Source organism: Diospyros lotus, chromosome 8, assembly GCF_014633365.1.
Source record: "Diospyros lotus cultivar Yz01 chromosome 8, ASM1463336v1, whole genome shotgun sequence".
NCBI lineage: Eukaryota > Viridiplantae > Streptophyta > Magnoliopsida > Ericales > Ebenaceae > Diospyros > Diospyros lotus.
Genome location: NC_068345.1, coordinates 21785954 through 21858042, shown reverse-complemented (window position 1 = coordinate 21858042; position 72089 = coordinate 21785954). Strand labels below are relative to the sequence as shown.

Sequence of the window (72089 nt, the reverse complement as noted above, 5' to 3'; positions counted from 1 at the left end):
TGCAAATACACCCTTTAACGTCCAATGAATTTGCATTACGATGCTTCAAATTCACAATTCATAACTCTTGACTTACTCGATAAGATCAATTTTACCCCAGTGTCCTCATCGGGCTATTGATTCATCCTGAAACTACCTCAGGGTTGATGGTTACGAAAAACAAGAGCTCTCTTAGGATTCTATTGAATTTTTGGAAGTCCCTTACGATAATTCAGTTTTTCAGCCTAAATTTTAGTTGTAATATAGCTATACCGAAAATCATCTCAATTCAGATTTCTCTTAATACTATAAATCCTATCTTAGGACGCTAATCGATACCATGTCATTTTTTATAGACATTTACATTTCGGGGCATTCCCTACAATCGATTCAGCACTTATAACTGATATAAATTATACTTAAGCCCCTAATCCTTTGATAATTTAACCAATGACTAAGTTAAAATTACTCTTAAGCCCTTTAAAAAATTTGAGATATTACAACAACTATATTTTTAATATTTAAAATCATGATAAACACTTATTCACAAGTTTTAAATATTCATTCTCATTATCACAAGCTCGTATCAACATTTTTCTCAAATGGCCTATACAAAGGGGACTTATGCTTTATTGTTGCTCAAAAAGAGAGAGGAAAATGGGGTTTGTCTTGGAGCCTTGGCATATCTTGGAATTTAATTTTGATCAATTCACCCAAAACTTGAGGTTGTTTGGGTAAGCTTTGACCCTCCCATTTTTTGTTGTATCATATATAGTTTCAATCCCCTATGTAGAGTATGCTAGTTTAAGAGGGGTGAATTAAACTTTTTACCTTTAAAAAAATAATAATTTAAATCAAAAGGAATTTAAAAAATACAACACACATTATGTAGAGTGATTCAGCTTAAAAACTAATCCACTACCTTGGTTGTCAACCAAGGATTTAGTCAAACCAATCTTACTTGAGGAACTTTTAGCAAGTTCAACTACTAACCTTTACGCAATTGACTTTTAACTTTGGTTCAGCTATAACCAAAGCCTTTTACAAGGTAAGACTTGACCTTTTACAGATTTTATAATAAAATGTGAAAAAAAAATTCAAGAAAAGAGATAGGAATTACAAATAATCAAGGACTTCTCTTGACAATACAGAGAAATAAAGAAAATAATGAATTTAAGCACAATCTCTTTGAATGGCTCAAGTAGAATGGACATGTAAACTTGAGAGTTGTTGAGAGAAGGAAGATTTGATCTCAGTTGGTTGTTGTTACCTTTTTCATTAGGGTTCAACTCCTATTTATACTCTTCTAATTTTGAATGCAACTGCTGACCTGTCTTTAAATAATTAGAATGTTTATTTTGTCTCACAACTATCACTTTTTGTCTCTACAAACTTCAAACAATTAGTCAGAAATTTATAAAATATTTTCATGTTATCTAAAGAACATTTAATGCACTGAAAAGTAAAGGTAAATTGCATTTAATGAGTTATAATGACTATATTTTTCTAAATTAAGTATTACTTGAGTACAAACTAGAGTTTACTCGACTAAATTTAATTTTTACTCGACTATATAGGTTTTGTAATCGATTACTTTTGCTACTTACTCTAGCACAAATACACTTTTACTCGATTATATTTGAGTCACAAAAAAGTTCTTTATATATTCGATTACAAAAAGATCCTTACTTTATATAGGTGGTAGATACAAGAATTAAAATTGCAAGAATTTAAAGGCATAAACTAACCGTCCATTTAGGCGGTGAACAATTAAATGACAAGAATTAAAATTGCAAGAATTTAAAGGCATAAACTAACCGTCCATTTAGGCGGTGAATAATAAAGTAATAATAAATGACATAAGAATTTAAAAGAAGAAAGGAAGAAAGGAAGAAAGTAAGATCACAAGAGAAAATACTAAAGAAAATGAGAGAGAACAAAAGCAATTCTCAAAGAGAGAATTCTAAGGAAATAACTAAACTTTGATTCAAGAATAATAATCACACTTACAAATGCAATCAAGTGATCTATTTATAGGCCACAAGATGCAATACAAACCACACAATTTCAATTATTCAACTAGACATAATTATATCTAATGGGCACTCACACACTTAAAGTTAAATGGATTTTAGCTATAATACACACCTAATATTAAATGGATTTTAGCTAAAATACATACCTAATAAAGCACTCATAAAGTTAAATGGATTTTAGCTATAATATCCACCTAATAGTTAAATGGATTTTAGCTAAAAAACACACCTAATAAAGCTCTCACATACAAAATAAAAATAGATTTCTATAAATTGGTTTTTAATCTTCATTAGGATTAAAAATAATCCTTGGGCCTTCTCCAAATAATATTCTCCATGGGTTGCTCAAATTGGGCCTTAATTCTTCATAGGCTTGAATTCTTCATGGACTTGATTTCTTCATGGATTTGATTTCTTCATGGACTTTAATTTTTCATGGGCTTGATTTCTTCATGGGCTTGATTTCTTCATGGATTTGAATTCTTCATGGACTTTAAATCTTCATGGGCTTTAATTCTTCATGCCTAAAAAAAATAAAGATAATTTAATATTATTAATAAATTATATATTATATATATGTATTACACATGGCACATATATATATTATATTATATTATATATATTACATGAATGCATATAATGATGTATATGTATTATATATAATTTTATATATTATTATTATTATTATTAAATTTTACTTTAAAATTTCATTTCATTCATTTTTCAATTTAAACTTGCATATAACCATAAAATATATATTAATATCTAATTTAAACTATTTTTAAGATCAAAAGAAGGGTATAATTATAACAAAATTTTTATAAAATTAACCACTAATCATACCCCCCAACTTAAACATTGCTAGTCCCTTAGCAATCAGATTATACACCTGCCAAACTTTATTCACAATAACTGTATGAATGTAAAAATTTCAAATTCGAAACCGAAATGCATAAAATTAAATAAATAATTTAGCATTCTAAATCAGATTTTTGGTTAAAGGTCATACAATCTCAGGAATGGAAATTAGGATAACCAACACACAAACTTACTCCCTCGAAGTTTTGACTTCAAATCTCACTATGGATTTTCTCTCCAATAAAAAGGATTCCTCAGGTGTACACACAAGGGGGTGCACCGTTATAAGAGTAAATGCAGAACAAGTTCAAAACTCGGTGCCATCCCAAATACAAGGAACGTATTTTCATGAAAGAATAAGGAAATTGACATAGCTTCATGATTGGAATAATGCTCTAGATGAGTAACTTCTGAATTTAAACATGATTCCCTACTCCAAACTCGAATTCTGAGATCACATGATTTATAGCATCAAAAGGGACCAGACTGGGTTGTAATGGGGCTATAAGGTTAATACGGGTTGTCAAAGAAAAGGTAGAGTGTGCAAAGGGTGTGTCGGGATTTTTTTTTTTTTTTTACCATTTCTTTTGAAACAGTTATGCTGAATAGTTAAGAGAATTTTCCCCTTTTTTTTCACCTTTTTTTTTTTCTTCTTTTTTTCTTTTTTCTTTTTTTTTCTTTTTTTTTTCTTTAAATATGAAAATAGATAAACAGACTAATTCTCAAAATCACACCAAACGAGGGTAACGAAAGAAATTATACTACAAATGGCTCAAATGGGATAGCAAAGGAGGTTAATTTAAAGAAAGAAAAAGGTTTAATAAGCTCAAAATGAAAGAAATTGATCCCTCTATCATGCTTCTACAAAACGATGATACTCAGTCATCTAATTCAGAGTTTGAAACCAGTCAAACTTATCCGCTATCATACTAGACATTCAAAGCAAATTGATGTTTTGAAGCCATTGAAAAGATAAGATAAACAATAAAACATATTTAGAGTAAGTGTTATTTCACTCAGAATTAACGGTTATTAGGCTCAAACACTCACTTGGGTAATTGTCTCCACTTCTGTTGAGAGATCATACAGTGTACTAATCAGCTAATTACTGTTACCTTTGACTTTATGACCGATAATCAATTTTTAAATTTTGAATCCTCGATGAATGTAAATTACTTATTCTCATGCATAAACGTTTTCAAATGAGAAATCAATGCATTCATGTTTCGTATTGTAAACTTAACCGGCTATCAGTGCATAACTTTAAAGCTTTAGGAATAGCATTATTTAAAACACATAATAATTTTTTTTTTTATAAGAGTAGATAAAGACAATCAATTCCCACAAGACTACAAACTAGTAATTACAAACTCACAGTTAAATATAAATCAGATGATTCATGACTAGACCTTACACCCCCCAACTTGAATTGCAGTAATAAATCAGGGTTGTTAGGAATACCTGTAACTCCACAAGTCCATAGATTTGCTGTGAACTGCTAAAACTTAAACAACAAATGAGCACACCATATATATATATATTTATATTTTCACACCAAAATAAAAATTTCATGCAAGTCATAAGATAAGCAAAATGCGTCTCAAGAGTACAAAAAGTACTCCTTACTCAGCCATCTTATCAAAGACTTTGCTAACAACATTCCACAGTTTTGTTTTGTTTTGTTTTTTTTTGTTTTTTTTTTTTTTAAAGAACACAACCAAGAAAAATTCTGCGAGTTGTACAATAACTAGATGCGTCTCAAGAGTACAAAAAGTACTCCTTACTCAGCCATCTTATTAAAGAGCATTTCTCACAGTGATAAATCTAAATTAATCGGACCCCTTTGGCGCTTGTTACTAATTGCCTTAGACCAGTCTATCCGAGGCTCATGAGGATCGTACTGTGGAACATAAGCATGTAATTTCTCTAACAGCTTATCAATGGTGGATGCAGAAATGAGAATCTTTCTTGCTGAACGAGAAATGAACTGTTGGTCCACAGCCTGATCAAGAAAAGAGAGTAACCCATCGAAAAAATGGTTAACATTTAAAAGTCCAATGGGTTTGGTATGGAGATTACTCTTGGCCCAGGAGATTATACAAAATATTTCTTCAAGTGTTCCAAAACCTCCTGGTAAAGCAATGAAGGCATCTGACTGATAAATCTTACAAGCCATGCGCTCAGACATAGAAGTCGTTTCTATAAGTTGACCGCGTGTAATCCCGGAGATATGTGGTTCAGCTAAAGGGATTGACATTATACCTACCACAGATGAATTTCCAAGATGCATAGCTTGTGAAACATAATCATTCAATCCACGACTTCCCCCTCCATATACCAAATTAATTTTTTTCTCTCCTAATTTTTTACCAAGTTCGTTCGCTGCAAGTGCGTAACAAATATCACTCCCAAGTTGAGAGCCACAAAGTACACATATGGTTTTAATTTGACGAACGAACTGCCCTTCCATGTTTGTTTCTTTTGTATGTCCTGAAAAGAAGTTTGGAGATCAAAAGTAGCTATACAACAATTCAACAAGAAATAAATACAAACAAAAATCTTGCGTATATATAAGTAGTTGTGATTGTGGCTCACATCTTCCTCTGGTTTTACGTCCAGAAACGGCTTAAACACTTTCTATGAAGTGGGGATAAGCTTCCCATCCAATTTTCTTATAGATTGGCAAACAGGGTCGTTTTTAGTCAGATTCCCAAGACTATAGCGTTGGTGGTCACTTCTGAACTGGGTCCATAAAGCAAGAAGTTCTCTTTGCACTATTCCACACGGATGCGTCTCAAGAGTCAATCGGATATCATCCAGAGACTCCTTACTCAGTCCATCCTTTATAAAACTAATTTTATCTTCTCGATTTATGGACGTAAACCCCACAGATTTGCATCGTGTGTTACAGGTCCATCGAGCACATTTGTAACAACCATTCACTCTTTTCGCTCTTCTTTTTTTCGCAAAACTACTCTTCCCTAAGCCTAGAAAATGCTTAAAACTAGGTGAAGTTTCACCAGCTAATCGAACTTTTGCTTCGATCAGCCAACGAATATCTTCAGGGATGTTATTAAGCATCAACAACCTAAGTTTTTCACACCTAGCAACATAAATTTTTTTCAAATCATTCTGCGGGAGAGATGGATAGTACTTGTGAATTTTTGAGAGATAAAGATCCATTTTTTTTTTTAACTATACTAAGAAGAAAGTAAAGAACTATAAACTTTACAAAAGGGATGAGAGTATCTGATCGGAGAATAACACAAAGGAGAGAAGACTGAGCTCAAGAAGGGTGGCTTGCCTTATACAGATATGGAGTCTCTTATAGAGCAATGACCATCACTATTTTACACTCGGCTCGAGGCATGCCATAATTACAGGGTCAGGCTTGGCGTCTCTTTTTCAACGCTTGGTGCCTCATTTTTCAACATTTGGCAGTGTGCCTTATCCTTTATAGGGCAGTGTGATTGCACTGCCCAAGAAAAGATAGCTACCACCAGCGTCAATTCTGTCTCTCAATTCAAAATTTTTTTTTTTATATTATTATTTTATTTTTATTTTTTTTTTTAATTTTTTTATTCTTATTCTTATTATTATTATTAATTTTTTTTTTTTTTTTGCACAATGGATCAGTTTCAAACACCAATAAAATCAAGTACACCTTACCCCCCAACTTAAATTGCGCATTGTCCTCAATCGACAATAAAAGGATAGAAGATAGGCATACCTGGTGGTCTTCAATGCATGAACTTGTATGCAAAAAAAAATTTATTTAGACTGCACACAGAGAAACACTCTTTGAATCAAAGTTAATTAAGTAATGCAGAAAATGAACAACTTATATATATAATTCTTTATTATTTTATTTTATTTTATTTTTTCTTTTTTTATTTATTTTTTTTATTATTTTTTTTAATTTTTTTTTCAGATCTATAAACATCCATTTAACCTAAATGGAAAGGTGGTCTTTTAACGTCAGATTCCCAGACGATAGGAAACTTTCCCTACTCATCAGATGATGATGGATCATCTAAATCCACAACTCCTTCATTCTCCTCAACACTACCCTGGTATGGTTTCAACCTATGACCATTGACTGTTAGAAGCTGTCCTGACTCCAGATTTTCTATCTCAAATGCCCCATATCCTGAGATGGACTTGATTACAAAGGGGCCGACCCATCGAGACTTCAATTTTCCTGGGAATAGATGCAATCGAGAATCATACAAGAGTACCCGTTGCCCTACCTGAAAGCTTTTTCGAATGATGTGCCGATCATGTAACTCTTTAATGCGAACCTTGGCCAATCTTGCATTTTCAAATGCTTCATTCCGAATTTCCTCAAGTTCATTCAATTGGAGCTTCCTGGATAAGCCTGCTTCAGTTAGACTCTTGTTGATCTTATGAATTGCCCAATATGCTTTATGCTCAATTTCCACCGGCAGATGACAAGATTTACCGTATACTAGCCTATAGGGAGACATTCCCAAAATTGTTTTGTAAGCTGTCCTGTACGCCCAAAGAGCGTCTACTAGTCTTAAGGACCAATCCTTACGATTAGCAGCAACAGTCTTTTCCAATATACGCTTAATCTCCCTATTGGCTAGCTCGGCTTGACCATTGGTTTGGGGATGGTATGGTGTTGCAACCTTATGCAGTACACCATATTTCTTCATTAATCCTGCCACAACTTTATTACAAAAATGGGAACCCCCATCACTGATGATTGCTCGTGGCATCCCAAATCGACTGAATATGTTTTCTTTCAAAAATTTCACGACAGTCCTATGGTCATTTGTTCTGGCCGGGATTGCTTCTACCCATTTGGACACATAGTCAACAGCAAGTAAGATATATTCATGACCAAATGAATTGACAAATGGGCCCATAAAATCCATACCCCAACAGTCAAAAACTTCTAACACTTGGATCGGATGTAATGGCATCATGTTTCTCCTTGACAGACTTCCTAACCTTTGACATCGATCGCAATTTGAACAGAACTTGTACACATCCTTGAACAGTGTCGGCCAATAAAATCCACTCTGAAAAATTTTTGCAACTGTTTTCTTGACAGAAAAATGGCCTCCACATGCAAGAGTATGACTGAAATTGATGACACTTTGTTGCTCATGATCGGGTATGCATCTACGGATGATTTGGTCAGGACAATACTTGAAGAGGTAGGGCTCATCCCAAAAGAAGGTTCTGACTTTTCTGAAGAATTTATGCCTATCTTGCTTACTCCAATGGTCTGGGATCAGACTAGTTGCCAGGTAGTTCGCAATGTCGGCATACCAAGGGACAACAGATGATGCACGAATAACATTTACTTTAAACAGTTGCTCATTAGGGAAATTGTCATGAATTGGTTCATCAAATTGTGTGAGATCTTGACTTAGAATCCTTGACAAATGGTCAGCCACCACATTTTCTACTCCCTTCTTGTCTCTGATTTCAATGTTGAACTCTTGCAGGAGTAAGATCCATCGGAGCAGACGGGGTTTTGCATCTTGCTTTGTGAACAAATACTTCAGAGCAGCGTGATCAGTAAAAATGATCACTAGTGACCCTACGAGGTAAGATCGAAACTTGTCCAGGGCAAAGACAACTGCTAGTAACTCTTTCTCTGTAGTGGTGTAATTCTTTTGTGCCTCATTAAGAGTTTTGCTAACATAATATATCACATGAGGTTTCTTATCCTTCCTCTGCCCTAACACAGCTCCTACCGCATAATCACTAGCATCGCACATAAGTTCAAACGGGAGGGACCAATCAGGGGACTGAATGATAGGTGCTGAAATGAGTGCATCTTTCAATTTATCAAAAGCATTTTGACAGGCAGGACTCCATTCAAACGGAACATCTTGAGACAACAAATGGCACAAGGGTCTTGTTATGGTGCTAAAGGAAGCAATGAATCTCCTATAAAACCCTGCATGTCCCAAAAAACTTTTGATGTCTTTCACATTCCTAGGGATGGGGAGTTTTTGAATTGTTTCAATTTTTAACCTGTCTACCTCCATCCCCCTAGATGAAACGATGTGCCCCAAGACTATGCCCTGTTTCACCATGAAGTGACATTTTTCCCAATTGAGTATCAGATTTGTTTCCTCACATCTTGCTAAAACCTTTTTCAGATTCTCCAAACAAGCCTCAAAGTTACTTCCATAAATAGAAAAGTCATCTATAAACACTTCAACAATTTGCTCAACCATTTCACTGAAAATGCTCATCATACACCTTTGAAAGGTGGCTGGAGCATTGCATAACCCAAATGGCATGCGCCTGTATGCAAATGTCCCAAATGGACATGTGAAAGTTGTCTTCTCTTGATCTTCTAGTGCAATTTCTATTTGATTGTACCCTGAGTAGCCATCTAAGAAACAATAGTAGGCTTGGCCTGCTATTCTCTCCAGAACTTGATCCAAGAAAGGCAAAGGAAAATGATCTTTCCTTGTCACAGAATTGAGCTTTCTATAATCAATGCACATACGCCATCCTGTCCGGATGCGCGTGGGAATCAGTTCATTGTTCTCATTTTTTACAACAGTGACTCCAGACTTTTTGGGTACTACCTGTGTTGGACTTACCCACTTAGAATCAGAGATTGGGTAAATTATTTCAGCATCCAATAGCTTAAGCACTTCTTTTCTGACAACTTCTTTCATGTTGGGATTTAATCTCCTTTGCATTTGCCTAACTGGTTTTGCTCCTTCTTCCAAAAATATCTTATGAGTACATATCAAAGGGCTAATACCTTGCAAATCTGAAATGGTCCATCCTAATGACTTCCTGTGTGCTTTTAGAACTTCTATCAATTGTTGCTCTTGCTGAGGTGTCAAACTTGAAGAGATCACCACTGGGAATGCTTCCCCTTCTCCTAGAAAGACATACTTCAAATCACTGGGCAATGGTTTTCTCTCAGGCGTGGACTGATGGCTATCAGGAGCCATGATCTTACTGTCCAAGTTTCTTAATGGCTCTAAACCAGGCATCCATGTAGGCTTCTCACTTTCTTTGCTTATGACTTCCACTTCTTTTATTTCTTCAAGATCTTGATTTCCTTCTTTGGGTCTTCTCATGAACTCTTCAAAACAGTCATTGGTCAGTGTTTGGATCAAGTCTACCTCCTCCACTTCACTCTCAGTGTCCTGATGTTTGGCTACCCTGAAGATATTCATTTCTACAGTCATGTTCCCAAAAGATAGCTTTAACACACCATTCCTACAGTTGATGATGGCATTTGATGTGGCAAGGAATGGTCGACCTAAGATGACTGGCACAGGAGGTTGAGGCCCCTGATGCGGCTGGGTGTCCAAAACGATGAAGTCCACTGGAAAGTAGAACTTATCGATTTGTACCAGAACATCCTCCACAATTCCTCGTGGAACTTTGACTGATCGATCAGCCAGCTGAAGGGTCACTCTAGTGGGTTTAAGCTCACCTAATCCCAACTGTTGATACACACTGTATGGCAACAAATTGACACTAGCTCCTAAATCCAAGAGTGCCCGATCAACCTTTTGACTTCCTATGATGCATGTAATGGTTGGACAGCCTGGATCTTTGTATTTGGGAGGAGTTTTCAATTGGAGAATGGCGCTGACTTGTTCAGTCAAGAATGCCTTTTCATGCACATTTGTTTTCCTTTTGACAGTGCACAGATCTTTCAAAAACTTTGCATATGAAGGTGTTTGTTTGATTGCATCCAACAGCGGGATGTTGATTCTCACTTGCTTAAACACTTCATATATATCTGCATTTTGTTGCTCTTTTTTCAAATGATTCAACCTTTGTGGAAAAGGTGGTTTGGGCCTGTATTGAATTTCTTTCTCATCTTCTTTTTGTTTTTCATTTTTCTCATTTTTTTCATTTTTTTTCACGGTGGATTCATAATCTTTTGGTTCTTTTTCTTCATCAACATGTTGGTTTATCCTAGGATCAGTTGGTTTCTCAATTATTCTTCCACTTCTTAGGGCAGTCACTGCTTGCACTTGTTCATGAGTGTTGGTTTCACTATTTGAAGCTTCTACCTGGTTGGTTTGCCTAATTGGGTTAGGATTAGTTTGGGATGGAAACCTTCCGGGTTCTCTCACACTCAATGTTTGTGTTATCTTGGTCAACTGGCTCCTAATGTCTTCTATGGCTCTATTTGTTTGGTCTTGATTTTTGACAAGCTGAGCAACCTGATTGTTGATACCTGTTTAACTTTGGATGAACTGGTGCAAGGTATCTTCCAAAGATCTCCTATGAGGAGGTTGGTAAGTATTGGATGAAGAACCTTGATTTTGTTGAAAGGTGTGTTGTTGTGTAGGGAAGGGAGGTTGAGAATGATTTCCAGAATCATTTCTCCAAGAAAAATTGGGGTGATTTCTATTATTGGGATGGTATGAATTGTAGTTCTGATTATTCCCATAATAGGCTCCACTCTGATTTTGATTTTGTCTCCCCTCAAAGTTGTGTGAATGATTGTTATTAGTCTGCCCATACAATACCTCCTTGAAAGCAGGTAGGGTAGGACATTCTTCAGTTGAATGATCTGTTGCATCACACACAGCACACTTTACTTCCACTTGATTAACAGATTGCACCTTTTTGGGTTGCATGTTTTCAACTTTCTTTGTTAAAGCAGTTAATCTTGCATTTAACTCGTCACTCTCACTCAGTTGGTATCTCCCACTAGGTTGTGGATTTTCTCTTGAATCAAGAGCAGATGTTGGACCAACTTCCCAGTTCCTTGTATTCTCAGCCAATGTGTCAAAGAAGTGGAAAGCTTCTTCTGGAGTCTTCTCATAGAATTCTCCATTGCACATTGTAGAAACTAGCATTTTCAATTGGGGAGTGAGTGAATCATGAAAGAAACTGACCACTCTCCATTGCTCAAAAGCATGGTACGGACAAGTGTGAAGAAGGTCTTTAAACCTTTCCCACGCTTGAGTAAAATTCTCATTTGGTTTACAGGCAAAGTTCATGATTTGTCTTTGAAGAGTAGCAGTTCTGTTGGCAGGGAAGTATTTTTTTAAGAAAGTTGTTTGCATTTCTCTCCAAGTTCCTATAGATCTAGGTGGGAGAGTGCTTAACCATATTTTTGCCTTATCTTTCAGTGAGAATGGAAAGAGTTTTAATCTTATGACATCCTCATTTGCTGTATGGTCCATGCAAGTGCTACATACTTCCTCAAATTCTTTCATATGAGTATATGGATTTTCAGAATCCATGCCATGAAAAGTTGGTAACAATTGGATTGTGCCAGGTTTGAAGTTAAACCTATGATGGTTGATGGGAAGAATAATGCATGAGGGGGTTGTCTGCCTAGGAGGATGAAGATACTCCCTAAGGGGTCTGATCATCTCCTGATCAATGGGATCAGGGTCACCGTGGTCACTACCACGTGCAGACATGTTCTGTGGAAGTGGCATGTTCTCATTATGTTGAGACATGAGTGACTGATTTTCTACAGTTTTACCTGACCTAAGTATCATACACTATGCACAAATAAAAATAAAGTAAAAAGAAACAGAGTTACCGAATTTATCAGGAGATGCTTATTCTTATATTTTTTTTTCCTTTTTGTTTTTGCCTCAATCTCCCCGGCAACGGCGCCAAAATTTGACTGCACTCTCACCCTGCAATTAAAACACAAAACAAAACACAATAAAAATTTTATATTTTATTTATTTATTTAGGCGAGAGGTTTATACTCGTCAGTGTACGAGTGCAGTTGTAGTTCAAATTTAAATTTATACTTTCTGGATAAGTCCAGGTCGTCCACTGAGAGATTTATTTATGGCAAAAGAAAAAAAAGAATGTCACACACACGCACACGCATTTAGATGGATTGATAACATGATTTTTTATAATTTTTTTAGATAACAAATACTAGAAAATAAAGCAAGACAGAAGTTGAAATAAATACTAAACGTGAGAATATGAAATTGGAAAGTACTTGAGTTAAGACAATTTCAGTGCCAACCCGTTGATTCCCAAATATTAGCATAAAAGATTAGCAACATTAATTTAATTTCAGATATGAGGATTTGTTATTAAATGCAATTAAAGATAATGATAGCTCTAGTTTAAGCAATCCCCATACATGATATGCGGGATTCTAATTTAAGAAACTACCATAAATTCAATTACAATTAATACACAAAACAACTAAATTAATCATCCGGGTTTGGGTATGATAGCGTTTCCAGTTCTAGTAACTCTCATGCGTGACATGAAAGCTCTAAGTTAGGCTTACGCTCCAATCCAAACCTAGTGATTTTTCAATAATCAAAACACACTCATATTGAAGTTTAAACCAATGTTACTCATTTAAAGCGTAGCTTTCTTTGGGAATCATTGGCGTTAGACACTGTCCTTGCCTTAACCCAAGATTAGATTTAGCTACTCATCTCTATTAAATTAATTGACAACAATTTAAATGACATAATTTAAATAACAGAATTTAAATGACAGGAATTAAAATAGAAGAAACTAACCGGCCATTTAGGCGGTAGATACAAGAATTAAAATTGCAAGAATTTAAAGGCATAAACTAACCGTCCATTTAGGCGGTGAACAATTAAATGACAAGAATTAAAATTGCAAGAATTTAAAGGCATAAACTAACCGTCCATTTAGGCGGTGAATAATAAAGTAATAATAAATGACATAAGAATTTAAAGGAAGAAAGGAAGAAAGTAAGATCACAAGAGAAAATACTAAAGAAAATGAGAGAGAACAAAAGCAATTCTCAAAGAGAGAATTCTAAGGAAATAACTAAACTTTGATTCAAGAATAATAATCACACTTACAAATGCAATCAAGTGATCTATTTATAGGCCACAAGATGCAATACAAACCACACAATTTCAATTATTCAACTAGACATAATTATATCTAATGGGCACTCACACACTTAAAGTTAAATGGATTTTAGCTATAATACACACCTAATATTAAATGGATTTTAGCTAAAATACATACCTAATAAAGCACTCATAAAGTTAAATGGATTTTAGCTATAATATCCACCTAATAGTTAAATGGATTTTAGCTAAAAAACACACCTAATAAAGCTCTCACATACAAAATAAAAATAGATTTCTATAAATTGGTTTTTAATCTTCATTAGGATTAAAAATAATCCTTGGGCCTTCTCCAAATAATATTCTCCATGGGTTGCTCAAATTGGGCCTTAATTCTTCATAGGCTTGAATTCTTCATGGACTTGATTTCTTCATGGATTTGATTTCTTCATGGACTTTAATTTTTCATGGGCTTGATTTCTTCATGGGCTTGATTTCTTCATGGATTTGAATTCTTCATGGACTTTAAATCTTCATGGGCTTTAATTCTTCATGCCTAAAAAAAATAAAGATAATTTAATATTATTAATAAATTATATATTATATATATGTATTACACATGGCACATATATATATATATTATATTATATTATATATATTACATGAATGCATATAATGATGTATATGTATTATATATAATTTTATATATTATTATTATTATTATTAAATTTTACTTTAAAATTTCATTTCATTCATTTTTCAATTTAAACTTGCATATAACCATAAAATATATATTAATATCTAATTTAAACTATTTTTAAGATCAAAAGAAGGGTATAATTATAACAAATTTTTTATAAAATTAACCACTAATCATGGCCGCGCCTCAGTCGCTCATTTTGCCTCAAATTAAGCCCGATTTCGGGCGTTTCTTTCACCAGCAGAAGTAATAATTAAATTTGGAAAGGTCAGGGCGTGCGCGAGCTCGAAATTTGGAGAATTTTAGTGGAAAATCAGGATTTAATCAAGGTTAATTGAAAATTTAAATTGCCAGGTATGTAGAGAAGCTAGTAATAAATATTTTATACGATCGAAATTTTGTTTAGGGTCCAATTTTATTAATTTTGGCAAATTATTGGGATGTTACAGTTTGTATAATTTTTACTGCGTTGGACCAAAACGAGTCTAAGGATATCTTCATAAAAGCAAGTTCTTTATATCCTCCGCGACGTTTCTTTTGTTGTCAACTTATTTAACCTTCATTCGTTCGTTTCAGTTGTTTAACTAATTATGGAATTTTTAGTTGTTCGATTTAAATTTAAATTATTAAGCTGGCTTCGAGGATTTTATTAGTATGATTTAATTTAAATTAAATATAAGACTCGTTGGGGTTTTATTTATGGTGTGCCTACGTGGGATTTTAGATGGCTAAATTAATTATATTACACGGTTAGATCTAATTAATGTGAGCCACAGGTTTTATTAATCGTTATTAAACGTTTTACTTCGCAGCGGGAATGCAAGAAAAGTAAGAAACGACTATTTAAAGGCAAGCTCCTAACCCTCTCTTCGTGTTCTTTAATTCCCGTGAAAGATTCCGTGATTTCTCGTATTTTATTCACTCCCTTACTCTAATTCGGCGCCTAGCATTAATTATTGAATTAGTATTCATTTGTTTTAATTTAAATTAAATTCGGATTTCTAGAATTTAATTGTTGAAAGCCTACGGGGGTTTGTATAGCCCCCATTCCTTTCGAAATGATGCTGAACCAGTTTGGGGACTAGGTTCCTAGACATGCGGGTTTATTATGATTTTCTTGGGTTTATTTATGGTTTGGTTAGAGCTATCGAGTAGTGGGGCAGGGGTCGGCTGTTTAATGATATTGGGGTAGACTATTGTACGGCCCTGCAGTGGACAGTCGGGTGGACACTCCTAGTCACTAGCCGTTGACCGGTGCTGGGCACTATTGACTAGCTCTACCAGTATGTGATTTACTGCATGTTTAGATTCATTATATTGCTGTTCATGATTTGATATGCATATGGGTACGAGTTGCATGTTGGGATATTCATTTATTGAGTATGCTTGGACACTGACATTATAGTTTGGTTGAGTTGCATCCAGCACGGGCATATGCATCGCGTGTGGTTTACTATGTGGGCGGAGCATGGCCTGATGCCTGGATGTATGGACACCAGTGTATCACGTTGATGCTCACTACGCTATTGCATTTCTATGTGCATTGCATGGCTATTGGTAGTTATTAGTTCTCGGATGGGAGTACCATTCCGAAGGAGCCTATGGCTCAGGTGTCGGGAGTACCGACATGGACGGGTGACGGGAGTACCGACTCGGGACAGCGCGCGCAGGTTTGTTGGAGATACATGTTGCCTCTCAGGGCAGTGACAGGTTGGTATGGGACTTGGGTGTCGTGTGTCTTATGTGGGCCCCAAGGACCGGTATGTGCTTTTATTATGTTATGCTATTGTGTTGTAGCGTCTCATGACTTGTGTGTACTTGGGGGTTTATACTGGGGAGAGTGTTCTGGATATGTTCAGCCTTCAGCCTTTCTTTTCTTATGCTTGCTGAGTTTCTCGACTCACCTTGTTTTCCATCATTCCAGGCAGCGTGGGTCAAGGACAAGGGAGTCAGCTTTTAGCGGCAGAGTCGGTATGGTGTACAGGCAGTCCCGTCAATCCCCGTCAACTCTGATAATTGAGTAGAATTTACTCTATTATTTTTACTGTGTCGGGTCTTTCCTCGTGTCTTATGTATGTTGGCATAGGAGTCTAAATTCATTTATTTATCTTGTGACCGCTGTGTTAGCAAGGTACCCGTAGTGCATGCATGTGTTTAGCTTCGCTTTCGCTGTTTTTATTTTCGTGTTTGCATGCTAGGGTGGTTTTGGTCTCATATTTCATTCTTTCTCCTCCCGTAGGTGCTCCTGTTCGGATAGTCCGGGTGGTTGGGGATATCTGGGCGAGGGTGTTTACATCTTTAGATCCAAAAACTTACCTGAATTTTGACATATGTTTACTCGATTACAAAAAAAACTTTACTTGAGTGCAAAGAGATCTTCACTCGATTTCAAAAATAAGTACTCAATTACAGAAGCATTTCAGAACACAACATAATTTCCAAAAATATATACTCGATTACAAAAAAATATTTTACTCGAGTATAAATTAAACATTACTTGATTATTTTTAACTTGACGGAGAGTTGCATTACATACTCAAATACAATGACTTATTTAGTTGAATATGCTTCATCTTACTCGATCAAATCCTTTATTTGTAATCGATTATTTTTAAAATTAACAGAGTATTATTACTTGATTACACAATCCTTTGACTCAATTAACCAAAACTTAAGAAATCTACTTAAGTCTTTTCTAATTGATGAAATACTCGATTATCAAAAGCTTATTACTCAATTAACAAGGATCATTCCTTGACTTGATTTGAATAATTTAATCGATTCAAAACTTGACTTCCTTAAATAGTTTTCATATTATTAATAATTGTTTTAATTATCATCATTTAACCAAATTTATTAATTTTCTCATTAAATCAAAATATCAAATTTCTCAACAATCTCTCCATTTTTCATTTATGAACTTATTTGATGATAAAATACATTACTATATAACCAACACATTGAGACCTCACCTTATAGTTTTATAATTCTAGAACCTGAGAATTTTTTATGAAAATAAAATCATATATTATTGCAAAGTTGCATTTGGACTGAGAATTTTTTATGAAAATAAAATCATATGTTATTGAATTATTTCAGTTCATTTTTTTCTTTTATTATTCTATTAGTAATTTTTCGAGTCAAAAACTTAATTTATTTTTAAAATTTCTAATAAGAACGAGAAAGAAGTTTTTAGCTTTTCAAAAAATCAAAATCTCTTTGATAAAAAGTTTTTTATATTATTATACAAATACTTTACAAATTTTTATAAACAAATTTCTCAAAAATATTTATAAATTTAAACTTAAACTCCATTTACATTTAAAATAAAAACCATTATCTATCTTAATTAATTTTAAAAATAATTTTATCATTACACCAAGAGTTTTCAAACATCATTATAATTACCATCAAATTATTGGTGGGTTTATAGTGTTCAAAAGCTTTTAAAAACCAATAGCTTTCAACAATTATTCAATATGATTATCGAATTCCATGTCACGTAAAAAAAATTGTGAGCTTATTAAAGACAAAGAAAACCGAAATGGGCCAAAATTAAGAAAACTTAAAGCCACCACTTTCCTGAACAGAGAAATGCTTGCAACAAAATTACAGAATAAGTTTTTTTTTCCTTTAAAATTATTAACCGATTGAAAATTTATTTTAAATTCAAGTTATGTTAAGCAACTTTTATCCATGTTTAAATTCCCAATATACAAGGAAATTACCTACCTAGGGTATGCGTTAGTGTTGCACTAGGAAGTCGGCACGGATGTGCGATGCTCATATGTTAGGTTTGATGTAATACTTCGAGAGCCCCAGGTCAAGTCTAAGAATAGACTGTAGAGAATTTAATATGTATATCGAAAATAGTAAGGAAACAACACCACCTGAATATCTTTTGAGCTAAATGTTCGTGTATTCTTTCCCGCAAGTGAACGGAATCGTAACAAATAATATAATGATGAATAGAGTATTGTTCCCATGAGAATTAGCTTTTGATCCCTACTTTAACCACTATTAACTTTAATAAGCCACACATAATTAAAAGAATATTCAATTGAAGTTTTATATTAATTAAAACTAACTCATCAAACGAAAAACACAAAATAATTCTTTAGGTTTTTAAATGTAGAAATCTAATGCACTAGGGTTCATGAATCCACCGTAGTCCTTTAATTGGTTCAATCTTTCAGTGATCGGGTTTTATAATTCTTGCTTTGAGTAGAAAATCGATGATCCTAAGTTAATCAAAAGCCTTTCTCGATGGTCAATTGAATCTATGCTTATATATGAGATTAATTATCTCTAATTAATCTACAAATATACAAATATGCATTTATCCACAATGATCATCAAAATAAGATTTCACAAGGCATAATGGTATCTCTATCTATTATTGAACCTTATGTCGTTTATTACCAAGTGCTAATTTATATTGAATCTCTCGAAAGCAATATAAATCACAAACACGTTCTAATGACGGCCAAGCATCAAAACGGATTAGTGCATAATAAACGATCAACCTGAAATACAAGAATATAATAAAACCCAAATACTTTTAATTAAACCATTATCGAACTAGGTTTTATCAATCACCCTAGCTACAAAGTACTTAGCCTAACATAGTTTCAACCAATGAAAAAATAATAAAAACGGAGTTCATGATGTGGGAGATAAGAAAGAATAGAAAAATACAACCAAAACTGAAGATCTTCAAGGAAATCTTCTTCTTCTTCCTCGACTTGCCATTTTCTCCCCTCCAAAAAGCTCTTAAATATATCAAGAATCATTTCTTATATAGTGCGTTTTAGGTCTCCAAAGTTGTGCCCCTTGAGAGAGCCCATCTTCACTTGATTTGAAAGGAAACATGCTCAAAATGGCCTTTTTACAAAGCTTAGAGCCTTACTGCGGCCTTACCACGGAATGCTTTCTGCGGTAAGGTCATGAGCCACAGAATGAAAATCTTGTCACGGCTTACCACAGAATGCTTTTCGCGGTAAGGTTGTGAGCCACAGAATACTTCTTTAACCACGGCTTTATCACGGAATGCTTTCCGCGATAAGGCCGTGAGCCACAGAAAACAATTCTTACCACGACCCTACCACACAATACTTTGCGTGACAACACCGTGTGTAATACCCGAGAAATTCTAAAGGACTCAAGGGTAATTTATCTTAGGGCAAAAATGAAATTTAAAGATAAATTGAGGGTATAAGGGTAATTTATTATCATATAAATGACTAAATCGACTGCCGAGAGTGCCCTGGAGTCGAGATGCCAAAGGAAAAATGATGTGGTATTAACGAGCACCCCGAGATATGATTTATAGCATCGAAAGAAATAAGATCGGGAACAGTTTTCGGTACAACTAAAATGCAGCTGCCAATTAGGCTGCAATACCGAATTGTTGTAGACAAATTCCCGAAAATCAATAGAAGCTTGAGGGGGTTTCAATTTTTCATAAGGAACAACCCTTCCATGGTTTCAGGAAGAAACAAATGGGTTTAGGGCCCAAACGAAGATTCGGGCCTAAGAGCAGTTTTTCAGAAATTGCTAGAGGGAGGCCGAAACGGTATTTTTTTGGAATTTTCAAGGGTCAAATGAATGTTTTAGGACTTGAGGGACTAAATGGAAATATTGAAAAGTTCAGGGGTTAAGTGAAGTGGGCTAAAGTGATAATAACTAAAAGTTGAGGGGCCAAAATACAATTTTTCAAAGTTGGCCAATGACCAGCACATGGCTGGTCGGCCATGGCCGATTTTGGCCACAGGGATAGCACAAGGGATGGTCAAGGAGCATCTTTTGTAAAAGTTTGAGTCGACAATAGCCTATGGATTGCCAGAAAAAACAAGAAAATTGACCAAAAATTTGGTTAGATTATCGTGACACCTGCAAGTCGCTTTCTTGGTCAGATAAGGCTCGGTTAGGGTCAATCCAGGAGAGGTTTATGCTCCTAAGGTGATGGGTAAGGCGGCCAAGGGCATTTGATCGTTCGATTTTTCCTATAAATAGGCATTCGAAGTGGCCGAAAGTTGAAGAGATTTGGCTTCAAAATTGACTGTGATATTGAACGAATTGAGGCTCCAGAATAAGGGGCTTTTGAAGCCTATGAGGTGTAGAGAATATCTGGAGAGTTTGAAGCATTTTGGAGCACGTTTGATGGCTGTTCGAGGCCTCGCCAGAAAATGAGGCGGACGGCCAAGCCGAAGCTTTGGCCGTCCAGTTGAGGGTCTTCAGGACCTCTTTTCAAGCTCCAAAAAGGCCCATGAGGATCGACTGGAAGAGGAGTATGCGATGGTGGAGTCGACCAAAATCTCCGGTGTGCCATGGCCGGGGAAGATGACTGGCGAGTGGTCGGCACGCGCTGTTCCTTACGCGCCGCCACTCGCCCTAGCACGTGTGGGCACGTGGATTGCTAGAAAAAATCCTAAAAATTCCTGAAAAATATTTTACGGAGGTCCGTACAAAAAGATCTGAAGTTGGGATTCCCAATGTCTTGATTTTCGTACCAAAGAGCCTCATTTTGCGTGAAAATGCACCATCCGGATAAGTTCAGTATTTTTCCTTTGAATTTTATAGTCTATTATGAATTATTGTGGAGATAGATTTGAGGAAATGGTCCCGAAATATTTATTGGGATTTTTAGAAGGAAAAATGAAGGAAAAAAAGGAAATAAATGGAATATTGAGATATTTAGTAATAGCATATCATTTTTATGTTTGAGGTAATCGAGATGATGTGATTGGTGCAACTTTTGAGAGTTGAGACGAAAATCGAGGCCGGACACGCATATCGAGGTGATGCACGTTTTTCGAGAGAAGACAAGTTTATCTCAAAATGTGAGTTTTCCTATCTTACATGATATGATTGTTTATTATGTATGATATTTATGAAAGATATGATTGCTTATATATGCATAGTATTTACGAAAGATATAATTCATTTTGTCATATTGCGCGGAAAGTCTTGATAATTGCATAATACGATATTATTGTCACATTGATATTTGTGCATGGGAATGGGATGTCACCCCCAGAGTGTAGCCGTAATTCCCCCAGAGCAATGATGGAATAACGTTAGGCTTATCTTGCAGAGGTTCGGGATTTGCCTAGGATTCCGTGTCGGGCTGGTAGCCTGAGAAGTTATATTAAGGGCAAATGTTATTCATGTTATTGCATCATGCATTCATATATATGTTTTGGACCCTTACTAGAAGTTTCATCTTCTAATGGGTTATGCCCCTGGAACATTCAACGTTCCAGTTTAGACTTGCAACTTTGGCAATGAGCGGGTTGAGATGAGACGGCACATGATGGCGTGGCCGATGGATTCAGCGGGCTGATTCGGATATGTTTTAGCTGATGCTTTATTGATGATTTGTCTTATTAGAAAATTATGGAATCTCCATGTATTTATGTATTTCAATATTGAGGATATGATGTTAACTATGGTACGGATTCTTATGTTATAAATAAAGTGATTTGATTATGTACTATATTAGGTTTCGATTATCGCTTTCGCATCTTTAATGTTTTGCTAGTTTTGTTTGGAATTTGGTACTTAAGTTTAAGTTATGTGCCGAGAAAGAAAGACAAAAATAATTTATGTATATTTTGGGCCCCAGCATAGTGACACGCTCGGTAAGAGAAAAAGCGAGGTGTTACACCATGAGCCGTTTCTCTTTGATTTTCAGCACTTCACTAATGACGTCATTCTTTCGGTGCTTTGCAACATTATCAACCTCGACCCCGAATGGACCTTTGACCTTGCCTTTACTACCATTTTAGCTCAAAAAATGCGACATCATCATCCCTTTGTACTCCAATTGTCTTCAACACATGCTCCACATCTACATAACCATATATAGAACCAAATCAAGTAGAAATCATGCTCATTGAATGTATAAATGCTAAGTTTATAAACCAAAATAAGTGTATAAAAGACACTTATCAAATACCCTCAAACTTAGACTCTTGATCGTCCCGAGCAAGATTATCGACTCAAATATATCACCCCTCAAGCAAAGAATAGTTAAAATTTCAAAATCACTTACAAGTTGGATAGTGTTCCTGGTAGCCTCGGATTTTGGTATCATTCATAATTCACAAAGAGTTTTCTAGTAGTGCTGCACAAATGTTTTGGACCTATTCCATGTTTTGACGTGCGTGTGTGCGAATCCTGTCAAGTATAATATCATGCATAAGGTTGTTGGTATCCCGACCCCTTGATGGTCCTGTACACTTTCCCGCTCGTGATATTCACTCCACCCCCAAACTTGGTCTTTTCATTCAATCCCTAGGCATTCTCAATCACTTTTTTCTTTCTTGTTCAAGTTTGGTTGGACTCAGCAAAAAATGGCATTGTCTCGGTTTGTGAAGACTCTATTTTATTTTGAATGCTTCGGCATGCTAACATCCACTAAACAGTTAAATATGCCAGTTTTCTCAATCCCCAAGAGTTACAAACATCGGCACCATTATTGAGATTTCTTTTTCTTTGGCCTTGCAATTTTTTTTTTTTTAATATCTTATATGCAAGCCTTCACTCCATTAAGCTTTCTGAATGACCCTTGTAACGGGCTTTCAGCCAATGACTCCCAAGCCAGATGACCACGGGGCATCAGGTTTTAAGATACCCCTACGGATATAATCACTCAAGTCATTCATGCTACAAAGAAAGGTATAAGATATACGTAGGCTCAAATTTAAATTGGTGCACGACATAGTGACATAGGGATTAGATCACTAACCTATGGTCATTGCCTAGCTTCCCTTAGTATGCCTAACAAATTCCACACAAAGCACGGAGTCAACACATTCCTCAACATTTGTCATCATGGCTCAACCTTCCCCAAACTTTTCTTTTCATTATGTTAGGTGATTAAGTTGCTCACAAAGTTGGTTTAAGGGCGAAAGTCTAAATGGAAACCTAGTAGTGTAATCAACCTATGCATTGAATCTTCTGACACATGTGTTCAAATTAGTCTAACATGGATAATGAATCTCAAAACGAAATGAGTAGCATCACTATCTTTACTCTTTACATCAAAATGGTACCAAATAAGCTTCATCATTGATGGCACGTCTACCCAACAAAATAAGAATTTTTTTTTTTTAATAAAACCATACAACCAGACCATACGACATATGCAAACTGCCCATAGTGAATCTTCCCCCAAACTTAAACGTTTCATTGTTCCAATGGAACAAAGAGGAAGAAAATGAAGGAGTGTACCTGGACTATAGTGTCAAGGTTGTGATGGTAGATAGATCAACACATGCTCATTTTGAGGTATTTGGAACTTTTGGCAATGGCTTTGCCCTTGCAAGCAGCTGGTGTAGGACTACTCTTCGACTGCATTATCAGTTCTAAAAATGTACCTACAATGCACAAGTTTGAACATGAGAGAGCAACAATGACTAAGAATAACATGAAGTAGATAGAGTCACATGGATGCTCAAACTCCCCCCCAAACTTAAACCTCACAATCCCAAACTTAAGGTGCAATGTGCAGGTGAACATTGGTTGGGGCATTTTATCAAACACCAAGTATGCATGCTGTTATGATGACCTCAACATTGTTTTTGTGCAAAAATCCTAAAGAATGACACTCTAACCTAACTCAAAGTAAAGAAAAGAAGAGAAAAAACAAATGCAACATGCCAATAAATGAAAGAGATAGGAAATTGGGTTGCCTCCCAATAAGCGCTTGTTTAAATTCATTAGCTTGACTAGGTCTCCATCTTCAAGAAGGCTTGAATCATTTTTCTATCAACATTTTGTGGGTGCCATTTAATGAACTTATTCCTTGAATGTTAGCAAGTTTCAATCCAATCTCCTTCTTTTGCTCCCTCAACACCCTTACCAACTTTTCCTTTTCATGACTTAGTGGCTTGGCTTTTGAAGAAGAAGAAACATCCAAAGAACATAGTTTGTCTCTTTTGGATGGACAATCTTTTTTCTTCTCTCCTAAAGAGCCCATGGCCACGACCTTGTTCTTTGCATAAAAAATTTGTTCCTGCTCATCAAAAGAGTTAGCTATGCAATTTTCTTTAGGGTCATCATATCTCTCTACCAAATCAACAATGCCATCTCTCATTAAGACTTCTTTTTCATTTCCATTAGAATGTTTCATAGCCTTAAATACTTTAAACGTAACCGTTTCATCATATATTCTAAGGTTAAGTGTTCCTTGTTGGACATCAATCAAAGCTCTCCCTGTGGCAAGAAAAGGTCTTCCTAAAATTAAGGGCATATCATAATCTTCTTCGATGTCCAAAACAATGAAGTCAACAGGAAAAATAAATTTATCTATTTTTACCAAAACATCTTCCACTACTCCTCTCGGATATTTGATACTTCTGTCAGCCAATTGAAGAGAAACCATGATAGGTGTTGGTTCTTTTAATCCAAGTTTCCTGAAAATAGACTAAGGCATTAGGTTGATACTAGCACCCAAATCACATAGAGCTCGTTCAAAGAATAAACTACTAATGGTACAAGGAATAGTAAAACTCCCTGGATCTTTAAGTTTTGATGATAGTTTGTTTTGCAATATGGCGCTATTTTCCTCCGTTAACATGACGGTTTCATGGTCCTCTAGTTTCCTCTTATTTGATAAGATTTTCTTCATGAATTTCACATAGCTGGGCATTTGAGACAGAGCTTCAGCAAATGGTATATTGATATGGAGCTTCTTGAATACCTCTAGGAACTTTTCAAATTACTTATCCAACTTGTGCTTGCGCAACCTTTGAGGAAAAGGAATAGGTGGAACATAAGGCTTGACTGGTGGTAGAGCAACCTTTACTTTTCCAGTTACTACTTCGGGCTTATCATCTTGATCAATTGTCTCCTTAGTTGTACCATTTTCTTTTGCCACACTTGGTCTCTTAACATGGATTTTCGGCAACTGCACCCCGCTCCTTGTTGTGATCGCATTCACTTGCTCCTTAGGGTTAACTTCCGTATTACTTGGCCACGTGCCCGGTTGCCTTTCTGTTAGGATTTTTGCTAGCTGCCCAATTTGATTTTCAATATTCTTAATGGTCGCATTAGTCGTTGAGAACCGGTCCAGCATAAGTATCCAGGTTTTAATACCCTATTTCATATTTATGATATTTATCTTCTTGTTATGTTATTTATATCTCCATGCATACACGGCATGCAAGACAAACATACACAAGCCTTATGTAATAATAGACACAACTAATAAATCCAAGACAATCTCATTTCATTCATTCATAAAAAACGTTTACAATAAGCACAAATACATGAAATGAAATACAAAAATACAACTTAAAACTTGAAAGAAGGTACATCAAGAGCCTAAACTACTTGATGGATTTGCTTCCTCGAAGACCTAGGCAGTCTTCCAAAGATCCTTTGTGGATTAGCTTCCTCAAAGGCCTAGGTAGTCTTTCGAAGACCCTTCGGGGACTAGCTTCCTCGAGGGCTTAGCCCACTAAGGTCCTCCTAAAGCCTAACTTAGAGATAGTCAGACACCTTTACCTGAAGGGTTGTGCCACATGCCTTCATGCATGTGTGCCACATGCCTTCATGCATGTGTGCCACATGTCCAAGGCTGTCGTGTGTCTTAATCCTTTGAGGGGTATAAATACCCCTAACCTTTCATTTTTCGGATCTTTCGATCAAATTCGAAAACATTTATCTTACTCTTCGGCACATACCTTTTCAAAGATCTTCCACTTTTCGGAGAACATCACCCGACACTCATCTACATCACACTTGCATCTTTCAGTAGCATGACCACATCTAACTTAGGTATTGAAGGGTTGATGCAGGAGAGATGTCTGTGTGCCTTCTAATTGTCTATTGTCTTATAAGTTGGAAGACCCAAGTTTTCCTTTGGAAGAGTCTTCTGTGGCTTCTTACACCTGAAGACCCTTCTCCTTTCGCGAGGCCCTTTTGGGTGATCCCTTCCAAGCAGACCTTATTCTTTCACCTGGCTCTATTGACTTTCTATTGAACTTTCTCGAAACAAACAAGTTTCAATTGTTTTATTTCAGTAACAACAAGTGTAGCTTTTGATTGAGTATTTATGCAATGTATATGTAGCCATATACTTTTGAGCATTATTTTCAAAAGATTTAGTTATAGAAAACTTATTTTTTTTGAGTTTTCCCTAATTAACCACTCAGATTTGAAAGACTGAAACATCTATAATTTCAATATCAAATATTTTTCTTCTTATTTTTTCTTATAATTACTCAACGGGAAAATAGAAAGTCACAAATTAATTAACATGAGAAAATGAGAATATGCTCAACATATGAATGAACAAATATTGGGAAGTTGTTCATCAACCCCAATAAGAACATGCACAAATGACCCATATCAAATCCAATAAACAGATCTAGTAGTTAATTTCATAAAGGTGCATTAGGGTTCCATCTTCAAAGAAACAACCTTGTAACAAACATAATAAACCTGTCATATATTCTTTTATGCACAATTTCAAGCTAGTATTTGGTAGGACAATGAGCTCTAATCAGAGTAAAATTTGAGAGACAATTTGTTGAACTCGCATAGAAAAACCAAAATAAACCCTAACATAATAAGGAAAAAAAAACCAAATATCTAGAAAATGATGGAATAAATCCCCCCCCAAAAACCAAATATCTATTTGGATCAATGAAACAAATAGAGAGAAAAAGAGATGAAAATAAATGCATGCAATGAATAGCTAGAGAAGAGAAAGAGAAGTTGTAACTTTGCAATAGCACGACAATGATAGCTTGACATTGGCAAAAGCGAGGCGACAAAATTGTGAGGTGGAAAAAGAGAAATTGTTAAGAAAGAGATAAATAGAGAAAGAGAGGAAGAGAGAAAGATAAATAGAAAGAGATGAACAATTAGAGAGAAGGGATCGTGCATGATTAGAGCCAAAAGAATGATGCTATTACCCCAACTCTTTCCCAAGGTTTTGAATTAGACCGTTGGAAAATTTGAGAAATTCATCGGTGTCTTATAAAGTATCGAGAAATAAATGTTAGTTACGAATATATTTCCATCATTTATGGATAGGTTTTCGGTATTTAAAAGCGTGGGAAATATGAGTGGTTTTTTAGATTTTTAAAATCACTATTTTGGGCACAAATAAATGCTAGTAAAATAATAATTAAATGCAATTCGAACATTCTTTTACCAAATACAACTTTTATAGATGCCGCAGATGGAGTCCCTACAAATGTACCACAAACCCTAATAAACTGTTGGTAACATGCAAAGTTGCCAGCGTCTCTTTAGAACATTAAATACCGAAACAATTCATTTTTCTTTAAATTTCGTTTTCTATCTTTTATTGTCAAATTAGAGAAGTCTTGTGTACGACATATTAAAGCTTTCGCAACTAAGTTCCCTCCATTTTGGCGTGTTTGGAAAATAGGCAAATTGAGTGTGTGAACAGAACAATTCTGTTCTCCGAGAGGATGTGCTGCCGACTGCCTTTACACGGCTGTCAACCACCAATCAGAAAGAGAGAAAGAAACCCGCAAAAGGCACCACCACTGCTGCATCATGGCATCACTGTCTGTCGTTGCTCGTTGCCGCCGCCACTGTTGCATCACGCTGTTATTGCCTCCTTTCCGGCATCGTTGCGACCTTCTTTCCCAACTAGCCACGACACCCTTATCTCTCCATCGCCCGCCGTCCCCCCTCCCTCAAAGCCTCTGCCTCTTGTCTCCATCGGGTCGCCGCCAGTCTCCCTCTCTCCTGGGAGCGGTTATCAGCGCCTGGCCCCAAGGGTCATCGTTGGCACATTCCTGAAAGAACAGAACCCCCGTTCCGTTTTGTTCTTCGAATTTTTTTATGTAATTAAATAAAAAAAGTTTAGGAATAAATTTATTTTAATTTAATGTTAATTAAAACAATAATAATTATATAAACTTAATGTAATGAAACTGTAAAACACATTTTAAATTATAAGAGATTTTCGTGCAAACCACTTAAATTAAATGGGATTTAGAGTAATTTACCTAAAACAAAACACAAAGTTAAGTATGGTACTAAAAATATTGAAATATTATTATAAAATTAGATCCAAATTTAAAATTAGGTATAGTACTAAAAAAATTATAAAAAAAATCACTATAAAATGAATTAGAACTAAAAATTTAATATTGTTTAAATAATTTACTTTTTAAAAATTATAGCGATTACCGCAATGTTATTAATCTTGGTTAAAAAGACAAACCATTGGAACTCTTCAAATTTAAGCTATGATGCACCAAACTTTTAAGGAGAGTCATTTTGATGTTTCCAAAACATTTATGTTTCTGAAAATATCAAAAAACTCTAAAAAAATAATTATTTTTATATTGAATAATTATTTTTTATAATTTTTATATTAAAATTAAATTTACAAAAAAGATCCCTATATTTTTTTTTATTTACACATTTCTCACACATCTTTACTTCTTATTTTTTAAAAAATATTTATTTTTTCCATTTCCATTTCCATCGTTTCAACATTTTCTTTTTAGTACAAGTTAAAGGTTTGAGACACTCACTTTAATTTTAGCCAAGTATAATAATATTATTAATTAGTACCCATTACATTATGTCATTCAGGTGAATCTACAATCATTACACCTTTGATACCCACATAGCCTGGAAAATAATATTTTGAGAAGAACCAAACAAGCCCTTGTGTAGTACTGTTGATGTCAGCAGCAAAAAAGAAGAGATGGAATGAAAACTTAGAAGTGGTCCTTAGTTATACATAGATGTGAATCCTGCCATGCCACTGGAGCGCACCATGCAAATGCAAATGCAAATGCAATGCAGCTTCTTTATCATTATCATTATTATTGTTGAATCAAATTGAAGGCACTTGAACTCTCAGTCAACACACACACACACACACACGGCCCACCCTGAAGCAGCAGCAGCAGCAGCAGCAGCGGCAGTTGGGTCCAACTCATCCCAAGCTCAATTTCAACAACTTGGACCACTGGCATTTGCCACTTTCTTAGGATTAATTCAAACCTTGTGAATTGTAGTTCTAGTCATATTAAGTGTCTTTTTTATTATTTGAATCATTTTATATTTGGTTTTATAGTTTTGAGTAAGAGAAATAATTATGTTATTAGAAATAATATTTTATTATTTGAATAATTTCATAATTATGTTATGAAATTAGATCGATAATAAATCATAATTAAACCAATTAAAATATAAAAATTTATGTGAAAAATCTAAATAAAAAAAATTACGAGTAGAAAGAACAAAAATATCACTAAGTAAATATTACTATAACAAAAAATGATATACATGTAATTAATTCTAGAGCATTGAACACCTATTTATAAACTTAAAATTATTTATGGATATACATAAGAAATCATATTCTGATCAAAAAATGATTCATGAGTATATTTCTTTACATGAGGTAAATTTTACTTAAAATTGAACTTGACTAACATTCTAATTAAAGCCAAATTTAAATTCATAATCACAATCACGATCAAATTAAGGGTCTAATTTGAGTCAAATTTAAATTTTCAATCATAATTATAACATAAAAGAATATTGAAAGTCGAGCCATATAGATATACTGAAAAATGAGCCTTCACAAGGTGATCACAAATTCTGGCGTGCGTGCTCAAGAATAAGAAAAGCTTGAATCAAAGGATTTGAACCCCAACTTCTAGATATATATAATTTTGTATGGCGCCAAGGCTTGTGCTACGTTAAGAAGTATAATTTTGTATTTTAGATGGTAGAAGAATGGGGGTTGTAGTTATGCATATATACTCGATTTCTACAACTCAATAGACCTAATTTTTTTTTTCTTTAAAAATTAAAAACAAAATCTACTTTAAAATATTATTATAGGGTTGTGGTGCTTGCGTACGTAGCATAAAAGAAAAGACTGGAAATGAGCATCCAAAGCTCCTGCCTGCCTGCCTTGAATCAGATCCAGCAGATCTGGGAAAGGGTGGTTGGTTGGCAACATGATGCATTGCAGCCTATGCCTATCCGTATGCCCACGGGACATTGTAAGCAGCAGCGGCACTGATGCCAAGTTGCCAATGCCAACGGATATGCCTTCTGTCTCTGCATGCCTATGGCCATCCCTCATCGCAATGGCGTGCGTGTCTTCCTCCTCGCCACTGCCAGCTAGCTAGCTAGCATGCCGCCACAGCATCCCTCCCTCTAGCTACAATATATACACATACATACATATAGCTGAATCTCTTTCTTCTTTCACCAAATTACTCCACTTGCCATGCCACCATCTTCATCAAGGCCGGATCTTTATTTGGCTCATTAAGAACACCACTTTTCTCAATATTAATTATATTCATCAGCGTCACTGCCTTGATGGGTTCGAGTTCTAGTTTAGTAATAGATAATTAATAATAACGTTCGCAAGTACTCTCATCTTAATTTATCCTCTTTTTTTTTTTCTTCAAATAATATTGTATGATATAGTAATAATAAATAATATTATATATGATCATGTCAAAATGTGGTTGTGGGTACTTAAAAGAGCTAAGCCCAATATAGGCAGTGGCAACTGGCAAGACAAGATCCGACCGTAATCGCCACCGAATATATCTATATATATGGAGGGGTGTTAGTTGAGGAGTACAAATCAAAGTGAGTCATTAATTCTTATATATTATATATAGATAATGCCACTCTTGAAGGGAAAATAATTATTTTGATATATATACATATATATGTGGGTGTATAAATTAATTTGATGACTATACATATGACTAAATAAATAAATACTATTTGACTATGATAATGCTGGGGGTCACAAAAACATTAAATTAAAAATGTCCATCTCTACAATGGGCAATGGACGTTTTTGGAAAAAAATTAATTAATGATAATAAGAATTAATTTGGTCAAGTGGAGGTTAATTAATTAATGCTGTCAATTTAATTATATGATGATTAATTAATGGTCATGGTCATGGTCATGGTCATGGAAGCTGCAGGTCAACCACAGGTACGTACGGTCACCTATAAGAAAATATTCAATGTATTGGTGCCTGTGATATTACGAAATTCAACCCAGAGAAAAAAATGGTTATAGATCGATCTTAAATATTTGTTAATTAATTATAATATTATGTCAATAGGATGACATAACTAGCTAGAGACTTGACCAGCTGCAATGCAATGAATTTAATTTGCCCTAATTGCTTTCATAATGAATCACAACTGTACTACGTACTATATATATTCTTGACCTTAAATGCATCCAATGTTGGGACTTAGACAGTGTTTGATCTCATAAATTAAAAAGCTGAAAAGAGAGAATGGAAACTGCTATCAAAGTGTTGTAGGTACAAGCATCTCTCAACAAGCAGCTTGTCTGTGGGTATGAAAATGAAGTGACCATTATGTAAAAGCAAAGATATATGGTAAAGTTAGGTTGATATTAATATTAGTGTTCACACACGAGTTAAAAAAAAAATAAAAAAAAAAATTAACAATTTAGACTAGAAAGTACATATATAATTTGTATGGTGCATTCGATTAAATTATCATTATCCTTTAAATTAATGGGGAAGATATATAAAGTTGGTGTTAGATAAGATGGTGAGTTACTATTGTTCTTTCTTTTCACTTGTAAGAAGATTGAAAAATTATCTATGATGGTTTGGAGAAGGGGTCCCTAATGACAAGTTAGCAAAATGTTAAAATATCTCGAATAATTATAAGTTTAGAGTACATTTTATGTGATTATAATATTATGTCATAAATGATCTTTAATTAAGGAAAATTATATCAATTAAGTAGTTCTTTTTTTACGGATGACAAAGAAAATTATATCAATTCTTTGTCATCCAATTTACCCTTTTACCAAGAGAAAAGAAGGAGAAAGGGTTCCGCGGAACAATGAGCTCGAGTGTCGAAAGTTGATGATGGATGGAGGTGATTTAGACGGTGAAGATGCATGATGATGATGATGCAGCAGACAATTCATGTGGGGTGGGGTGGGGTGGGGTGGGGGAGGGCGCTTAAAGAAAAAAAAAGTAAGAAACGAGCAGAGAGTTGGCGCTGGCGGGGAATGGATGGATGGATGTAGGAAGACTAGGGTAGACTTAGACTAGACTCTACAACGTGTCATTCACGTGCACAAAAGAGTGTGTGTGTGTGTATGTGTGTTGGCATGGGATTCATCGCTCGCTGGCTGGCTGGCTCGCTCGCTCGCTCAAACCGATGTCCAGTTCATTCTTTAGATTTCCGCCGACACCACGGGTGGGGGGAGTGGGCCTTGCCTTGCTCAGACTCTCTCTCTCTCTCTCTCTCTCTCACTCTGTGGGGGTCACACATCAGCTAATACTTCCAAGGTACAGACAGTTAATGCGGAAAACGATGGCGTCTCTCTCACTCCATTCCCAATAAATAAAAAAAAGAAAATATATAATCATAATAATAATAATAATAATGCAATTAAAATATCAGTCAAACAGATTGCTGCCTCTCGTCTCTCGCCTCTCGCCGTTTATATGACGGTTCATCTCTCTCACCAAACCACCTCAGATCCCTTCCTTCACATGACCCAGTCTATGTAGCAGAGCTACCGCCAGATCTGGTTTTCCCCCCGGTATAAATGGACGCCGCCGCTGCCGACGGCACGATCAAGTTAGGGCCGCTCACCGCCAGGCCCGACCGCTTCCTCAACCTGGACGCCGACGTCATGGTCTCGTCGCCCGTCACTCGCCAGAAGGCCGAGGCGGCCAAGCAGATCATCGAGAATCACTACAAGAACTACCTCCAAGGCCTCCAGGATCGGAAAGAGAGGTATGGAACTGATTTACTGGGTTGCCGAGTTCAATTTGTTCTGGTGTTGTTTCGTGAGTGGCTCGTTAATTTCTGTGTGTGTTTGGTGGCGGCGGTGGTTTGTTTAGGCGCCGGGCGCTGCAGAGGAGGGCGCAGGAAGCGAAGGTGTCCAGCGAGGAGGAGGAGCAGATGCTGAGGGATTTGGAGCGCCGGGAGACGGAGTACATGAGATTGCAGAGGCACAAAGTTGGAATCGATGACTTCGAGCAGCTGACTGTTATTGGTAAAGGCGCGTTTGGTGAGGTATATGTCTCTGCAATCATTGAAGCAATCATGAGTGGATGTGGTTTGTTGTGTTATGTCCCATTAAGGCAATGCTTTTTTGCGGTCGGTGGATAAAGATAAAGAGCATCTCATTATAAGACTGGTCATTGTTGTCTCGTCAAATGATGATTCTTGGTTAATTTGATGACTGATGTTCTAAGTGAACTTGATAATTTCTGATCAGTTGTTTTAAGGATGCACATCGGTCAGTTGTTGGCTAGGTAGGAAGTTAGCATTCGTGCTATCATGAGAATTAATCGGCGAATGATCTGAACTCGTTTTGCTCTGTGCCTAGTAATGAAGCTTCCAATGTCTAAGCTCTTGGTTCTAGTCCCTCGTGAATGGATTAGCATTTGTTAGATATTTGTTTATTCTGGGTCTTCATATTTTGGGTCTTCTATCTCTAATTTTTGTTTGGTCAGTATTTTTCAATCTTTAAAATCAGTTTGGGGCATGTTCACCTGCTGACATGTGATCCTTGGTGTAGCTTTGGTATTGACTGAATCACCATCTTCAATAGGTCAATTTGCTTTTGAATTAACATGATATTTCCTTCTTTACCCTCTCTCTCTTGTGATGATTAAGAGAGGATTGTTATGTTCTCTTCTTGTGTAGTTGTCTGGACTCATGATCTGAATTAACCAAAACAGGTCAGGCTATGTCGTGCCAAAAATACTGGAGAGATTTATGCAATGAAGAAACTGAAGAAATCAGAGATGCTTAGCCGTGGACAGGTTGACATCTTGCAAAATCAGCACAATTGTCTTATAATGCTTTTCTTCTTAGTATTATTCAAGCCTCCTTTTTGTAGAACACTGCTCTATGCTATGTTTCTTTAATTGCTAGTCTTCTTTTTTTGCTGGAAACTAGAAAATCTTTTATTGCTATTTTCCAAAATTAGAATTGGTTAACATGAAAAACAAAAAACACGCACACATTTTGATAAATTTATTAAGCTCATAATGTTTTGGTATAACTTTGGACTTAGGGGAAGTGAATGTCTGTATTAAATATGAAATCAACATATATTTTCATTTTGATTTCGGCTATACAAGGTTTGTTCTCTTTTTTTGTTTTTTTGTGCTGTCATTCCCTCAGGATTAACAATGGCCATGCAACTGAGGAATACTGAAATCAATATCCTTCAAAATCTCAATTGCATTAGGATGATGCTTTTCTTGTTTTTTGCCTTTCCGTTTCTTAGAGAAAAACATGAGAAAAAAAAAAAAAAAATGGAGGATCTTCAGTTGGTTGTAAAAAATATTGTCTCTGAGCAATTTTCTGTGTTTGCTTTTCTTTTTGTCAATGTGTACTCAATAGGTATACTGATAGAAAGAATGAAATTGCAACAGATACTTCTAAATCCTTTTAACATTCTTTTGCTCCATATTTACCATATTTACCTTCTGCAGTTGGCACATTCTCAAAGGTTTACATTCAGAATGAACTTTGTCAAATCTAATAGTAAACCCTCTGATTATCCGCTCAGAATAGTCACATTGTTCTGCTAAAAGTCGATCTGAATTTTGAAGTCAAGCCTGTTAGTCCTTGGCACCACTTTTTTTTTTTTTCCTTTCCAATAAGGTGGTTCTGGACATCAGAACTTATCGTTTCTCTTTTACTTGATTTTAGGTTGAGCACGTCCGGTCAGAGAGGAATTTGCTGGTGGAGGTTGATAGTCGGTGCATTGTGAAACTCTTCTATTCTTTCCAAGATTCGGACTTTCTATACCTTATCATGGAATACTTGCCTGGTGGTGATATTATGACCTTACTAATGAGAGAGGATGTTCTTTCTGAAGACATTGCACGATTTTATATAGCCGAAAGTATCCTTGCTATTCAGTCAATTCACCAGCACAACTATGTGCATAGGTACTGTCACAATGCAAGATACAATTGTATGATTTGTAAATTTCTGTGATCTTGGTAGCCAACTTTTACAGATTGAAGTGTGCATTTTATAGCCAAAAACAGATATATGGATTTTTATTTACTGACTATTTTATTGCATCTTTAATTTTTTAGACCTAAGTTAAGTTCTTAATTTTGCATGAGGTGGTAATGGGCACAGTACCTTTTACCGTTGAATGTTACTATGTGATTTTGTGAATATCTTTTTTGAGTACATTATATTATTATAAGTAATACCAGAGGTTTGAACTTCTTTTTAGTGCTGGAGAAAATTCATGCTGTACTGGTACTCTTTCCCGCTTTGGGGAGTTATTATATATTTACCATTTTTGCTTTTAGTTTATTTCTTTCTTTTTGGAGCAATAATTGTTTTCATTTTGTTGTTCTATCATCAGTTTCAATCTTTCACTTCTTCTGGCACATTTAATGGACCATATGTAGATTATCTTGCTCTTTTTTGACTATTCTCAATAGCTTGCAGCTTATTGTTATTTCATTTATGCATTAGTTGGCATCTTCAAATAAAGTTTCAGCTTTACTTTGGTTATAGATATCTGTGTAAATAATTTCTGCGTGTAGAATTGGTGATACCTAATTTCTCTGATGCAGGGACATAAAGCCAGATAACCTGATACTGGACAAGAATGGCCATTTAAAGCTCTCAGATTTTGGCTTGTGTAAGCCGCTGGACAATAAATATTCAACAATGTTGCTGGAAGAAGAAGATTTTTCCACCCAGGATTCAATATGTGACAGTGAAGGGCATTCTAACTGTGAGAAGCCTCCGTGGTTGATGCCAAAGGAACAATTACAGCAATGGAAACGTAATCGTCGAGCATTGGTATTATCATTATTCTTTTTCACTTCCCATTTTATTTCTCAGTTTGCAATTGAAATTATTTAATTTGACATTCTTTTTAAATTTATATTTTTCTTCCTTTTCTTTTCCTATTGTTAGTGATGCCCTGTTCTGTGTATCAGGCATATTCTACAGTAGGAACTCTTGATTATATGGCTCCTGAAGTTTTGCTTAAAAAAGGATATGGAGTGGAGTGTGACTGGTGGTCTTTGGGTGCAATCATGTATGAGATGCTTGTAGGGTATCCTCCCTTCTGTTCAGATGACCCTAGGATGACTTGCCGCAAGGTATCCTAATTCCTTATATTGCTTAGTTCCTGATACTGGGCAGAAGTGAGATATTTTGTGTTTTATGGAAGAGGTGATGTGAATGACATGAAAAAGGCATTTGGTGGAGCATTCTTGAAAACTGGATTTTGAGAGTATTTGTTACAAAAAGGGCGCTTTCTGTAAATGTTGAATTGACCGCTGAAACCTATTTCTTCCTTTTTCATTCTCAGTAGAATGGTTTTCAGAAAAGTATGTGGAGCCTTGAATATAAATTTCTCTTAGTTATTTTATGCATATCCTTCATTTTGCAGGATATATCATGTTTCTTTTTTGTGTCAGATAATCAACTGGAAAACATGCTTGAAATTCCCAGAGGAGCCAAAAATATCTGATGAGGCTAAGGATCTAATCTGTCATTTGTTATGTAATGTTGAAACAAGGTTGGGAACAAGAGGAGTGGAAGAAATAAAGGTGATACTTTAATGGAAAAACCAAGTTGCTCCTCACTTCTCACATCACACGAACCTCTTTCTCCTGAAAATTTGAGATGTTGCTTCCTCTTTTTAATGTCTCCAGGTGCATCCATGGTTTAAATCCATTCAGTGGGACACACTATATGAAATGGAAGCTGCCTACAAGCCTACTGTAAATGGAGACCTGGACACTCAAAATTTTGAGAAGTTTCCTGAAGTGAGTGTATACATTAATGCTTGAGATTTGCAGTTTCTTTCTTAATTTCACTGTTCTGCTGCAGTCAGTGAAGGATGGCAATATTAACACACTCCAAACTGATGATAACGCACCAAGCTCTTTAAAAAGACAAATATTTTGAAGTGTGTTAATGTCATTTTCGAGTGTGTTAATATCGCCACCCTTGGTGAATTATGCCTCAAATGATCTCTCTATTTCAGTCATCCTTTTCGTAGTGCTAAGGTCACTATTTTGTCTTTGTCTTCCATCTTGTATTATTTCCAATATTTTATTTTTGGTCATTGGTCCCTGCAATTGAAAAATCTGAGACATGCGAGTCCATACAGACACAACCAATCACACCCTAAAAGGAGAAAAACATGAAAGACAAAAACTAGAAACAAGAAAACCAAGAATATAATATATATATATATATATTTATAAAGGCGCAACATAATCTCATCCTTTTTTGACATTATATCCAACATTTTCCGAGAAAATATGTCCCTAATGCAATCATTTTCTGTTTGTTGTTACCACTCATCTAAGAAGTACAAACACTTTTATGAAGGCATCTTGTGTTGAACACCATTTAGGACACTTTCAAATGAGTTTTGGACACTAGTCCAAACAGAGCGTATTGTTTTTAATTCTTTTAAAACCAAGCACTTTAACACTTGAGGAACACTTGTCATGTTTGTTGGGAGATCTTTCATGTCCATAACAACAACAACAACATATCCAGCCGTTATCCCACTATGTGGGGTTGGCTACATGAATTCTAGACTTCTATGTTGGTTACATCCCAACAGATAGTTTGTCTAGAATTCATATTTGGATCCGACTAGGTTTTACGCTGGTTGTCGGCTACCTAACGCAACCCTCCTCCTTTATCCGGGCTTGGGACCGGCAGTGGATAATATCTCCTGACGGAGTAATGATGAAATGAAGTTTCAACACCATCTTCATATGGAGAAGTTTCATGAGATGGTAGTGAATGAAGATAATTGATATAGTTGTGTTCCATCACTTAGTTGACATGGTGAAACCAACAAGTACAATATGGAAACACAACTTAAACAAATAAGGATTATGTTACAGTTTTATAAAATAAGTTGAAAACCAAGTATGAAATGTGAATGCTATAAATGTACGTTTTTAGTCCTCACTTCTTTTGATTTTTTAATTTTAAGAATTTTGAATTCCAAAATTATTAACTTGCTTGTAAATAGAGTTCTTTAAATATGTATGAAGACTTTTTATTCATAGTTATTTCTTATTATGTGTAGTATTGAGTCATTTCCTCATATACATATAAGACATTTAATTTATTATTCTTAGTGTGATTGCCCTATTGTGTTTGAATTTTTTGAAATTTACTGTGGTGTCTCATGTTCATGTTCCCTGTTCTTTGCCACTAATTCATGTCAACTTTGTGACTTAATTTGAAAACTTATCCTGGATTATTGGTTTCGGTGGTTCCTATCCTAAGTATCTTCTCATTCCATTTTTCATCTGTGTGTGTGTTTGTGTGTTAAAGTAAGTTTCTTATATACCCTAACCTATGCTGTTTGATAGGTAGAGGATCCACCTTCCACAATACCAAAAGTGGGACCTTGGCGAAAGGTAATAAGTTGTTTATCACGTCAAATTATTTGGATTAATTTGGGTCGGCTAACTTTTACATCTAGGTAAGAGTAGCAAAGGGACTTGCATTCAGGACAACTTATATACTTCAAAATTGTTTTGATAATCTTTATTGCAATATAATTTCCAAATATATTTGTCAAGTTTAGCATGTAAGGTAGTGTTCATATATTCTCTTGAAATTTTATTTGATATATTGGGATATCTTCTCAGGTTTAGAGCACATGGCTAAAACTGCAGTGTTTTTATCTGGCATATAAAGTATTTATATGGATTGTAGTACATAAACTAGAAATTTTCTGAGTCATGTCTGGCGTTCTATTTGTTGAGAGTAAAAATGATAATATAAAAGATAAATTTAACTCTCTAACTAAGAACTTAAGCTATTAGATGAGATGGTGATTAACAATTCAACATGGTATTAGAGTAGGCAAAGGTCTTGAATTCATACCTCATCACTAACCCAATATTTAAATTACTGCACATGTTTGGAGCAGCTTGCAATGAAGCCTGGCCACATGTGAGGGGGTGCATCGAGTAAAATTGACAATATAAAAGATAAAGTTAACCCTCTATTTAATAGTTTAAGCTTTTAGATGCAATGGTGATTAACTATTCAACATTGTTGTACTTCTGTAGGCATTTGGATGATTAGATAGGATTATATCTATGGCGAATGGCTCGTGTGATTTCAATTTCTTACTAGAATTCTTCTCCTATCTTGCACTGCCATGGCAGCTGAAAACAATCTGACTTCAACTCATCCTGGCCACTCATTCTTTTTTATGCTATTATGAAAGTTGTGGTTTAGTCAACTTCCGCAAGTATAGCTAGCTCTCTTCTACTACATAGTTGCATCTTTTGGCTAGAATGTTGATAGGAGTTTCAATTTTCAGCAATCCTTGTTCCTCCTAAATGTGTGAGTTTGTGCATTTATATATATACATATATATATATATATATAAAGAGAGAGAGAGAGAGAGAGAGGGAGGGGGGGGGGGGGGGGGGGAGGCAAGGAGGGAAGGAGAAATTGATTTCTTCTTCTGTGGATATGAAGCATGCCTTGTAAAGGTGTGTGGCATGATCCTGAATGAGAAGGAAAATGTGATGGTTTTGTTTGTTTCAACAAAAACTATGGTTCAATGGCAAGACAGTATTTATGTGCCAGGCCATAAGGCTTCATTTGGAAATTCTGCCCTAGTTTTGTATTCTGTCGCAGAAATTACATCAATATCTGTAACCTTCTTTATGCTCAATATCATTCTATTGTTTCCCTTTTGCCTAAGGTAACAATTTAAGATAAAATCCTTGCATATTGAAATATGTTTTGCATGTCCAATATTGCAGATGTTGACATCAAAAGATGCTAATTTCATTGGGTATACCTTCAAGAAATCTGACATTCTAAATCCAGTTGCAACTTCAGGTGAGCTGCTTAAGTACTTTTATTGATACACATTCCTTCTCTGGGTGGTTTGATAACTAATTATTCAATTTTGAAGTCTTCTTAATTTGTATTCACGAAGTGAAAAATGCAGGTCAATATTGAACTGAGAATTCTTGCAGTAGGGCAATCCATTCTTTTGCTTTGATAGATTTTATAGGAGATCTTAATTTTGGCAAAGGGATATAGTCATATAGATCGTATTGTGTTTCCTCTATACATGGTGCTACTTTAGCATCTTTTCTCTAACTATAAACTCTTCTTATTAAGAAATTTTGGCTCTATCGTTATGTTAACCATAGATATCTGTGAGAAGTACTTGTTATTAAATATCAAACACATATCTAAATTCTTTATTGTTTGCAGGTACCAACACGAGATCAAATGTATCTTCAAGAGTGCCATCTTTAATATCCTTGTTTGGTATGGAAACTTTTTCTAATTGTTGTTCATATTAGTAACAGCAACTGTTTATATTTAGAATGCAATTTGGGTTAACAGATACCTTACAGTTAAGAGTGATGATGAGTTGCAATGATCTGCTCTTGATTGGCTCCTCCTCCTCCTCTTGTTTTGAAGTCCGAATCTTATAATAATTTTGATTATTTTTTATATCAATGATAAACATCTGGTAGAAAAGAAGGCTTTTTTTTTTTTTTTTCTCCCCAATACAAGGGGGGTGGCAGTTAATGCTGGTGAACCTTTACTTCTTTGTAAACGAAGTTATGATAAAAACAAGCTTTTTTACAGTAATGATTGCAAGGCTTTGTTTAGGAGAGAGTTAGGAATGGAAGGAAATGGAAATGAGTGGAATGAAATGTAAAATAGAGGGTACGGATAGAAAGCCATGGAAAATGTTTCTCCTTGAATGAAAGAGCAAAGGAAATGGAACAAATGACCATTTATATCCCTTTCAATGGAAAAATAAAGTACGATTAAGTGAATAGGCAAATTTGAACTTTTTAAAAAACCATTAAAGATAATGTTTCTATCCATTTCCATTCCGTCCCCCTCTCCCGAACGTACTGTGACAAACTGGTAATGGTTTGCTTTCTGTTACAGGGCAGGTAGAGCTGGAAGAAGCTGAGCTGATGGAGGGCGATGAGAAGCAGGCAACTTGAGTACCTAGCACCTACCCCCTTCAGCTGGCTCTGTACCTGCCTGAATTTACCAATATTCTTATACGAGACCCGACCTTGGACCTTGGTAAAAGATTGCTTGGCAGAAACATGAATAACAAGTAGTTGTTCAACTGCAAAGTTGATATGAGTTTTTTAAACACTGTAATTCTTTTCCACCTGAATTCTGCAATGTATAAGTGCCATTGTACAGCCAAAACCATCTTTTATACCTCCCTCTCCCTTTCCCTCTCTCTTGTCCACAATTCCTTTTTGGCAATATAAATCCAATTAAAGAAGATAAAAGTTATGTGAGAAATGTTGAGCCCACTGATCTATAAAGTTGATTTTTTGCCCCTGTCCTGTTGATTAGCTTTGTTGTACGGATGGAGGGAGAGAGGGAGGGCCCCCCGAGGGGGGGGCGGGGGGGGATTTTGTTTAGGCTTATTTTGTCTGTTGGTCCATGTGAGGATGAAGCACACCAGATGGCTAAGGCTGTACTGAATTGAACTCACTTGTAGTAATAACTGAACCTTGGTGATAATGACATGACAGGCACTGGGCGGACGTCCGAATTCGAAATTCAGATGATACTCCTCCTCTCGACTCTTTTGAGTTTGGGATTGGTCCCGAAGTTTTGTTTATTCTCGAATATGAATATGGGGGGGGGGGGTGGGCCGGTGCGTGGCTATAAAGTAAGGATGATTGATGACTGATGAGGAGTAATATTCCAATTTGATGGCCTGCATGTGGTTATTGTTATTTTGAACTGGCAAAGCTTTTGGAGTGGAGTTTTAAGTGGGCGTGGGGCGTGGTTGGTTGCGTAGTGTGTGGTGTGCGCTTTAACTACTAGTAGGTTAGGTGCATATATTAGAGTCTGGAATGTGAGTGGAAGATTTATAAAAATTGATGGTTAGTGTAAGTATTAATTAAAATTATAAAATTGAAAATACACGAAGTAAACAAAATTTTGTTTGACCACCAATGATAGTTACTATAGAGGCGTTCAAGGCTTAAATTTGGACACAATCGAATCATCACTTATGCAATATCGAGAATAGAACCACCAAACCTTAACAAAGCTCAATCCCAAAATGTCCCCCTCTCTCTTGGTCGAATCTAACCCCTTAGCCAAGAATTGAAATGCTTTACACATATTAGAGTTCACAGAGGAAACAACAAATATCACAAAGATAATGGGTCGAAGAATACAAAATCGAGATAACTACTGAAAGAGAGAGTCGAGGATCGGTTTATATAGGCAAAGCACGAATCTTCCATTGAATCGGCCAAAGCGACAAAGGAAATCCAAGAGACGCGACAACATAACAGCCAAGAAGAGACGATGCCCACAACGGCAGAAAAAGGTGCCGTAGACAACAAGGGAGTATGGAGGATTCGACATCGATACGAGGGACAACTAGGGCAAAGAGATGGTGGGTTGGGCTTTCCATTACTTGAGTAAATGGGCTTAGGCCCATTTCTCCTCCAAAATAAGGATTAACACGCTTATGGCTCGACTTTTATTTTTTGGACTGCCAATAAGTAGTGTTTGGACTTGGTTGCATCTTTAATCATGGATTGGGGACTATGAAGATTAAACCTATTCGAAAAAATTGTCACCACCTTGGGCCTTATTAGGAAACACAAAATCAACAGATCTCCATCTTGTTTCTTAATAAGGCCAGCACACACAAGTAACAAGAAAACATGCACATGCAACAAATGCATAAGCAATCATATACCTTTACTAATGTTTAGAAGAGTAAGATTACTTCTAAATTTTATCATAGAGAGCACCTTAGTTCCCATATCAGATGTGCTATATTCTGAAAGCACATTCTCAAGTCTAATAGCATCTTGAGACACAATATCATGAATAAAGTGCAATCTAACATCAATGTGTTTAGTGCATTCGTGAAACACATGATTTTTACACAAATGAATTGCTAATTGATTATCAGAGAAAATAATTACAATATCACTTAAAACACATAGTTCATTAAGCAATCATTTAAACCGCAGACCTTCCTTAATAGCTTCTATAGCGACAATGTATTTTGATTCAGTGTTAGAGAATGCAACAATATGCTGGAGTTGAGATTTTCAACTAATGCATGAATCACATAAAGTAAACATATACGATGACATGGATTTCCTATTGTCTCTATCACCAACATAATCAAAATCCGTAAACCCCTTAAGTTTCACACTATCAGAATGACGCTTATACACTAAGCCCACATTGTAAGTATCCCTCAAGTACTTAAGTAAGCATTTTAACGCTTCCCAATGAGTGGGATCAGGGTTTGTCATAAATCTACTCTAGGTGCTAATGACATAAGGTAGGTCTGGTCTAGTACACACCATAAGGTACATGACAGATCCTATTACATTCGAATATGGAATTTTATCCATATATTTCTCTTCTTCTTTGTTAGCAGGAGATTGTTCTTTTGACAAAATGAAATGGTTTGCTAGCCGTAAAGAAACAGGTTTGCTATCATGCATAACAAATCTTTTCAAAACCTTTACACATATGATGATTGATGTAGAAACAACAATGAATTTAATCACTATCTCTTTCAATTTTCATACCTAAGATTCTCTTAGCAATCCTTAGGTCTTTCATATCAAATTCATTACTGAAAGTTGTTTTTATGTCATTAATCATTTTAACATTTGAGTTAATTAAGAGCATATCATCAACATATAATAAAAGAAACATACAGTCTTTATTATGATATTGGAAATATAAGTAATGATCAAATTTATTTTTTTTAAGCCAATTGAATACACAAAAGAATCAAAACGTTTGTACCATTATTTGGGAGATTGTTTCAAACCATACAAATATTTTTTCAAGAAGAACACAAAATCAAGTTTCCTTTTATCTTCAAAACTTTTAGGTTGAGACATATAAATCTTTTCATCTAGATTACCATGCAAAAGTTATTTTTACATCAAGTTGTTCAAGTTCTCAGTTCAAGTATGCAATTAATGTAAGCATGACACGAATGGTGGTATACTTAACAACAAGCAAAAATATTTCATTATAGTTAACCCTTTCTTTTTGTGTGAATTCTTTGACTATTAATCTAGTATTAAACCTTATAGGTTCATTTTTACTAGTACCCCCCTTAACCTTATAAATCCATTTATAGGCTACAATGGACTTGTCTTTAGGTTTTGGCACTAACTCCCAAGTTTGATTTTTAGAGAGGGAACTCATCTCCTATTTCATTGTTTATACCCACTCCTTAGAGTATTGATATCCTCATATGTGTTTGGCTCATTGTCAGTTAGCTCTTGGAAGCTAGAATACGCTAATTTAAACTCTGATGTTATCTTTTGGGGTAACCTATGAGGTCTTCTTTCCCTATCTCGGGCTGATTGATAATCAGTTAATGATGGTTGGTCAATAGGGTGTTCTTTTACTCCTGTCTCACTTTCCTCACCTGATATCGGTTGATTTTGATTCCCCACCTCGCTCAAGGTCATGGGAATGAGGATATTTGTTCTATTGGACTCTTCTTGAGATTTCTTATTCCCAATTTCTAATTTTAAACAGGGCATCTCAGACTCATTAAAGGTGACGTCTCTACTCATAATGATTCTCACTCCATTTTGGCTTATATCCCAAAGTTTGTACCCTTTAACTATTCCTGGGTATCCTAAAAAAATACATTTCCTAACTCTATGTTCTAATTTGCCTTGATTTTGGTGAGAAAATGTAGCATAGCCAAAAGTTCTAAGATTTGAGTAGTCAGCGCATTTTTCATGCAATTTTTCATATGGAGTGTCACCATTTAAGGTAGTTGATGGGGTTATATTAATCAGGTAGCAACCAGTCATGACTGCTTCACCCCAAAAAGGACTTAGATATACTAGAACTAATTATCATACACCTAACCTTGTCCAAAAGAGTTATATTCATTCGTTCTACCACCCCATTTTGCTGAGAGGTGTAGGGAACAGTCTTATGCCTAGTGATCCCACATTCCTTACATAAATGATCAAAATCAGCATTGCAAAATTCTAGATTATTATCAGTTCTAAGATATTTTATCTTCTTGCCTATTTGGTTCTCCACTTGAGTTTTCCAAATTTTAAAAGTCTTAAAGGTTTTTGATTTGTCTTTTAAAAGAAAAATCCAAACTTTCCTAGAGAAATCATCTATGATGGACAAAAAATATCTATTCTCACCAAATGTGGGATTTGAAGTCGGTTCCCACAGGTCTAAGTGAATATACTCAAGGATCTTTGTGGCCCTTTGCACACTAGATGAGAATGACAATTTGTGATGCTTTCTGAGCACACAATGGTCACATAAGGGAATATTAGACACACAGTCTTTACCAAAGACTCCCTTATCATTCAAAAACTTAAGCCCTTTAACACTCACATGATGTAATGCCCTGCTTTTTCAAATATGCAATAACTTGAAATATAGCTAAGAAGACATCACCTACGGGTATTATGGAAACCCTTACCAACGGAAGGATTGGATCGAACCTGAAAGCTTAGCCAAAGCTAGATAAAAGAGGTTTTCACTAGATTTTCTTTACAAGTATAAGAAATGTATAAGACTCTCAATACTCCAAAAGACACAACTTATCATTATAGTACAACTGTAGGGCACCCTTATACTTATTACAAACTTGAGTACCCTAGCTGCTATTGCAATATATCACTGTTGTATAATTACACGGGTACATAATAAATCAAAACCCAAAGCTAGCGAAGCTCCACCTCCTTGCCCATGCTTTGAACTGGAATCTGAAACACCTGATACTTCTGATATACTTGGAACATGGAACGTTCCAGAGGCATCAAACCAAATTAGATATTACATCTAAGTGAGTGAATCAAAAAAGGAAAGGCATGTGCGTGTAAATGCAATAATACTATTATGAAATCCACCCTTGTGGTAGCAATGTCAAGGTGTTGCAATCACCCCCGCGGTCATCATAGTCACTCATTGGCTCACCGTAAGAGCACGAGATCTTCCATGATGTCCCAACAATTAGCCACAGTCACCAACATGAACATAACATATGACAAAGCAGAAGGAATATGCATAACCAAGGGAAAACATGACATGTAAGCCACAAAGGCATGATATGCAAACCAACATCCACACACAAGTGAAGCAACAAATGCTCAAAGTGTCACAAAACATGCAGGAATCACTCACCTTAACCAATTACCTTAGGAAGCACGATTTACAATGAGCGGGATGGGTTTTCTCACAGTTTTCTTACTGCTTGGCACGATTTTCGAGAAACACCCGAAAACTCCGTCGAGGCTCATTCTCCCTCGTTTCTCCCTCGAGTTTCTCCATTCTTTTTGACATCATTTCCTCTCTCAAACTCCATTCCTTTTCCTCTTTGCTTGGTGACCAAAATGAATAACCCCCAAAACCCTTATTTATAGGAAACTCCGGCGAACCAAATCACGCCACGTGTCGCATCATCATGAGACTTCAAATCCTATCTCTTAAGTGGCCAATGAATGCTTTGCCACATGTTCTTAGGGATAAGGTTTGGAGACTTTTGCAAACTTGGAGGCTAAGTAAGCTTTTCTTAGCCAATCATGCGATGCCACCTCAGGGGGTCATTATGAGCCATCATGTGACCTTATCTTATCTTTCAAGTGGCCAATGGTTGATTGTCATGTGTCCTTGAGGATAAGGTTTTGAGACTTTTGGAGGCTAAGCAAAAGACTTGGAGAAGACTTAGGGAAGACTCGGAGAAAACTTAGAGTAAAGACTTGGACTTGGACTTCAAAACAATCCAAAACTCTATTTGATTTGAGTTTGAAATCCAAGATATTTTGAAGAGATATTTTAAGATTTCAACAAACGACGCTTTGGCCCAAACTTTTCACGTAACTGCACTTAGACCCTTGCAACTTGGTCCTCGGGCTATTTTTAATTGCACTTTTTGGTCCCCGAAAAATGGACAAATTACTTTAATACTCCAAAATTTTAAGTAAATTATATTTTTACCCAAATTTCAATATTTACAATTTTGCCATTGGCTTAGAAACTGAACTTTTATCTCAAGACTTCCACAATCCTTTGAAATGACATATTTTCTCAAGTATTAGAACCTAATAATCTCAAGTATTACATCATATTTGAGTTTGAAAATCTAGGATATTACACATGGGCTAATTTATTGTACCATTTATGTGTGTCATCGGTGTTAACTGACGCAATGTTGGAGCTTGAGCCACCCATTGCTTAGGTAGTTGAGATATAAATACCATTTCTTCTGACCCCCTTACAACCACCATTGCTCCTTTAATTATTTTCAACATTCCATTTTCAATCTTTCCTATAAATCCATTTTTTTCTAACTCACCCCACTGAAATTAGATTCCTTGCCATTTCAAGGATATACCTGACATCTCTCAACTTTAAGACATATCATGTGTCTAACTTAATGGTGATGTCTCTAATCCCAATGACCTTATATGCAATATTGTTGCAAACTATAGCATGACCATCTTCTGATTTATGCATGCTTTCAAACCAATGTCTTTGAGATGTGACATTGAATGATGCACCTAAGTTAAGAATCCATTCTTGCACATGTGACCTAAATGAAATATTTATTTCAGTAGAGTCAGAATCTAGGAGCATATATACCTCACTAGGGTCATAAGAAGAGTCACTACATTGGCTTTTTCTTGTTCTTTCACTTTTTTCTTTTGTTTGCCTTTCTTGGCATAACAATCTTTAATGAAGTGTTCAGTTTTTCCACAACTGTAACACTTCCTACCCTTCCCTTAGGGTTTGGATTTAGACATACTTCTCTTTTTCTTCTTGCCACCTCCCTTTTGACTCCTAGATTGAGATCTACCCCTCATCATGTGGACCTCATCATGTCTTCTCTCGCTTCTTAATTCCATTTCCTTACTTCTAGGGGAATCTATGACAATCTCAGGTGTTAAAGTGTCTCTACAATACTTAATGACATTTTTTTACCTTCTTATAGGCATCAGGAATGGCATTTAAAGGAATTATGGCCTTATATTCCTCGGTCACTTTTTCACCACAATTTGTGATATCTTGAACAAGTTTGTTACAAATATCTAGATTGTCATCTAGGTCCTTATAGGAGTCAATTTTAAAATTGAAAAAAAAAAATCAAGTAAGAAAAGCTTATTTGGAGTAGATTTCTTAACATATAAATCCTTTATTTTTTTTCAAAGTTCTTGAATGGTATCAAGTTTACCAACTTTTCTTAAAATTGAGTCAAAGAGGTGCAAAATTATTGAAGTGTATGCAAGTTCATCAACTTCTGTATTTTGTTCTACAGTGTTAGTTGTAGGAAACTTGCCATCAATGACTTTTGACACTTTTTGTTGAACGAGAATACCTTTCATCTTTTGTTGCCATATAGAAAAATCACCCTTCTCGTTGAAAACCCCCATTTTAAAATGGTGTGTTGTCATGTTCATAGAGAATATGCACAACACAAAAATAAGATATTTAACCATAGGATTTAAGAAACACATAGTTTTCCCCTAAAATATCCAAGGTAGCATATATGCACAATAAATTCACTCAGAAATTGATATTCTAACAATAGCAACAAAGGGAGATACCACAAATTTACTAAGTAGTATTTAAAAGCACTGAGCAATTAAATAGACACAAGTAAATCACAAAAAATATCTAAATCAAATCACTATTACCCCACAAAGATTAGAAACAAATTCTAATACCGAAAAGAGGGTTGGATTGAAAACAAAACAAAGTAATCGTCGGTCACCACGCGTCACTACACAGTTCGCCTCCTGTAACCCATGCGACGGCGACGACCAACGAGTCTGATGACACGCACCGATCAGAACGAGAGCCCAAGCCTAGTCGATCCTGGGTATGGGGTTCGTTCACCCAAAGCCAAAGCCTGCACAAAGAAATCAAAAGTAAACAGAGTCGGTCGCGATGCAAGAACAATTGCGAAATCAGACTGAAAACTTATGGTTAGTGCAAATATCAATTGAAATTAGAAAATTGAAAATACACAAAGTATAGAAAACTCTCTATTTAGCTACTAATGACAGTCACGATAGAGGCGTTCAAGACTCAGATCTGGGCAACCAAATCATCACTTAGACAACACAAAGAATAGAACCGCCAAGCCTCAACAAAGCCCAGTCCCAAAACGCCCATCTCTCTCTTTTGGCTGAATCTAACCCCCCTTGCCAAGAACTGAAATGCTTTACACGGAGTAGAGTTCACAAAGAAAACAACAAGTATCACAAAGATAATGGATTGAAGAAGACAAAATTGAGAGAGCTACTGAAAGAAGGAGTTGAAAATGGATTTATATAGGCAAAGCACGAAACTTCCATTGAATCAGCCAGAGTGACAAAAGAAATTCAAGAGACGTGACAACACAACATTGAAGAAGAGACGATTTCCACAACAACAAAAAAAGACGTTGAAGACAACAAGGGGGTATGGTGGATTTGGCGTCGATACGAGGGAGGGAAGAGAGAAAGAGAGCCTCCAAGACACACACACACACACACATATATATATGGACAACTAGGGCAAAGAGATGGTGGACTAGACTTCTTATTATTTGAACAAATGGGCTTAGACCTATTTTTCCTTCAAAGTAAGGATTAATGGCTTACAGCTCGATTTTTATTTTTTGAACTATCAATAAATGATATTTAAACTTAATTACATCTTTAATCACAGGTTAAAATTTATGAAAATTAGACTTACCTAAAAAAAAATCGTCACCCCTTTGACGTTATTAAGAAACGCAAAAGCAACATGGAGCCTTTTCTTGTAGCTGACCGGCGAGGGAGGGAGGGTGGAGTTATGAATTCTACTCGCATTGATATCTACGGTTTGCTGGTTCCGTCAATTTGAGGAAAGGAAATGATGGCAACATCAACATGACAAGGCCGACCGACCGCCCGCCCGCGACCGACCGACTGACTGACTCTTTTTATCTTCTTATTATTATTATTAGTGTTGTGTACTTCAATAATATCCATCGCCATCACATTCACATTGACATTCATTCAGGAGTAAAATCTGTTAAAGATATTTTGTTATAGAGAGTTTAAAAAGAAGATCTTTTATACGTAGGGAATAAGGGAATCCATTAAACAACCAATCAAATCAATCCTCCTCCTCCACCACCACCACCATGCATATTATCCCACCCACCCACCCCCAGCCCAGCCCAGCCCAATTATTGTGATTATTCATAATAATAATAATAATAATAATCATAATAATCATGTTGCTATTCACAGTGCTCCTCCTAATGCCTTCTTGTCTAATTATAACTATACTTCTAAATCAAATCAATCACTTTTCTCCTTCCTTTTCTTTATAATAATAATAATAATAATAATAATAATAATAATTATATAAGAATTTAGACTTGTATTTTCTTTTAAATTGAGTTTTTATATTTTTAGTACTATATACCAATCTACAATAACTCTCAATTCTCTTATTTAAATTTATAAAATTAATATTTATTTAAAAATTTATATAATTAGAAGCCGTCATTCATTCCTTCTAGATTTAAATTTAAAAAATAAATAATATTGACTACGTAATTTAAAATGACGTCCGTTTCAAATTATTTTTTCCAAACACAACTTTATAATTTAATTTTGAAAATTAGGGATAAAGCTATAATTTTGAAAGAAACTAATTAATTACAATATAAATTATAAATATTATTTTTAGGAAAAAGAAAAAAAAAAAAAAAAAAGGACAAGTTCACCAAACGAGAGGCGGTTGAGACTCGGGTTGGTTGGAGGAGAGAGAGAGAGAGAGAGAGAGAGAGGGGAAGAAGGAAAAGAAAGATATTTTAGCGGATATTTTACCGAACCAAGAAAATATCTTCCCCAGGTTTTGTCATGGCCACGCTGGTGACGTGGCCCTGCTTCGGGCCACTGCCACGTGTAAAAGCGGCGACAACTGGCATATTAGCCCTCCTTTTTTGTCCTCTCTCTTTCACCCTTCACCCTTCATTCTTCATCGTTCATCCTTCATCCTTAATTCTCCCCTAAATTGAAAAACAAAATCACAAATCCCCTCGTACCCATTCTTCATCGTTCAACTTTATAATTTAATTTTGCCCATCCCTTCTTCTTAATTAGATTACATATTTTTAAACTATGGCCACGATTTCGCCGTCCTCTGCATCCCCCGATGCCGCGGTGGAGCCGGCGACTTCTCTGTCGTCGGAGGTGTCCGGAGACTCCGCTTCTTCTGAAAGCCGTCAGAGTTTGAGTCAGGTACTGATCTCGTCTCAATCGTCTTCCTTCTGTCCGAGCGGCTTCCTGTTTCTGGAATTCAAATTTATTGTTTTAGGCGGCCGACTCTGTGATTTTTTTTTTTCTTCTTGTTTTTGGTTTATTGCTGAGCTACAGGAGTTGATCTTCATTTATTTGTCCATTTGTGATGAATGATTTATGGTCTATCTGTTTTTTGGTTTTTGAGAACCAGAAAAAAAAGGGAGAAGAATAGCTGAGAACGAAAAGAAGAAAAACGGAATTACTGCAGAAGGGATTCATTTGTTTAGGGTGGCCCTCTATTCCTTAATTCGGGTTTTTTTTGGTTTTTATTTCTTTTGCTTTTTCCTTTTCTTTTGGGCTTTCCTTCCGTCAAGAAGCAACTCGGGGCTCCACATGGTGCATTCTCGTGCTCATTGCGGACGCGCATCTATAGTTTTAGGAGAGGCATCGTGATTTTCACGTTTCTTTGCAGGGAACCAAACTTTATTATCTTTTGGTAACAAATTGTTTGCTATTTCTTTTGGTATTTAAAAACTTATATATGTTAATTTTTGGAGGGGTTAAGGTTGCTCTTCTCTGACTGGAAGGTCGTTAGTTTTGAGTTGTAAAAATAGTCTCTTTGCAAATCAAATGTAACACTTCATGTAAAAACAACCCTCCCTAACTCCCATAGAGTGAGAGATATAAAGGGACACCCTCTTTGTCTTAACTTCGTGTACCTGAATTTCTGTTTTACTTCAAAATTTGTACTCAATTTGGGCTTTTCTGCTGTTACAGGAAGAGTTATGACTAATAGATTCGGGGAGGGACCTTTGAGAGTTAGGATGTTGATGCTGCACTCCATGAATACAGAAAATTGGTGGCCAAGAAAAAAATACAAGGAAAATTCATAAATAGGTCTTTTACTTTGGGAATGCTGGTGTCGTTAAATATTGGCTGCTTGGGAATTTATTTTATTGCCTCTTGAAGTGAGGGGTAGAGGTGGTTGCCCATCCCATTCGTGCATGCTGATCCCTCCTTTTTCTTTGTTACTGTTGTTTCTGGATTATCTTAGCTTGAATTTTTCTATTTCTTTGCCTCATGTAGATGAAAAGGAAATTAAATCCCTGTTCTGGTGAGTTATAATGGACGTGTTTTTTCATTTCTGTAACATGCTATCAAGGACCATGTTGAATCATTATTATTCTACTCTAGGTTCGCTGGACGATAAGTGGTCCCTCTCGCCCTTATGAAACAGAAATGCTACTTGATATACCACTTGTTTGTCTTTTACTTGTGCACCCAGTGTGTAGAATATATGCTATCTGTCTATTGTACAATGCATGACAGGGCTTATACTGTCAATTCAGAGGTGAATTTTTCCTCAAGGTCTTATGGTTCTTATTAGAATTACTTGATAACAGGAATCCCTGGCCAGAGAATCAATGTGCACAGAATGGACAGATGAGAAGCACAGTTTGTACCTGAATTCCATGGAAGCATCCTTTGTTAATGAGTTGTACAATTCCTTTGATTTACTTGGCTGGCGCTCACAAAATCACCACTGCTCAGATACTAAATCATTGGGGAAAAAGCATGCTAGTGTCCGTGTCTCTTCTGGCCAGGTTGGTGTCTATTAACTCTTGTCGTGTTGTGCTTTTTGGCCTGAATAAATGTTCTGTAGGCTCTTTTCATTATCCTGCCTGTAGTTTTTCATTTTTCTGTTGAAATCTTTTGCAGTACAAAGTTCTTCGAAGTGGCTGTTGGGGGAAGATCAACTTTGATAGGCATGAATCCCGGTTGGAGAAAGCAGATGGGTCTGGTGGTCTTTTGACTAATCCATGGATTCGGCATTTCAGATCTTCATTTAGGCACAAAAATGCTGCATCCTCCTTTGTAGAACAAGCGCCATATGGAACTCCTGCAGTCCATGTAAAAGGGAAAACGGAATTGACTTCTGCGTTAGATACCAGTTTGGAGCAATCTTCCGCATGTCACTCTCACTTGCCCCTTTATGATTCAGTTGGCAGCAGTACAGGTGGTTGCAACTATATTTTGTTGCATTTCTCGAATAGTCATTTCTTTGCAGCTTTCTTGTTTACCTTTTTGGTAAACTATTTTTGCTTGTTTGAACATGCTTAAGACTTTGGTTTGAGTGAAGATGCTATTAGATCTTCAAATTGAGCACTTCACAAATATGAATATAGATGTTAGACAAAGAATTTGTGTATATTTGTCTTTCTTCCCTAACTTATTCTCTAAATGAAACTTAATGACACAACTTTAGATTCCTATACTGAAATTCTCTACCTCCAAATTGTAGTGCTCTAAGGCAGTATTAATCATGTGCCATAATGTAAAGTTCTTGCACATATATTCTTTTCACCATTTGAGGTGGACACTTCTTTGGTTGCTTCTAGAATTAGTTGGTACCCAGCAGCTAGAGTATGGTTCAGACTTGATACTAGTGATAATTATGATTCAAAATCTTAATTCATTTATTTTCTAATTTGACTGAGATTAGCATTTTGAATTTAACTGTAATTAGGATATTGTCAAATTCAATTTTGACTGGGATTTATCTCATCTGGAGAAATATCCTTTTGGCTTATCTCATCTAGAGAAATATCCTCATGAATCAACTTTTGATTAAGATAGAATTTTTTGTGTACATCTATAGATGATTTTAGGTTTATAAATAGGTGCCCAGGTCAGTAGAATTATTGTAGCCATATCCGATAGTGATATTTTATTGTTTCTGCCTATGATTTTTTTTTATTTGGGTTTTTTACGTAAAATTCTATGTTCGTGTGTGTGATTGATGGTTTGTTTTCGATTCAAAATCATAACAATGCTTGTGTACTGAATCTTTTCACTGACAGGCTATCAACATCGTTAATTTTTCTGATTGGTACAGACATTCTTGTTTTGTGCAGAGGTCACAGATCAAAACTTCGTAGACCAAGATATTGAAGGAGAGAAGGGAAGCCACAGGCTCAATGCAAAGAGGATGAAAAGTTCGGCTGCCAGAACTCCAAGCAATGATCAAGTATATATTCTTTAAATTCTCCTTCTAGTATTCATCTCGACTGTTCTGTATTGTTACATGATATATATATATATATATGTATATAGCCTCTTCTCCATCTCACAAATTTTCTTTTAGGTGGTTCCCAAGCTTGCCGCAACTGCAGATACTAGCGATGATTTTTTCCCTTCCAGAAAGGGGAGCCCCACGGCAGCAGGGAAGGCATTCCATGATGGTGATATCAGAGGCCGATAATGACTAAACTTGTACATGGTAATTGGAAATGCTTGCTTGGCCTGAGTCTCCTGAGCATGAAGTCCAGATGACGACGACATGTAAGTAGGAATTGGAAAATGGAGTATGAAGAGTAGAATAAGGTGCAAGATGTTGCAGGGCTGATGGTGCTTTTGACAGAATGAAGTGGAATGGAGAGATTGAGACTTTGGTGAGCATTTTGGGTTTGGGTTTTTCATTGTAGCTAAGAAGTATGTTGCATTCTTCTTCCTCTTTTATTCTTCCTTTTAGTAGCAGCTGCTATTATTATTATTATAAGAACACAACGTTAGGAGTTGTGGTCGGTTTGCTGATTTTGTACAGTCTTGGGGGCAGTGAAGCTTGCTTGCTCTTTTTATCATTACCACTTGGGACCTCTCTCTCTCTCTCTCTCTCTCTGCTTTCTGCCTCTGAGATGGTTGCCAGCATCGTTAACGTTTGACTTGCTTGCAGAACTGCAAAGAAACACAAACTCAATTCATGGTTGTCTTTATGATTTCAGCACGCAACAACCCTAATAAGGTAAAGGACTTTCAAGGTTAAGACGTGTCTCTGACTGATCTATTAGAGTCATCCAAGTCTTTTAAAAGATGGTTTAGTAAAGGACCCTAATTTCAACTTTGTTGATTGACTAAGTGTTGAACTTATTAAAATATAAAAACTCGAGAAATTAAGTATGAAGAACAAAAGATGTGTACAATGACAATTGCAGGGAATCAAATATGTATATCATAACTTACATAATCAGAGAAGTTAAAACACTTTTCAGTTTGTTCATTGTAATGAGTAGCTTAAAAGAGAGGAATATCATCAAGTAATTGTCCAGTGGATGGATTAGCCTACTTTTTAATGGAAGTTAGCTTAATATACATAATATTACAATAGAAACTTTATCCATATACGTGCACAAAATTGATGGCATACCCAAATAGCTTCAAATTAATAAGAAACTTTTCTTATTCCTAGTAAGCTAATTAAGAGAGTTCACCAACCACAACAACAATGTGTGAACACATTAACCTCTTAAACTGTCGCATTGCATCATTGACAATACCACCCCCAACCATGATGGTCAACCAAGGGCTAGGAACTAGGGTTACATAGCCTAGGGGTGACTTGGGGAAGAGGAAAAAAGAAGATTGGTCGGATTCAGCTATGTAACATCCGAAAAACAAGGGTTGGCAATGATGGAAGTTACGTGGGAGTTTTGATATGCAAAAGCTAGGGTTTAAGGTATTATTCTGAGTTATTCTTAAGCCTTGGAGAATAAAAAAAGGTTTGATTGGATCAATTTGATGGTTAATAGATTAAGTTTGGCTATAAAAAGGGATCAATGGAGGGTTTTTGCTCTAGGGGATTTAAGGATCATTTTGCTACCTTGAGGTGTGTTTTAGTGAAAAAAATAAGGGAGATAGGGCCTTGTCATAAAATCAGGCTTGGCTAGAAAAATCTTATCAGTTTTCAGCCAAGGCAACCGGATGAGGAAAAAGATATGAAAGAAAGAGGAAGGAGGTAAAAAAAAAGAGAAAAAAGATATAGAGTGAAAAAGGGAGTAAAAAAGAAGAAAATAGGTAGGTTTCGATAAAAAATCATGAACTCTAAATGGCGATCCGAGCAACAAAGAAGGTGACTAGAAAAGACGTGTGGGCAGCACATGCATGAAAGTAAGAAGGCCGGTAAATCAAGTGCGTCGAAAGTAAGAAAAAATTAGGAAAATTTGAAAAAAATATCTTTTACGCAACTTTATGAAAAATAAAAAATTTTTAAAAATTATTTTTCACATCCAAGAAGGGATTTGACCTTAAAAGGCATCTTAAACACAATGATCGAAACTCAACACGTTTAACAAGGTAATTGAAAATTTCACGAATATCGCAAAGTGAATGGTTCACCATAAAAATCTATATTTCTAATACATATTGGACATATGTGATGTCTATTCATATTATATACATGCACAATATATTATTATTTGTGGTGTATTTAGTTGAATCTTTTTATCTATCATGTTGTATTATGTTAGGCTAATTCGCAAGTGTACGAATCGCACAAGTAATATAATGAATGAGTAGAGTGTCGATCCCATGAGGATTGGATTAAGTACCAAAATTGAATTAACTTTAATATTATTTAGACTATAAAAAGAGATGAATTCGAATAAATTAAAATAATGAAAACTAAAATTAAACACAAATTAAAATAAATAACTTAACTTAGAAAAAATAGAGGCAACTAGAGTGTTTCGAATTCACTTATTAATCCATCTTAATTTTCAATCAATTGGGTTTCTATCAATTCAATGGGATGAATATCTAAACTGGTTAGTTTCTTTCCCAAGATTTACTAACCTAATTAAATCTCAATTTGTTAACAATCAACCTATTTCCCAATAGTTATAACAAACCGAAATTTATTGTTAAGTTCCAATTTATTATCCCTCATAAAATTCAAGTATTAAATCCCTTATCAACTATCTATCTTATGAAATTTATTACTTCAACCTGTTATGAAAATCACCTCTCGGTCTCAAATCATAATACAAAATTAATTAAATGATGGTGAAATCACTCAATCGTATTAAAAACAAGTAATAAATAATTAAAATCACGATAGAAAACCCAATCAATAAAAATCAATAATTCATAACAAGCTTCATCTCAAACCCTAGTTAAATAAAATTAATTCATGATAGAATTAATTAAAATCTGAAATAACAGTGGGAGCATAAAAAAAATTAATTAAACAATGAAGAAAAAAGAAAAAGATGAGGCTCCCTGCCCAGATCTGTTCCAGATCTGGGTGCTTGCTGCTCCAACGGATCCTCAGCCAATTTAGCCCCCTGTCTTGCGTCCGTCTTCTTCTATTCAAGCGCCTCCTTCTCAATTTCTCCTTTTCAATGGCTTATTCTCAATGCTTTGTGTCCTCTGGCGCCCCAAGTCTCCAATTTTTTTTTTCACCTATTATAAATATATATATATGTCATGCACGGTGGCTGCCCTCATTCCTTCCTTTCTCCTCATATATTATATTATATATATATACAAATGCAAGGCACTGGCAACCCTACTCCTCCATGTTCACGCCATCTTCACATATATTATATAAATAAATAATATTATATATATAAATAATATAAGATAATATATAATATAATACATACATATTATAATTTAATATATAATATTTAATATATTATTAATTATAATAACTATAATTATAAAATATTTATTTTTTATTTTTTATTATAATATTAATTTTAAAATATCTTTTTTTTTTTCTTTTTATGCCCGAATCTTCAAAATAACATCATTCGTTAGGTTCCTACAAAAAGAGATTAAAATGATGAAAAATTTATGTAAACACACATTTTTTGTAAAAAAAATAACACAAGATTAAGATGAAAAGTAAATAAAAATATGCATACAATTAAACCCTATCACATTACATGTTGTTTAGTGAGAAAGGATTGAGACATCAAGGGTGATAGGCTTACTATTTCACCCAATGACAAAGGATTGATATGATGACCCCGTTCTAGGAGACCCCGATTGAGGGAAACCAAGGAAGAAGTGTGAAGAATAAAGGTACTTGAAGAATCATATAAGGAAACATCACATTCATTGCCTGGAAAACAACAAGGTCACATACACAAAAATTACATGACATGCGGATTAGCCATATACAACTGAGCCATATATGTAATATTCAAAAATTCCTTAAGGACTCAAGTATAATTATTTTGGGGTGTAAGTGAAAAATTTCAAAATTATGGAGGATAAGTGTAATTTTCCAAAGTTATGGGAACAAGACAAAATTCTAGAAACTTGAGGACTTGAGGGCAAGGGGGTGAAGGTGCAAGAGAGCAGAAGAAAAAGGGAAAAACAACCAAAAAAATAGTGTGAACACTACAAGGGGGTTAGCGGTCGCACTATTGGTCGTCGGCCATCAGCATCCCATCGCCATTTCAGAGCAGGGATAGGGCCATCATGGCCTAGGGTAGGCCTTGCAGTGCAAGATGAGGTCGAGATTGGTCGGAGTGGTTGTCGGAATCAACTATAAATAGCCGAGGTTGGGGCAAGGGTTTCATCAATTTTTAGTCGAGAAATTCGAGTGTTTTGGGAAAAATCAAGAGGTTTGGATAAAGAGCTTTTGTTCTTGAAGGGTTAGGGATCATTTTTGGAGAATTAGAGGAGTTTTTGTGTTGATTGAGGTGGTTTTGAGCTTCACTGAAAAGTCACGAAGGTCGCTGGAACCAAGGTTCAAACGACCAAATTGGGGGTGTGTTGATAGAATTTTCAAGCCAAAAGTTATCCCATCATGCTTGGGAGGACAAGTAGAGCAAGAGGGAGGAAGAAATCGAGAGAAATCAAGGCAAAACTAGTCGTTAGCGGCAAAGGGGAAGCCAGAGAAGACGATTGGCAACCAGGCGTGTGGGTGCGAGCAAGCGCGTGAGGAGGTAAGAAAATAGGAAAAATAGGAAGAACAAAAAAGGGAGAAAAATTCAGAAAATTTAGTTTTATTAAATTTTTAAAAAATTTGGTCAGAAAATTATTAGGGCACGAATTTCAAGACCAGATGTGTATTTCGAGAAGGCTTAAAAACCTAAATCAAGATGAGTGATTTTTCTAAAAAAATTTATGTGATGAATTGCCTAGATAAATATGAGTTTCATAAATAATCTGCAAATTCAACATAATTTACATGCATTTTGCCATCCATATGCTTATTTACTTATGTTGCATTGGATAATTTAAATATGGCATTTGGCATAAAAATCATTGACATATTAACCGAGATATGTATGGTGGGTTAAGAAGTTGCCTTGGTAGAGTAGCCGCATTTCTCCAAGTGAGTTTTGTTGAAAAATCGCAAGTCTCTCATGTTAGGGATGGATTTTCCCTAAAGTGAGAATTGCCGGGATGACTGCTTAGAGTTTCATGCCAGGACTAGAATATTGATAAAAGCTACACTAGGGTATCGGTTTATTCATATCCACACATCATTCATTCATGAAATTTATTTGAACCTCACTTAGAAGATTTATCTTCTAATTTGGACTTTTGTCCATAGAATATTCTACGTTCCAAATGAATCAAGCAGTAAGAAGGGAAAAGGAGTGGTCAAAGCATAATTTAATTTCAATTCATGATATTCCCTATGTTTGAAGCATAGTTTTATATGTTATCTCACCTAACGAATATTGTAATTTATTGGTTGTTAAGAACAGTAGTGTATATTTGTGTTTGTATGGAATTATGATATCCTTTAGGTTTCGATTCTAGTTTCACAAAAGTTTAAGTTACTATTCCTTAGCTTATCATATGGAATGTTAAATGTATTTATATATGGGGATTTTATATTGAGGAATTTGTAATGATAGAAAAAAAAAGAAATGCCAAAAATAATGGCATGCCAGGGAAGGGCAGGTTGTTACAATACATCCATTACAACCCCCCAAAAAATACACAACCCACAAAATAAGACAATAGCTATAGGACTACATCGCTAACAACCCCCAATGACCTTCTAGTTGGAACTGTTCTGTACATATTTAGACAATGGACCCCACATTGCTAGACTCACCATCTTCTTTAGACTTGCATGTGCCTAGAATGATGCAAGTGCAAATGAGCCACAAGGCCCAGCAAGCATAGTAAAATAAAAAGGGTAAAAAGAGTACCAAGGATTGAATCATAGATAATAATGAGTATCCCCACTCATGCACATATGGATGAGAGTAACCAAGTCATATGCACCATGATCATGTAATGACATGCACCCATGATATACTATAGTTAAGCCACAAATGAACATGTATGAAGAATAAGGTGCATGTTCCCACAAACTATGCTATAAACATAATCATGTCAAGGGATTGAAGTTCCACACGAGTCTAGCATTATAGGCCACTCGAGCTTTACACGTGTTTGACATTATAGCCTACTCAAGCTTTTGGCTTAACATCATAAAAGAGATCGAAGTCTCACACGAGTTCGACATTATAACCTACTTGAGCTTTACACAAGTCTAGCATTACAACTCACTCGAGCTTTCGGCTTAATGCTATAAAGGATATATCCCAATAGATCCCTGTTTGCAATGTGCATCAAGTATCACATAAAATTCCAAAAACCATGCCATGTATAAGTATGACATCATGTCCCACAAAACTTGTAACGACCTAAAATTTACCTCAATTTCTCTTTAAACACACTTTGATAACTCAAATATATGGGCTAAAATCTTTCCTTACAATCTTACAACAACAAAAGCAAATTAATTATAAATATACAATTCAGGGGCTTTTTTGAACACAACAACGCATCAATCAGTCAAATCTAACAAGACATAATATCTGAGCCCCTGTCTAAAACTCACTCCCAAATATCTTTTCGGTTAGGAAAGCCCCCATACACATAGCTACCTGGAGAACAACACGCCATAACATCCATTCTTGAACATCAACTCCCATACCTAGAATGATGTTGAAACAAGGTGAGGCTTAAGGCTCAGCAAGCATATAAAAGAATAATAATAAGGCTAGGGATAGATTTCTCACCTAGGATACAACCCACAAAATGTCATACTGTGAAAGATAATGTCATACCATACCATGCATCAAGATATCCAATTCTCAACATAAATATACCAATGCACATAATGTTCCTTGGGGGCCACATAAGAAATGCATAGCCTATCACCCAAGTTTTGGCATACAAACATGCCGCAATCATGAACTGGCTAGCATAATCCACATGGGCCCTAGGCCCGAGGCCCTCATTATAATCTACATGAGCCCGAGGCCCTCAATATAATCCACATAAGCCCGAAGCCCTCAGCATAATCAATATCATAACGTAACCATGCAATGCAACAAATAATAGATGCAATGGCGTAGTATGTATCAACGTGATACATTGCCCCCCATAAGCCAGACATCAAGTCATGCTTTTCCCACTTAGGAATACAAATCCAATGCAATGTTTGTACACCTAGTCATTCTAGGATGTACGTGTCCAAGCATTCATAGCTTATGTTTCCCCCAATGATGCAAGCCCAGTCTTATGCTTTACAATGCCATGCAATATGTCACATAATGGAAAAATCGGTCTATAGTGATCAGGGATCGGTTGACAGTCTGTGACTAAGAGCAACTGGTTGACTTTTGACCTCAACAAGGTCTATAGTTCGCTCCAGCGTCACCAATGGCCTACACATCACCTTACCAGCTGACAAGTCCTACACTCTATTACAATGGGTCACACCTGCAAAAATTCATAACCACAACCAAATCCCTTCCAATCCTCTAGGGACCTAGTCCCAAATTGGTTCAACATCATGTCCAAGGAAATAAAGGTGTTACAATACCTCATAAGTGTTTAGAAATAAAAATCCCAAAACTTTTATTTAACCTAGTCCCACAACCAAGGAACCAACCACAAGGATTTATAAAAGAGGGAAAAAGTGCACCCACCAAATATAATACTTGGAATCAAAATGAGGTAAGCGAGGAAATAAAATAGGCAAAGCGAAGTAACCTCGCAAAAGAATGTAAAGGAGTATGAATTTTCCTTTTATAGAAGATTACAACTTTTTTTGTCACACTCTACAAAATAATATTTTTATCCAAAATAATAGGATTGCAGTTAACAATTAAATCTGATCATACCGAATTCCCAATAAATATTTTTCCACTTACCTGGCTTCCCTAAACTCCAATTATATAATTTTTCTCGCATTTTCCCTTGATTTTTCTCTTATTTTTGTTGTTGTTTGCAGCTTTTTCTACTCCCTAATTTCGCTTTTTCTTGCTCCTCGATTTTTGTTGGAATTGTGGCATTTATATAAAAAAAAATGAGCGACTGAGAGATGGTGGCGTGGCAGCTAGCAACTGCACTGCCTTACTCAAAACGACGTCATTTAGGGTAACGTTTGGCTGAAAAATTCAAGCCATTTTCCTCTAGCACCGTCATGCCTCGAACCTGTAACCCCTAGCTCCTCCTCACGCACATGTGCTACTTGATCTACAAGCTCCTTCAATTAATATATGCTCACTTTTAATTTTAAAGAGACTCCAAAATAGTTTTTGAAAATTACACATAGACCCCACAATTTTTGAAAATTAACACTCACACCCCCACATTAATAATACCATTTATACCCCAATTTTCACCAAATACTTGCCCATTTTTTTAAAACAAAATAAATTAACATTTCTCCTTAAATCCACAAATATTCAATAATCACCTCAAATACAATAATTAATTCTCCCATTAAATTATTGAAATTCACAACACCTTCATAAATCATAAATCACTTCTATTGTTTCCAAAATACAACAATTAAAATTTGTAGAAGTGGGATGACGATGGTCTCAAGATTCAATCAAAGTTCGGTCTGTTAGGGGTCTTCCGAATGGATGCTTTCGAAATGTTCATTCCAAAGAAAAGCTTCCGAATCCGATCTTCCAAAAGATCCTCTCGAAGGTTGGCTCACAAAAGGCTCCAGGCGAGCGTTAATGAGATGACGGTCTGACACTTTCGAAGGGTCATTCTGAAGGTTTGCCCCATTGGCACGGTAAAAAGTGTGGGTCTTTTGGATGAATTAAAGCTCTTCTGTTAGGAGTCTTTCGAAGGAATGCTTTCGGAGGAACCAGATGGTGGTACTTTTGAAGGAAAAAGGTAGGGTCTTCAAGGAGCCTTGTCTTGGCACGGTCTTCCGAAGTAATGTCGCTTCTGATGGGTCAATTCACAAGCTATTCTTCTGAATGAATTGTAAAGGGTAAATAAGAGCTAGAAGGCTCGCGGGATTTTTCTCCCGCGAAGGCCCTTCGATGCTTAAGTTAGTGATGGAAGGAAAAGCAATCTTACGGAAGGAAAAAATAGGCTAGGCTTTTGAAGAAAAGTGAAAGTGATGTACCGAGGTCTGGATCCCCTTTTTGAGGACTATAGCTGGCTTTTATAGGGCTCGAGCTTCAAGGACACGTGCCATTTCTTCCCTAGGATCCTTTTGAATGGTCATTCCGAAAGGGTCAGTTTATAGCTTGTTTTCTTCAAGAGTCCAGCAACGGAAACTTCTTTCCGAAGAACGTTTTTGAGCATTTTCGAAGGGTCCTTCCGAAGGAATTGATTTACTCTGTACAATGCTTGGCCTTATCTTCCTTCTGATTACTGGGGCATAACAACTTCAAATATAGAAATTAATAATTATTATTTATTTTTGAAATATTGGAATGTCACAAAACTCATGCATAAGACCACTTATAAACAACATGCACAATGCCAAGCATAATCATATAACTATGTTTGAAATGCATGTGATACACTTAAGGATAGGGAAACATCACTTAAGGGGAAGAAAATACGTATTTAAGCTTGTAGGAAGCATTTGAGACAAAAACTAAACTATCGATTAATAGACCCATAGGCAACTGTCCATAAATTGCCCTTTAGAAGGCAATTTGTCGACATACAGAATTCCAAAACCCCCAGATCCCCTACTTCTCACACTCAAAACCTTGGCAAAAGAGATCAAAACCTTGCCAAATCTTTATTCTAGTAAAAGAGGCATTGATAGCGCGCATATTTTATATTATTTATCCTTCTTATTCCATCTTCATTGCACTCTATTTAGGTTATTTCATGTGTCTTGTGTTTATTTTATTTTATTGGGCTTCACACTATTTTTATTCTTATTTGGCAGATTCGGGCTAGAGATTTGAGCTATTTCGATAGAGGCGCAAGTGGGCTTCGCAAAGTGGACGGACATCGAGTTTGAAAGAGGTAACCATACTTCATTATGGGTTATGGGCGAATTTAGAATCCATTGGGCCCTTTTTAATTAATTAAATTATGGGCCATATGTAATAAACAATCCCTAAGCCCATTTAGCCTAGGTTTTTCTTTTCCAAAACCCTATAAATAAGAGCTACCAAAGAGGCATGAGGGTGGCCGATTTTGGAGGATTTTCACCACTTCTATGGAAGGCTAATTCGCTTGTAATCTACTACATTCCCGTACCCCTTACTCGATTTGAGTCTCGGTCATGTAATCAAATCCGGTTTGGAACTCGATTTTCATGTTCTTATTGATGATTTTGTTTCTTTTCCTTCTATAATTTTATGTATGTTTCTTTTAAGCGGTTGTGTGAATGCAAGCATGATCTTTGGATAGGTTTAATTGACGTACTCGGTTGAGGCTTTGATTAGAAAGAAACGACATATTTTTGCATGAGCGATTGCTCGTTTTGATTTAATCTTTTACGGTTGTAGAAGAGTAGAATCAATCCAAATAGAATATTTTCATAAGCGAGATAGGGATTACCGAGGTAAGGAGGTAGGGTTTGTAGCGGATTATGTTTTAGTTGGTCGAGAATCCATCTTTGTTTCATTCTTGAGCGTTTTTTTTTAGGTTCGATTTTCATCAAACCCCCCCCCCCGTTTAATCTTGTTTTGAAAGTTCATTGACAGTTCGTTGGGAGACGACCTGGGGAGCATCCTAGCTGCAAACTAGTCCTAATACATACACTAATATGATCGGCTCGACAGCCTCGATCAGGCATCATTCTTAAGAAAAGTAAGGAGAACAAGTCCCATTTGAAGTATTTACAAGGAGATTAACTACGAAGAAGGAAGTAAATTGCAACCATGTAGCTACTTTGCACTCAAAATAGAGAGTTTGTTAAAAATTATTTCAAAGTCTGCAAATTCAAGATTTTCAATCATTAGAAAGGAAGACAACTTGTCTTAGCTTCTTCCTTTATCAATTCCTAGCTCTTCTTTAGCTTCAACTCAACTTATAGGCTACTATACAAGGAGAATTACATCATTTTTTAGCCACAAAACATAAGAAAACAGAGGTTCTACGCTAAGGATTCATGGAAGTTGAGTTCCTACCAATTAATTTCCTTTCTTGAGAACCCTAGTAGCCACAAAAAGAAGAGGAATGGAAGAGAGAAGAACCCTAGTAGCTAGAGAAGACTCCTTCGATCTTCCATTATCTCAAATTGCTTCCTCTTCACACATTTGCTCAATATATGTATTTACTTGTATTTTGCTTTAATTTAATTCCCCATTTTCCATCCCTCTTTAGTATATTAAAATCCCACATTTTCATTTAATTTCAATGAATTTAAATGAATTTGAGGTGTATTAACTTTGCATTTGAGCAACCCCTCCTCACCTGCCAATTTTAACTTGCTTACTTCCCTATGACTTGACTTTTTCACCCCATTGGCTTGTTCTTCTTTGACTTATCAAATCCATTCCCTTTGACTTCCTTGATTCCTCCTTAGTCCTTTAAGCCCCACCTAGCACATATAAAAAAATTCACCAAATTATTTTTCACATGATAAGAAATTCTTAAAATAATACTGTCTAAGTAGCCATAACATACTATCGGGGCATTACAATTGAAACATCAAGAATGATAGGCTTACTATTTCACCCAGCCTAGGCGTAAAGGATTGTATAAAATGATGATCTAATAAGGTATTTCATCCTTGTGTCACTAAGCATGAGAAAAATGAAGGACATCATTTTGTATCCATACACATAAAAATCGTTTTGAACATTCACTAAACATATAATTTAGCATTTAATTTAATATATTCAACCGTGTTAGATACATTGCATAAAGAAAAAGAAAAGATGCATGCTTAATCCTTCCTATTGGTAGGAAGGGCATGCTTATAATTTTGAACTCAATTTGCATCATGATTGTGTTCTCATGGGACAGCGTGTAATAATTTTTTATCCTATCATGATTTCTTTATAAAGTCTAGTAATGTAATAAAGAACATCCCTTTTGATATGATGTAATACACATTACATTTATTATTTGGTTGGATTCCATCTCTGCCACTTTTGATATTTAAGCATTGTAATTGGGAAAATTAGGTGTTAGAGAAAAAAAAAAAAAAAATCCTAGTTTTCTAAAATGGTAACATCCTTAGGAATTAGGTGTTACAGTTTGTGTTATATTTGTTACTTGTAGGAGAGATTTGAAATTAATTTTGTGAAATTAATTTCTTAGGAATTAGTCCATTATTAATGTTTGATATTATATTTATTTTGTGATATGCAACTACTAGACCTTTATATGTAATTTAATTTGCAAAATTGTTGGGGCGATTATTAATATTCAAAATTTGTTTGATATAATTACCTCGATTTATTATAATATATTTTAATCTTGATAATAATGGCACAACTCTAGCACTGTAGAAATGTGATCGATAAGAATAATCATCCAAAGCTAAAGTACAATCATGTTATGTAGGTTCAAATTAAGGTTTTCATAATATAGTTTGTGTTAAAATTTGTTATTTTTCTTCTTCGTTTCCTTATATGTGGATATATTTTTTATTTTATTTAATTGTTAAACATTCATATAATTATAGGATGAGAAAAAGAATATTGGTGTGGAGTCTGATAGACTTGAATTCTATAAGACAGTATGTAATATATTCAAAAAAAAAAAAAAAAAAATAAAAGTATAAATTAAATTTATCTAAATTAGTTTAAATTAATTAAATTAGTTAATGTGTTAAAATGAGAGGCGGTGCCTGTGCTAAGCATCAAAAGAATTTGCCATTTTTGTGTCTCTTATTGAAGCTTCTAGCTGAGAAGGAGAAATCGCGAGAGAAAGAGTGAGAAAGAGAGAGAGAGGGAGAAGGGGGGGTGGCTACCATGGGAGCTGGCCGAGAGCTCGGCCATGGCAGCCGAGCAAGCAACCAGCGGCAGCAGCGGTGGAGACGCGAGCAGCAGCGGCCAGCGCTGGTGCGCGCAGGCGTGCATGCCATGGAGGAGAAGAAGGGGGCAGCGGCCGCTGGGACAATAACAGGGGAGAGGAAGAAAGGAAGAAGAAGAAGAAGAGAAGAAAAGAAGAAGAAAGGAAGAAGAAGAAGAAGAAGAAGAAGAAGGGAAGAAGAAGAAGAAAGAAGATGAAGGAGAAAAGCGCCGGAGCAGTGGGTGCGAAGAAGAAGAAGAAGAAGAAGAAGAAGAAGAAGAAGAAAATAAAAGAAGAGAAAAAATATGAAAAATAAAGGGATTTTGGGATTTTTCGGCAAAGGAAGTGATTAGGTACGTGAGTAAAAATTAGTCGAAGCATGCCATGTTTAAATTATAAATTTTATGCGATTAAAATTGATTAATTTGAGTCTCGGTTGTATTATTTGTTAGGAAATAATTTAATTTGCCTCGGGAGCTTGGGAGAGGTCGGAATCAGCTAGTTTCCAGCAAATTCCTAATGCTTTCCTCGTATTCTTTAATTCTTGTGAGAAACCCTGTGATTTCTCGTATTTTATACCCTCCATTCGTCTGTTTCGATTCATTTATTAATTATGAAAATTTTGAGTCGTTTGATTTAAATTTAATTTATTAAGCTGGCTTCGAGGATTTTATTAGCATGATTTAATTTAAAGTAAATATGAGACTCGTTGAGATTTTATTTGCGGTGTGCTTACGTGGGATTTTAGACAGCTAAATTAATTATATTACACGGTAGATTTATTTAATTAAAGTCGCGATTTTATTTATTTCCAGCGAACGTTTTACTTCGCAGCGGGAGCGCAAGAAAGGTCAGAAACGGCCATGTAAAGGCAAGCTCCTAACCCCCTCCTCATGATCTTCAATTCTCGTGAAAGACCCCGCGATTTTTCGTATTTTATCACCTCTCTTACTTTAATTCGGCACCTAGCCTTATTTGTTGAGTTATTATTCATTTGTTTTAGTTTAAATTAAATCCGAGACATCTAGAGTTTTATTTGTTATGAGATTACGGGGGTTTGTACCGCCCCCACTCCTTTTGGGAATGATGCCGGACCCAGCTTGGGAACTAGGTTCCTAGACGTGCGGGTTTATTTACGATTTTATTAGGTTTATTTACAGTTTTTTCCTGGTTCGGTTAGAGCTATCGAGCAGTAGGGCAGGGGTCGGTTGTTGGTGACAGTGGGGTAGACTATTGTACGGCCCTAAAGTGGACCGTCGGGTGGACACTCCTAGTCACTGGCCGTTGACCGGTGCCGGGCACTGCTGACTAGCCATGCCAATATGTGATTTACTGCACGTTTAGATTTATTATATTGTTGTCCATGATTTGATATGCACATGGGTACGGGTTGCATATTGGGATATTCATTTATTGAGTATGCTTGGACACGGACATGCTAGTTTGGTTAGGTTGCATCCAGCACGGCATATGCATCACGTGTGGTTTACTATGTGGGCGGAGCATGACCTGATGCCTGGATGTATGGGCGCCTTGTATCACGTTGATGCTCACTACGCCATTGCATTTCTATGTGCATTGCATGGCTACTGGTAGTATTTAGTTCTCGGACGAGAGTACTGTTTCGAGGGAGCCTCTGGCTCGGGTGTCGGGAGTACCGACATGGACGGGTGACGGGAGTACCGACCCGGGATAACGCGCGCAGGTTTGTTGGAGGTACATGTTGGCTTTCAGGGCAGCGGCAGGTTGGTATGAGACTTGGGTGCCAGGTATCTTGTGTGGGCCCCAAGGATCGGTATGTGTTTTTATTTTGTTATGCTATTGTGTTGTAGCGTCTCATGGCTTGCGTGTGCCTGGGGGTTTATTCTGGGAAGAGTTTATTGGATTTATACTGCCTTCAGCCTTTCTTTTCCTTATGCTTGCTGAGTCTCTCGACTCAACTTGCTTTCTATCATTCCAAGTAATGGTAGCGTGGACCTTGGCAAGGGAGTCAGTGCCTAGTGACAGAGTCGGTATGGTGTACAGGCAGTCCCGTCAATCTCTGTCAACTCTGATGATTGTGTAGGGTCTATTCTCTTATTTTTGTACTGTGCCAGGTCATTTCTCGAGCCTCGTGTGTGTCGGCACAGGAGTTTGTATTCTTTTATTTATCTTGTGACCGCTGTGTTAGCGGGGTTACCCGTAGTGTATGCATGTGTTTAACTTCACTTCCGTTGTTCCTATTTTGTGTATACATGCCAGGGTGGTTCTTGTCTCGTGTTTCATTCTTTCTCCTCCCATAAGCGCTCCCGTTCGGGTAGTCCGGGTAGGTGGGGATATCCGGGCGGGGGTGCTTACAATGTTGGTATAAGAGCGTAGTTTGAGTTAATTTTGGGGACGAGTTCCTGTACACCAAGGTTGTCGGGTAGAGTTAGGGGAGTTTTGGTGTGAAACGAATAGAGTTTGGTTGCGTCACGTTGAGTTGCTAATTCGTGTGAGAGATGGTGTCCCAAATCTACGTTCGTGCAAAGGTGACAAGTGCACGTTAGGATGGGACTGTGAGGTGGTATGAATAGGGTTTATTTAGGACTTGTGCCTACCCCTAGGTGTTCAAGTAAGAGGTTGGTTTAGCCTTAATGTATTCGCCTGATATTGTTTGCTGCTTTTGAGTATTCCCAATGGAACCAAAAAGACTAGATCCCAGTGTACCCTTACCTAATCTAGACGACCTCCCAGCGTTGAATCATTTATGGTGTCAGTGGGAACAGGAGTTTGCTTCTGGATGGGGAGGCAGGCAAGACAAAGAGAAGTACCTAGTGAGTTATATGTATCGGCTTGGCGAAAGGTTTCAAGAGTCGATTCACGAGATTTTTGGGGATTGTCGGAGAGACAAGTCCTATTTGCCCGTGAGCATATGAAGGACATATGGAGGTGGCTGACTGTTGTAATTATGAATGATGTGAGACTTTGTTCCCATTATGATATTTTTGCTGAAGCGGTGAGGTAACAAGTTGTCATTTGGGAGTTTTCCCAGGGACCGATACAGGACGTGTCTAGGATCGGACCACTATTTGACACCCAGTCAGTCCACGCTACCGTGAGGGAACTGTCATAGCCACTAGAGGGACCCGTTGGACCCAGTTCTAGCATAGCTAGCAATGAGGACTATTATGGAATTGACTTGGCTTTTACAGTGGTTATGCTGTTTGGAGATTTGGCATTACTACCTGGCTAGGGTGTAGGTGTTTAGTTCTCACAGGTGGAGCGGAGTTCAGGTGACGCCGCGATTGGCGTGGCAAATGACTAAGACTGTGAGGTTCTGTAATAAATATGATTAAGAAAATGTGGTAATAGACGTTTTGTACTGCCGTAGAACATTGGTGATAAAGTGAATTAGGAATAAGAAAATTCCCTCTAAGATTATTGTTGTGGGAGATACCCGGGTGTATGGCTAGAACCGACATTAGTTGTATGTCTAAGTCACTGTTGGGTTCTGTTGTAAGGATAATGGTTGCTATGAGTACATGCGGTACTGATCACGGACCACATGCCCTAGGGTCAGTTATTAACCGGTTGAGGAGATGAGATTTCCCTGGGTGCTGGTCAAGTGGTACATCGACAGAAGCATGACATGGCTTGTTATGCCAGTCAAAAGAATGCTTAACTCATATCTTTAAGTCACTTCTCCCCAAAAGCAAGATCTGTGAGATAGCCTTGAGGAATAGTTGGATTATGACATTGTAATAGGTAAACCTTGTGGTTGTAGGTAATTTGATTGATGAAGTTCCTTAAGCGGGTTAAGGTATTAATAGTCATATCGTGTTCCAATTGGGAAGATATGCTAGTATATTAAGTCAAACCAGATGTGTAGTAGATTTTGACTTGGGAGAATTGGAAAATGATGACATGGAATGTCTTGAAAGAGATATTGGGCAATATCATGAGAGTTGTGAGTGTATCTTGAGGTCATGGACTGAGTGCGAATTTCGAGGACGAAATTTTAATAAGGAGGGGAGAATTGTAATATCCCCCCCCAAAAAAAAAATAAAAAAATAAAAGTATAAATTAAATTTATCTAAATTAGTTTAAATTAATTAAATTAGTTAATGTGTTAAAATGAGAGGCGGTGCGTGTGCTAAGCATCAAAAGAATTTGTCATTTTTGTGTCTCTCATTGAAGCTTCTTGAAGCTTCTAGCTGAGAAGGAGAAATCGCGAGAGAAAGAGTGAGAGAGAGAGAGAGAGGGAGAAGGGGGGGTGGCTGCCATGGGAGCTGGCCTAGAGCTCGGCCATGGCAGCCGAGCAAGCAACCAGCGGCAGCAGCGGTGGAGACACGAGCAGCAACGGCCAGCAGGTGCGCGGTGGCCCGTAGAGGCTGCAGCAGAGGTCGGTGTTAGTG

At 36.1% G+C, this 72089-nt stretch overlaps 2 protein-coding genes across 2 annotated transcripts; both read left to right on the top strand.

The window, feature by feature from the left end:
- Positions 1 to 32845: 32845 nt before the first annotated feature.
- Positions 32846 to 41718, top strand: LOC127808172 (uncharacterized). The gene is made up of 12 exons (XM_052346582.1): positions 32846 to 33169; positions 33277 to 33451; positions 34123 to 34206; positions 35105 to 35346; positions 35995 to 36226; positions 36367 to 36531; positions 36853 to 36984; positions 37090 to 37203; positions 38782 to 38829; positions 40198 to 40276; positions 40661 to 40717; positions 41357 to 41718. Exons 1-12 carry the CDS (start codon positions 32979 to 32981, stop codon positions 41413 to 41415), a joined length of 1578 nt encoding a protein of 525 aa, XP_052202542.1. The 5' UTR covers positions 32846 to 32978; the 3' UTR covers positions 41416 to 41718.
- A 9694-nt stretch (positions 41719 to 51412) lies between these two features.
- LOC127807138 (cold-regulated protein 27) lies at positions 51413 to 55349 on the top strand. Its single transcript, XM_052344785.1, has 5 exons — positions 51413 to 51705; positions 53109 to 53309; positions 53425 to 53722; positions 54621 to 54733; positions 54851 to 55349. Exons 1-5 carry the CDS (start codon positions 51586 to 51588, stop codon positions 54965 to 54967), a joined length of 849 nt encoding a protein of 282 aa, XP_052200745.1. The 5' UTR covers positions 51413 to 51585; the 3' UTR covers positions 54968 to 55349.
- Positions 55350 to 72089: the final 16740 nt, after the last annotated feature.

What these genes read in the sequence shown, in the direction of transcription:
- LOC127807138 (XM_052344785.1), top strand. Translation starts at nt 51,586, where the DNA reads ATGGCCACGATTTCGCCGTCCTCTGCATCCCCCGATGCCGCGGTGGAG. An exon ending in TTCAGTTGGCAGCAGTACAG is followed by an intron (nt 53,723 to 54,620) that starts GTGGTTGCAACT and finishes TGTTTTGTGCAG; the next exon opens with AGGTCACAGATCAAAACTTC. An exon ending in GAACTCCAAGCAATGATCAA is followed by an intron (nt 54,734 to 54,850) that starts GTATATATTCTT and finishes ATTTTCTTTTAG; the next exon opens with GTGGTTCCCAAGCTTGCCGC.
- LOC127808172 (XM_052346582.1), top strand. Translation starts at nt 32,979, where the DNA reads ATGGACGCCGCCGCTGCCGACGGCACGATCAAGTTAGGGCCGCTCACC. An exon ending in AGATGCTTAGCCGTGGACAG is followed by an intron (nt 34,207 to 35,104) that starts GTTGACATCTTG and finishes ACTTGATTTTAG; the next exon opens with GTTGAGCACGTCCGGTCAGA. An exon ending in ATCTTTAATATCCTTGTTTG is followed by an intron (nt 40,718 to 41,356) that starts GTATGGAAACTT and finishes TTTCTGTTACAG; the next exon opens with GGCAGGTAGAGCTGGAAGAA.